This window comes from Amphiura filiformis, chromosome 7, assembly GCF_039555335.1.
Source record: "Amphiura filiformis chromosome 7, Afil_fr2py, whole genome shotgun sequence".
NCBI classification, from domain to species: Eukaryota; Metazoa; Echinodermata; class Ophiuroidea; order Amphilepidida; family Amphiuridae; genus Amphiura; species Amphiura filiformis.
In genome coordinates this window covers 9,916,614-9,988,702 of record NC_092634.1, presented here as the reverse complement: position 1 = coordinate 9,988,702, position 72,089 = coordinate 9,916,614, and the positions used below count along the sequence as shown (strand labels likewise).

The 72,089-nt window shown below is 36.5% G+C and overlaps 3 protein-coding genes and 2 long non-coding RNA genes across 5 annotated transcripts; 1 reads left to right on the top strand and 4 right to left on the bottom strand.

Annotated features, from left to right (window-relative positions):
* Positions 1 to 11,595: 11,595 nt before the first annotated feature.
* Positions 11,596 to 24,721, bottom strand: LOC140156727 (sodium- and chloride-dependent glycine transporter 1-like). Its single transcript, XM_072179665.1, has 12 exons — positions 24,199 to 24,721; positions 23,878 to 24,009; positions 21,325 to 21,559; positions 19,124 to 19,256; positions 18,450 to 18,584; positions 17,973 to 18,076; positions 16,841 to 16,965; positions 15,541 to 15,653; positions 14,401 to 14,541; positions 14,113 to 14,212; positions 12,973 to 13,310; positions 11,596 to 11,887 (listed from the first exon to the last, which is right to left on the bottom strand). The coding sequence occupies exons 1-12, from the start codon at positions 24,530 to 24,532 to the stop codon at positions 11,681 to 11,683; spliced, it is 2,097 nt and encodes a 698-aa protein (XP_072035766.1). The 5' UTR covers positions 24,533 to 24,721; the 3' UTR covers positions 11,596 to 11,680.
* Positions 24,722 to 29,064: 4,343 nt separating this feature from the next.
* On the bottom strand, positions 29,065 to 32,760 carry LOC140157619 (monocarboxylate transporter 2-like). The gene is made up of 4 exons (XM_072180857.1): positions 32,727 to 32,760; positions 32,062 to 32,202; positions 29,753 to 30,574; positions 29,065 to 29,177 (listed from the first exon to the last, which is right to left on the bottom strand). The coding sequence occupies exons 1-4, from the start codon at positions 32,758 to 32,760 to the stop codon at positions 29,065 to 29,067; spliced, it is 1,110 nt and encodes a 369-aa protein (XP_072036958.1).
* Positions 32,761 to 37,168: 4,408 nt separating this feature from the next.
* LOC140156259 (uncharacterized) lies at positions 37,169 to 47,011 on the top strand. The gene is made up of 3 exons (XR_011859502.1): positions 37,169 to 37,279; positions 44,543 to 44,863; positions 46,899 to 47,011. It is a non-coding gene; the product is annotated as an uncharacterized lncRNA (long non-coding RNA).
* A 12,069-nt stretch (positions 47,012 to 59,080) lies between these two features.
* On the bottom strand, positions 59,081 to 63,735 carry LOC140156258 (uncharacterized). Its single transcript, XM_072179249.1, has 3 exons — positions 63,637 to 63,735; positions 62,921 to 63,145; positions 59,081 to 59,339 (listed from the first exon to the last, which is right to left on the bottom strand). The coding sequence occupies exons 1-3, from the start codon at positions 63,719 to 63,721 to the stop codon at positions 59,239 to 59,241; spliced, it is 411 nt and encodes a 136-aa protein (XP_072035350.1). The 5' UTR covers positions 63,722 to 63,735; the 3' UTR covers positions 59,081 to 59,238.
* Positions 63,736 to 64,012: 277 nt separating this feature from the next.
* On the bottom strand, positions 64,013 to 64,912 carry LOC140156257 (uncharacterized). Its single transcript, XR_011859501.1, has 3 exons — positions 64,620 to 64,912; positions 64,311 to 64,403; positions 64,013 to 64,091 (listed from the first exon to the last, which is right to left on the bottom strand). It is a non-coding gene; the product is annotated as an uncharacterized lncRNA (long non-coding RNA).
* Between the last annotated feature and the right edge of the window lie 7,177 nt (positions 64,913 to 72,089).

Genomic DNA, 72,089 nt, shown 5'->3' with positions numbered 1-72,089 from the left:
AAATGATTCTTGTTTTGTTCATTAAAGTTACATGTTTTAATCATGGTATAGGTGCGGCCACACACGCAAGCTATCTCGCGCTCTACATCATATAATATCTAATATACAATACAATACAATTATTATTATAATTAACATTATTCTTATTCTTATTATTAACGTTGACATTATACATTATCATTGACATTGTTGAAATTCTGGCGCATAAACTGTTAAATAATATACTCACTTTAACAAATCCTTTTGCCTGACATAATTGCTGCAAATTCGCATATTAAAAAATTAATAAATGAATTAAACAAATCGTGAATTTTTGATATTCAAAATATTAAATACTTTCCACTTTCCACTTTCCACTGCTGATTCATATTCAAACGAAAACCGTCATGGTTTTTGATCATTTCGTGATCGAATAACTGCGATTCAACGCATATCAACTGACACTGAAGTGGAACTGTCCAAGGATATAAAACACGAAACAGGTTATATTAACCACGAGTTTATCATGAAGATAATGACCTTAATCTACCATTCACTACACAAATAAATAATAACTTTATCACATAAACATTGGAAATTAATAAATGGCTGACTTCGTGATCCAAGAGTGTCCTTTTGACAAATGTATACACTTAGAAGTATAGGAACGAGAAAAATGATTGAAAAGAACAATAACCGAAATTGGTGGAATGAAATATTCAGATTTGCAATCATCAAAAGATGCGAATGATAATGGCATCATAATACATGCAATGAAACCAATGGCAAAACTCAAACGACCTTGGGATAGGCGAAAACAGAGAGAAAACCTGAACAAATCAGGGAAATACTCTGAAATTCCTATCCGGCCCCCGATGGCGACCAAGCGGTAACAGAACGACGAACATTTTTGGAATGCTCCAAGGTCAATCACTAATTTAGACAATTCAATATTTTTGACAATAACGAGCGAACAAGAGCAAAATATATCTCCTAATCTAATTATTACAAATTATGAACTGCGCATGATATACATGTATATATATAGGACCCCGGGAAAAAAATGAATCGTGTGGCGTGGTGACCGCGAATGACTGATACACCCAAATTACTCCAACACAAAACTTCTCGCATCACTACCCCATTTGCATAACACTAACTGATCGATCTCACACTTACGAAGAGATAACAATTCCCTTCTAAACACGTAACGAAGTGAATTTATCAATCTCATCTCAGCCCCGAATGCATACATACCCACCCGAAAACCAATAAAACACACCAGTCTAAATGATTCTTGTTTTGTTCATTAAAGTTACATGTTTTAATCATGGTATAGGTGCGGCCACACACGCAAGCTATCTCGCGAGCAAAAAAGTTCGGAAAGGGGTGTTAAAACGGGATAGATTTACCAAAAATTAGTCGATTTACGCCTCAAATTTAACGATCATGAAATATGACACTTAAAGCTTCATCGCACGTGACACAGATAATTTACTTGACATTGAGTCCTTAATGTACATGTCCTTGGATATCGAAGATTTCCATCCTCCTTGCCTAGTAATACATCTTTCGTTTACCGAACCCGTAGAGGCGGCTTCGGTTGCGCCCCCTGCTCTTAAACTATGAGTACCCAGAGTGGTAGGATCGCTGACGTAAGGAGATAAACCAGATAAGATCAACTCTCTCGCAGTAGTATATGAAATCGCTTTTGTTGTGGGTTTCAAACCTTGACGTTTTGAACGACGAAATCCGCAAACTACCGGATGTGACGACTTATCTGCGATTCCCAACATTTCGATGAAACGCTCCGCCATAACAACTGGGCAAGTAGGATTGCCTGATCTGGCGATATAAACTGAATGCCCTTGCCTTAATTGGTCATTTTTCCTCTTTGGTATAAATATAGACATATGATCGGATAAAATGTAATATCACGTACACGTAAAGATATAATCTCTTCACATCTTAGCATGCCGGCAAAAGACACGAGACATATAAATAGTAAACGAAGATCAAACAATGAGGCATTCGAATCGCCTTTATCGGCTACCAATTTTGCTAGAACCTCAGAAGATATAGGCTCTTTTGGTGATTTACATTTTGCAAGCTGACGCCTACTTCCTTCTACGATCAATTTAACAAAATTATCATCTGTGGAAGATGGTACACCTGCCAAATTGTGTGCCCACCTTATGCTGTAAACAGCCGTATCAATTGGAGCTACAGAAGATGCCGAAGCCTTTAAATGCTCAATATATAGAGCTAACTCGGTAGCTTTGACGGGAAAAACTTGCAGATTAAACTGAAGTGCGAAAGACTTCCACCGCTTCCAGCCTCCGCGATATTTGTCCGTAGTAGACCCGGCTTTTGAAGCCAACGCAGTGTCTTGAAGAGACGAAACTAAACCAGAGAGATATTCGTTGTTGCTAATGTTAGTATCAGATGAAAACTCGCTCCAGACTCCACTGTCCAGTACATCTGAAAAATTAAATGAGGTGGCCGTGAGTAAAAACGAAATATTGCAATAGAAACTGTCATCTTATTGCAAAATACGAAAGAATTGATAAATTCTGATACAAATGTTTTTTGATTCAAAATACATAATCAGGATCATATGCGAAGAATTGACAAAACATCTTAATTAAGTCAAAAAACTCTGAATTTGATATCATTGACATATAAATTACATACTCCTCATGAAATTGGTTTATTTATCTTCTGTCGCTCGTGGACTATAACGCTGACATTAAATTACGATTTACATGCTCTTTCTCTCAATATAAATTGATAATGATGATTATATAATCAAGGACTGGTGAACTGTCAAAAATATTTCGATTACTGCATAGTCTTTCATAGACTGGATCAAAATAATCTCTCATGGACTATGTAAAAATCCATCATGGATTGCAACAGCTCTTTATTACATCGTTTATCAAATTAATTCATGTCATTGATAAGTCTCTCATGGACTGATTCTTAAGTCTCTCAAGGACTGCGAACAATACAAAATCACTCATGGATACGATTTACATGCTCTTTCTCTCAATATAAATTGATAATGATGATTATATCATCAAGGACTGGTGAACTGTCAAAATACTTTGATTACTGCATAGTCTTTCATAGACTGGATCAACTAATCTCTCATGGACTATGTAAAAATCCATCATGGATTGCAACAGCTCTTTATTACATCGTTTATCAAATTAATTCATGTCATTGTTAAGTCTCTCATGGACTCTCAAGGACTGCAAATACAAAATCACTCATGGATTATTCAAGGACTACAAACAATACAAAATCACTCATGGATTACCAACAACTCGGATGCATGTGCGCATTTTCACTTAGATACAATATTATTATTATTTATATGCTTTTCTGAAATCGAACCTCATGGCAATCAAGTTGAACGGCAAAGCGTTTTCAAATAAACGCTTTCCTTTTTTGTAAGCAATGCACTGCCCTCGACCTGGCTTACACAAATCTTGCAAATTTGGCAAAATCACGTGAGTCACCAAATATTTCTTCAAAGAACCCAATTTTGGTGAAAGGACGGGCCAAAATGGTGCAGATGGCCATTCTGGAACTATAACAGTTCCATATGCTTTGCATTTCATCATGTGCTTCACTGCATTCAAAATCATAGAAACGGGAGGGCAGACCCAATTGTTCTCGTGAACCCAATTCTGCGTAAAACAGTCAGCCGCTACACAACCAGGATTCCAATATCTTGAATTGAAACAAGGGATTTGCGCGTTGTAATATGATGCAAATCTATCAATGGTGTGTGGACCAAATTGATTGTCCAAAAATGCGAAAACACTGCGATTCAAAGACCAATCATCCGGATCAATGATCCTACTTAAATCGTCTGCTCGTGTATTGAGATCACGCGGGAGCCATTCAGGCTCAATAATAATGTCAAACTGTAGACAACAATTGAACACATTGATACTTAAATCGTGTAAATTGGGGTTTGTACTACCCACGGAAATAATACGACAAGCGTTCTGGCTATCGGTAAACCACTTCAACTTTTTACCCGATAGTTTTGGTCCTAATGAGCGGAGTACATACAAAATGGCTCTGAGTTCACGACTTGTTGAACTTTCACGACTTTCGGCCTCGGACCATAATCCCGAACACACTGAATCGACCAGCTGAACTGAAAACCCCCCAAAACCCGAATCACTTGCGTCGGAATACATTGCGGCTGTTGCACAAAAAATGGGTTTTATAGGCTGACCATTCACGCGTGCTATATTTTTGCACCAAAATTGTAATTCTCTGATAGCACCTTCAGAAAGAAAAACCTTACTTGACCATGAATTGCGAGTTTCGATCAATCTGTACAAATGTCTAGAAAACAATCTTGTCAAACGACCGATAGCGTCGGATGCAGAGATAATAAAACCTGCGATACGGGCAATGTCTCGAACGGGAATACATTGTGAACGCTTATTCAGACAATCGGCAATGGCATTTTGTGTTTTTGCCAACTTGTTACCGGGCAAACTGAATTGCATAGAGATGGTATCGATCAATAAACCCAACCATACTCCTGATTGTTTAGGTACAAAATCACTTTTTGACACACTTACTTTTAGACCAGATAAAGCTAGGTCTTTTTGCACGATATGGCTTGCCGCAAGAGCTGAAATCTTGTCGGCGTGACCTGAGATGCCGTCGTCAATATATAAAATAGAACAATGCCCCATGGAACGCCATCTTGTAACCAAAGGTCGGAGCGTTTTCGTGAAACAATGACTAGCTGTGTTTAACCCGAACGGGAGAACGGAAAACGTATAATAACGGACACGATTGCCATACATCCAACTAAAACCCAAAAACTTTTGGTGGGGCTCAAAAATATCAATATGATGGTACCCGCTTTCAAGATCAAAGGTGAAAAAATAAAAATCTTTAGAAAACATGTCAGCCAAAGTAGAGATACCTTCATACTTGAATTTGGACACGAATGTATATTGGTTTACGTGTCTCAAGTCCAAAACCAATCTGAGTTTTTTTGCCCTCAGAAACTGTGAGGGGTTTACAACGAAAGGGGGTGAATCGTGCTCTTTAATACTACCTGCCTCTAACAACTTTGAAATGGCCTCGGTGACGAAATCCGGATGATCCAAACTTGATCGATTATTCTTGAGATACGCTGGTGGCGGAAGACTTGTGAATGGAATTACATAACCCTTATTAAGGATATCAATGACAAACAATGGAGGATTACAATTATCGAACCAGTATTGTTTACAGCGGCGCAAACGGCCTGCAACTCCAGAGAATTCGGAATTTAATTTCGCTTCATACTCATAATTCTTTTCGATTTCAAACTCGTCAAAAATACATGTACTTATCTTATCACTATGCTTTATTTCCTCCCTGCCATTGCTGGCCCTTGCTTCCGCCCGCTCTTTGAAGACATTGGTATTGTTTATACCTTCTGCCAAAACTTCTTTAGCCTTTTGAAATTTGCCTGCATCGATGCTTATGGTTGCCTCTTCTAGTTTCTCCTTCACTTGTTCATTGTGCTGATACTGCTGCTGGCACCCCTGTTTCTTAAATTGTACAGGATTCAGTCTAGCTTTTTTCACAACGGAAGTCAATTGGAAAGCCGACTCTTCCGTGATCTCCCTCTTTAATTTGGACAGTTTGGTATCAAGGATAGCCGATATCTGATTAATATCCAAGTTCCCAGTTGGGGGAAGTGGAACACCAGCACTGCTTTGGCCTGAAATAGAGCTATCTTCTTCCATTGAAGAAATATTGAAAGTGTTATATAAAAATTCAAACGGGAAATGTATGGAGAACCGAATGAATGAAATGAATCGTGTGGCGTGGTGACCGCGAATGACTGATACACCCAAATTACTCCAACACAAAAACTTCTCGCATCACTACCCCATTTGCATAACACTAACTGATCGATCTCACACTTACGAAGAGATAACAATTCCCTTCTAAACACGTAACGAAGTGAATTTATCATTCTGCATAGTTTATGAAGAGATTCATTGCAAAGCGCTATATATCCATTCCTACATATTACTTATTTTGCCCTCTTAATTATTAATTATAATTATGAATTTGACTGATAACAACGCATTACATCTTTATTCGGCCCAAAATAACAAAAATGGGTGAACTTCCATGGCAAACGCATTTTTATATCAATAACCAATGATTTACCACCCCGGACCCTCACACGTCCTCTGCCAGGGCAGATGCATATGGGGACCTAGAACTGGGGCCAAACATTATTTATGTAAAACCGGGGTGGAGGCATAAATCTGAATTTGGAGTTAGACTTTTTTTCTGCATCAGTCGATTTAAATAGAGCTACGTTAATATGGATACATTCACTTGTACATTTAGGTTATGTTTGTAAGCCTAAATATCATATTATTTGCATAAAACATTACTAATCATATAAAAATGGGTACTTTTGTACCGCACTAATAAGGGGGCACACCACTAAATCAATGCGCCATTTGTGTAACCCTAATGAGTTCCGGTAAAATACAGAAACTATTTGAGGTATTTTGGGCTGGTCTTTAGACTTATTAATCAGAAAGAGTGGCGAATTATAGCTTAAATAAAAGTGGCAAGCCTATACATAAATTTGAGTCACCAAACAATCCATATCTTCAATATGAAAGGGCAAAATTTTCAATTGATCGCCGGCTTTTCCTCCCAGCTACATACACTTTAAGGAAATATCATTAGATTTATAATATTTACTTCGAGGACTGTTATATATCAATATGTGAAAAATATCACATTCTAATAATTTGTCATAAAATTTGTATTATATCGTGTATTTCAAAAAATGAAAATTATTTGATATCAGAAAGACATTCTTCGTATTCATAATGTAATTCGATATGTCTGATGTGCTCTCATGTCCCACAAAAATACTGTCGAAACGCTCAAAACGCTCATTCCAGATCCTTTAATTTTCATTGGGGATTTTTGAAATCATCGTTCGTCGAACGATATTCAGGTGACCTCGAGCCTTTCATATATATCAATAGTATCTCGCTATCAGTTGCGCGATATTTAATCCGATTCAACTCATATTTTATTCGTTGCCGTATATATTTTGACGTCACAAAAAGTATTCGAAGCCGAATATTCGTCTTCGAATATGCACTATGAACCGACCCTTAGTACCGTTACAGAACACTCAGAACCACTCAGGCCTAATAATATCAATTGCTCTTTTTCGAGCGACCAAATTTCGACAATTATCAAGGTTTTTACTGTACAAATTAAAGAACCAATATACGCCCAAACACTAATCTGTAGTATATGGAGTGACAAACAAAATAGACAATTGGAGCAAAAAGACCAGTTCAACATTTTTGTTGGAAAAATTTGTTTGTTAATATAATTGCAGTGATAGTAATATTTGTACATTATTTTAAAAGGTTAAGAAATATATGACAGTAGTTGGAAAATAAGAGTCCGGTTGGCAGCCTATAAGCTTTTCATAGAATAACTTTTATTATAATAAGCTATCATTCCCAATCTCAAATTCAGTACGGCGAGACCAACCTAGTCACCTCACTAAAATATTCATGGTTTATTCTACAACTGGTATTATGACCCAGCAAACACAAAAACGTTTGTAAATCGTTTTAAATAAGTTATATTTTGGGGTTTGGTTTAGGTAAAAACGTTTTAATAACATTAAAATGTCGGGTTATATTTAGGGATTCAATCATGTTTCACCGTTGTTCATCACCGTTTAACAACGATGCGGCCGCGTCGTCTGCGTGGTTTACTTCGCGAGGGCAGCTTTAGCTGCCCGGGCGAAGTAAACCACGCAGACGCGCTGGACGCGAGTTTCAACAACGAAAAGAAGCTAAAGATCGTATAATTCATAATTATTTTTCGAGGAAATGTCAGTTAATCAGTCACTAAGTCTTACAAAAACTTCGATGATTTCTCTGTTAATATCAGCAATAAAACTACAGAATAAAACGGCAAAGTTTAGCCGCTACCTGAAAAATACAACTTAAAGCTTGCATACGCACAAAGGTTCCAGGCATGACGAATTTTACGCGCTCTCGCGTAACGCGTAGTCTCGCTCGCGTTCGCGTATACGCTACAGTAAAAGTGTGGATTCATCACGGATTAACAACGGTTGGCTCCTGTACAAAGGTATAGGAGGAGTTGTTGAAAAAGGTCATGAAATCGTTTAAAACGTTTTGTAAGAAAACACACTACAACAATATTTTTAAAATGTTTTCGAAATGTCATTGTAAACTATTTTTGCAAACATTTTTGGCCAAATAGTTTGTCAACACTTGAATAACGTTATGTTAATATTTTTGCACCCAGCAAACACAGAAATGTTCTTAAAATGTTTTTTACAAAACGTTTTGATAACATTTAAATGTCGGGTTATATGAAGGTCGTGAAAACATTTTAAAAACGTTATTGTAAATATTTTGGACAAACATTTTTGCAAAATATTTTTCAACCCCAAAATAACATTCTGTTCAGAATGATTTGTACCAAGTTTTCAAAAATGTTTTTGGAATGTTATTAAAACGTTTTTATACCCTTTATATAACCCGACATTTAAATGTTTTCTGTAAAACATTTGTGTTTGCTGTGCAGTAAATTACCAACAAATGTTATTTAATGTTATGAAAACGTTTTATACCATTAATGTACCCTTTATATAACCCGACATTTAAACGTTTTCTGGCAACCTTTTATAACTTTTTGCGAATGATGTCGATAACGTTTTGTGTTTGCTGAGAAGTTTGGGACTTACTGTTTTTGTTGACTACAGCATCACGTCATATCTCTGGCCTAGTGATGTGAATTGGCAAAAACAGTTAAGTCCAGTTGAAAGATTTATAACCTAATCTAACTTTATTCAACTACCTGGATGATTGAGAATAGTCATAGATATACGTTGTTATTAAATTTATAGAAAATAGTGTCGACAACTTAAGGTTACGCAAGGTTTTTTGAAATTATAACCCAATTTTGTACGGTTACGTAAATAAATAAAACAGAAGACATCAGTGATAGTTAAGGGCTCTGGTAACAACGTTTGCACAGCATTTTTTGTGAGACATGAGTGCACATCGGACATATCGAACTGTATTCTGAATACGAGGAATGTTCTTCTGATATCAAATAATATTGATTTTTTTGAAATTGGCGATATAATGCAAATTTTATCGCACATTATTAAAAATTGATATTTTGTTATTTTCATATTTAACAGTCCTCGAAACAAAATTTAAAAATCTAACGATATTTACTTAAAGTGTATGCAGCTTTTGACATTTCGTATTGAAGATACACATTTTTTTCCGAAAAAGACCTTAAGGTTTAGGTGTTTGGGGGAAAAAAAATCTAGATCTTCAATACGAAAGTTTTCAAATGATCGTCGGCTTTTTCTTCTAGCTACATACACTATCATTGATTTATAAATTTTACTTCGAGGACTGTTAAACATGTAATAGGAAGGAAACAATACTTGCTATACATTTTAAATATTTTTGTCATACATGGTCAAAGATGTCTCAAGTTTGACTTTATATTGGACTGAATAAGCATTTAATATTCGAGAATTTTTAGTCATTTTAGTATTGGTGCCAATTTCAGCGGCCATTTTGTGCCATCACAGAAGTACACGGATGGCTGGGATGTTGTTCTTTACCGTTACTTTATCCTAGAAGTATATTAGGCCCAAAATTAAGCCAAAAAGTCATAGATTGGTTCAGAAAAGTCCCGATATATGACAACTCTCAATATTTGCCGGCCATTTTGAAAATATGCTGATTCTTGGAAGTTTTTTTCTTTAATAAATCAACTTGAGTTTATGCTGGGCTCTTTACAATTCAGATAAAAAAAAAAGTTCAAATATAGTATTCATTATGGTCATTTTTACTGATTACCTGCATTTGGCGGCCATTTTGGACGCCATCTTGAAACCCCCCTGGGGTACAGTTTATATTTTGGGAACATCCTGATTATGTTTTGTGGTCATCTCAGGAACCTAAAAAAGTTGCGTTTGGTTCGGTTCTGGGGATGTAAAGGTGCTTCTATAGAGCTCCCCTGGTAATAAGAACGCGTACGTTTTGAAGATTTTGCACTCATTGCATTGAAGGGTACGGACAGTACGTGGACGCGTATTAAAATATGCGTGATTTGTGTATACAAGTAAACTTTGACAGACAGCACACTGGAAAGTTACCAATGTTTTGATAGCAAGTACTTCTAAATCTCAGTGAAAGGTTGTTAATTTAATTCAAGGTTTATTAAAAAATACATATTGTAGCCAAATGGCTGAATTTACATACATTGCACAGATACAAAACAATTTAATGATACATATGCACAACTTGACAAGAAAAATACTATAGCCCATATCATATGAAAATTGTTTGATCTACTCACTCTCACCCCTCACATACTCCATAATTGCACACTCAATGACCACCAACCAACCACCGGCTTCCTCCACACCCCCCCTACACATACACACCCCTCCAATTTCTGACTCACTCACTTATACTCACACTCACAAATTACATAATGGAAATTACCAAATATCAAAATTCACGCACTACTAAGCAAGAAAATAATACAGAACACATGTAGAACACGTGTAAATGTGAGGTTATAGGGTATAACATTCAAAAACATCTAAGAAAATTGCTGTTACGCATTCTAACATGTTATTTTTAAGGGTTGACAAAATATTTTGTAAAAATGTTTGCAATAACGTATTTTACAACATTTTGACATTTTAAAAATGTTAAATTAGTGTTTTTCTTACACAATAATCTTAATATAACCCAACATTTAATGTTTTTAAACTGTTTTGACCGAAACTAAACCTTTTTAAAAACGTGACAGCAAAGTGATAGGAAGAATGTGTCTAAATTGTTAAACGCAGTTTTTGGAGTGTAGTACATTTACTCGGAAGAAACTGCGTTCTGGGCATTTTATAAACGTTTTTGTTTTTGCTGGGAGAGTTGTAAAACGATTGATTGGCTTGATTTGCTACGAGGAAAAGTCACTTGCCCTACATATACAACGCACATTGACTAATTGCGTCGCCCAGAACGTATTTCCCCAACAAATTCCACACGCTGTAGTTTCTTCAGAATAAATGCACTACACTCCAAAAACTCATACTTAATCATTGGATGATTTGAAAATCATTAATCAATTAACCGAAAAGCACCTGCATGAACATAATTACCACTTTTAATGATTTAAAAATTGCTATTGACCATAACCACCCTGCATACTTCAAAATACTACAGTGCCAAGTTCGTTGGCCGAGCCAGCAAAACATCCGTGGCTACCGGTCGGAAACCTAGTCATTGGCCCCCGAGTAGTCTCGGGTTAGCGAATCCCGCGGGAAACAAAACAACTTGTTTGGTTATCTTCTCTCGTTATTCCTTTCTTCATTCCCTTCCATTTGGCATAAATATCTCACTGGCCCTGCAGGGATAAACTATTGCCTCGCTCCTCAACATTAGAAAAGTACTAGTGCAAGTGCTAGTAATAATTGCATTGTCAGTTGTAGCCAATATAATAAGCCAAAATAATTTACCAAAAAAGCTTTAATTAGCTGCAATAAAAATCAAGGTGTTTACATTTTACCAAAAATCAGTTCTTGTAAAACACAGTTCTTGTTTTACGTAGACGTTTCAAATACCACAGCACCGTTTCCATCTTTGCTGATGATATCACTATAATCTGGTGGATTACTAAGACTGACATTCTGCAGGGGTGACCAAGTACCAGATTCGATATCGGGAAGAAATGGGTAGCCCGCTTCAAGACGATGCTTGTTTAGGGCAGGGCCCCAATCTTCACCAGGAGTAACGGAAAAGGCAAGACGCTGTTGAAGAGAGAGAGAGAGAGAGAGAGAGAGAAAGAAATTTGTATACATTTCAATTTTGACTAACAGTATAAACAAAATAACGAACACAATACTGTGATAATACGCTTACTTCGGTTTAAGTTAGTCCCAAGTCCCGGTCCCAAGTCTGTCATAGGTCCTGATTAAAGCGATAAAGGGCGCGTATATAATCAATTAATTTCAACTATAACAATGTTGGCTGCATAGGTGAATAGTTTGGAACAAGTCCCAATTACGAATTTCCGTCCTTTTCCGTCGTATCTTGAAATCCTGTCCATCAAAATTAACCAAAATTACACACAGGATTTAATTGCCTCAATACTCTACTCTAAACACATGTCAGTATGAATCAGTCGTCCAACTGACACAACAGTTTCCTGGACCAAATTCACAGCCAATAATTAGCACCCAGCAAAAGAAATCTGTGAGAATTTACAAAACGGTGCTGCTTTCTCTTTTCCATGCACTTTCTTTAAGAAACAGGTCTTGTTATCATCTGTTCAACGATTCTAACATTTCTTTTTGCTGGGTGCCAATTATTGGGCGGTGAATGTGGTCCAGGAAGCTGTTCCATATCAGTGCATTTTGTTGTTGTGTCAGTTGGGCAATTGCTTAGTTACTGACATGTGTTTAGAGTAGAGTATTGGGCAATCCTATGTGCAATTTTGGTTAATTTAGATGGACAGGATTTTAAAATATGACCTTGTGAAAAATTATATTATAAGTTTCTTTTTTGGCTTAGTGTATGATTCAGCGAATCCCATCAATCTTTCAAAAATAGTGCAAGGTAATAATAACTTGATAATTGTTCTGTCCAAATTTTGGATAAAATATCCCCCAACTGTCGAATTAAATTAGTCATGCATAATATATATCACTAGTATACTGCTGATGCTTACAAGCTAAGAGCTTCGAAAACTACATAGGTTACAACTGCCTATCAAGGGTTAGTTATAGGGGGAGTATACAAATTGCCCGTATCATGTAGTCTTCCCGCTGATCTGCTCAAAAAGTACCCGGGAAAATTCCTTTGTACGTAATAATTATATTAAATATTAAATTACCTCAACAATTCCATTTCCTTTGGCTTTGACTAATAAGAAGTACACCATATAGCCAGGTATCACGAGTACAGCAGAAAGCACCATACACCATCCAAGGAATTCCATAGCAGGTGGATAAGTATACTCTTGGTATGTAAGAGGACCGTATGTGACACAGAAGAAGATAAAGATGAAAAGCAAGATGGCAGGACTGATGAACATCCAGCAGGCACGCCAGTACCAATTCATATCAAATTTCAAGATGACTTTCATGTCTTGTACAAACTGACTGGCACCTGTGAACATGAAGAATGTTCCACTTCGAGAGCCGCACCAGAACCACCATCGTTCTTGGTCACCTGCATCATAAGACAAACACGATTACACATCATGTACAGAGCAATTATGAAACTGATGGAATTGAAAAAGGCAGGTGAATGTAATAATGAAATTTCTTTCCTGGTTTTAAGGTGGTACCACACCCACTGATAAATTTGGCATTTTTCTCAAAAAATAACTACACACTGGTAACAAAAGATATGTATATTATAGGGGCAAGTGGCTCATTATGTTAAGAATGAGGTGCATTCTAGCGGTACCTCTTTTCTTGTCATAAATAACGTACCGCCTGTCTTGAGTCACTGAAATTCCAGTGTTATAACTGGATTCTTTGCCCTATAATATTATACATAACTTTTGTTATCAGGGTGTTATTATTTTTTTGAGAAAAATGCAAAAATAGTCACAAATTTATCAAGGGGTGTAGTACCACGTTTCTTCCATATTTACACGTGGAATGTGAATGTATGTAATTTTTTGGTTACTTTTCGTATTAATAAACCTGGAAGATTTTTGTATTATTTTGTTACTTATTTAAATTTTAAAGGGATCCCTTAAAATATGCTATCCTTCAATGCCTTAAGAGGAGGTATCCTTCCTTACAAACATGACAAACGCGTTCTTTTGCTCCTTATTTTATTTTAATTAACGTTTATGTTCACTCAAATTTACTTAAGAAAGCTATAGTTGAAGAGGTGATTTACCATCTGAAGTACAGTGCCGAGCTGGTCAGTAGACCAATGGCTACCATTTCTGGGGTCATATACATTTTGTAATAAATTATTTTATATTGATAACTGATGGTGAATATAATATACTTACAATAGACCCAGGATACTACAATGCATTCCAATATCGCAATCACTAAGAGAGAGAAGCCGGCAGAATAGTTGTCCATCAAAGTCAAAAGATAAATCCCACCCTGCAGAAAATAATAGCATAAAAAGCATAATCAAATACTGACAAAAAAATTAAGGGTTGGTGTTTTAATGTAAATGGGCAACCCGTCACACAAATCACAAATGCCTATGCTATAATTCTGTTCTAAATATTTTCATAAAGTTAAATATTCACGACATTAAATATTGATAAGAAAGCAATATTACTCACGTTTGTAGTCATGGGCAATCCGAGCAGAAATCCAAGAATGCATGCTCCAATGGTGATCCTAGTCTTGTAAGCGTAGACATTCGGTATGTACTCCTTAAGCTCATCTACTACGGCAGTGATAAGGGTTTCCAACATCACAAACTATAAGGTGGAGGAGAGAAAAAAGTTCCAATTCAAATGATCAAATATGTTCATAAATCATATGAACTGAACATATTGTCTTGTAAAGGGTCAACTTCTGATCCAAAACGTCATTAGTGCTGCAGAATGGTGAATCATAGCAAACATATTGTTAAATTTTGGTGAAAAACCCCAAAATTGGTACAGATGTAGCTCTTGATATGCTTAACAAACTTGGATGCAGGGCCAATTTAAATTCATTCCAAGATGGCGGGTAGGTCATCGAACTTTATACAGGGAAAAAATTCAAAGTTAACAACAGGGAAAAAATTCAAAGTTGACAACTTTGAATTTTGTCCCTGTATAAAGTTCGATGACCTCTACCCGCCATCTTGGAATGAATTTAAATTGGCCCTCTATCCCAATTTGTTAAGCATATTAAAAGCTACATCTTGGGGCTTTTCGCCAAAATTTAACAATACTTTCACCATTCTGCAGTGCTACATCCCCTCACCTTTTAAATACCTGCTTGCCTCCGGAAAAGTTTATGCCATCAAAAACCTTGGACTAAATTGAACTAAATAAAAGAATAAGGCTCTCCTTCCGGATGAAGATAATATGCACTGCGAAAGCGATGCGTGGAACAAATTGTGACGCAACCTCTTATGTGCTTCATTTAATTTGCCCTTGAGTATCATAAAACGCCAGAAACTTGATTGTTCAAAAAGAATAGATGAGGTGACTTCTGACGTCAATTCCTGGCAGTATGCGCACGCATCATCACAATCTCCATTGTTGTCTTGCCTGGCACTATGCGCGCGCATCACATTTAGTTCATGGCTCGTGTTTTTAAAAGTCCCGCCCGTTCAAGACTAGTATTGAACAGTATAGTGGTTGCATGGGTTCACTCAAGCATAAAGATATACCAGTCCCTTGTCTTTGTTGATAAACATTGAGGTCACCTCATTATACATTATTAATTTTAGCATGAGTGTCTTTTTGTGTGTGTTCTCATCTTACCTGACTATCGAGACCCAATGTAAACAACATAAAAAAGAAGAGAAGAGACCATAATGCTGAGACGGGCATACGTGCTAATGCTTCTGGATAGGCTACAAATGCAAGACCAGGACCTGCAATTCAAAATCATTGTGCAAGTCTTTTTAGGTAAACTTAAAATGGGAGTGTTTTTTTCCCTTAACGTCATGGTTTGCTTGTTTTGAAATGACTTCAAGAATTTATGCGTTGCATTTACAGCCTGTCTCAAAAAAAAAATTGTGCAAGTAAAAAGCGCCCTCTCTGGCAGTTAGTACATACCGTTGTGACATAATGTTTACATTAACGTCAACTTCGTAGTCTCAGCTCTCAAATGCCGTTTGTTCTGTTCAATTTGCTTGTTTTAATCTCGAGATATGTTTAGTTAAAGACGAAAGGGTAAAATCACAATTGTGTCACTTTTACTAGGAAAGAGGGCTTTAAATGTAACAGGGATAGCATCAAGTTTATCAAGAGTTCCTTCGTGAAATCAAAAGAATGCATCAATTATACAATACAACATTTTTTTACTGTTTTTACTGTTTTATCATGATGCAGGAATGATGATTCTCTTTTTCCACTGAAAAGAGATTAAAAGATAAATAAATATTTCACATTCTGCTGTAAAATTAAATACATGGGGATGTCAATGATTTTATGGTAAATGCTGTTCTCTAAGTCTAAGACATGTTAAAAGACAAACAAATATTGCGGACTTAAACATGTTATAGGTTAATGAACGCGTATTACTTTTTGGGAGAGATATTAGACAAAAATAATCCACGCGTGCTGATGTTGATGCGTCTAAATGCATGCGCCCCGAAAGGAGGAGTGCATTAGACGCATCAACATCAGCTATCATTGATTTACATGTACAGCTCTCTTACCTAGTAAAAGTGGCACAATTGTGATTTTACCCTTTCGTTGTTAAATAAACATATCTCGAAATTGGAACAAGCAAATTGAACAGAACAAACGGCATTTGAGAGCTAAGACTGCGCCCGTGACGTTGATGTAAGAATTATGTCACAACGGTATTCTCTAATTACCATAGAGGGCGCTATTCACTTGCACAATTTTTTTTCAGACAGGCTGTATATAACGCAACTGATTGTAAACAATAATGTAACATTAATTATCAATATTAAACTTGGAATATTCAGCAGAGTTTCCCAAATAGTCTTCCCATTGTATTTAACACTTGGATAAAAACAATCATCTTAAATTGGGTGTCTAAACAGGGTTTTATTATCTCGATACTTTACCTTAGGCAATGGTTCCTTACCAGAATCAGCAACTTCACTGATCGGGAGACCAGAGTCATGTGCCATGAAGCCGATTACAGAGAAGATGACGAACCCAGCAAACACACTGGTACCACAGTTGATCAGTGCTATAATGATAGCATCTCTGAAAGGAAACAATGCACAAGAGCTGGTAAGATTATGCTTATTAATATTATGGGATTTTCTTTTTACAAAAAAACCCCAACAACAAACAAACAAAAAAAAGAAAAAAGAAGGTATGAAGTGAATCATTAAATATACTTTTCTGTATAATATGGACAGTGGATTATTGAACCTTGATCATTTTCTTTATGACGATGAAACATGTGGAGTGTGATCCTATTAATTATTCGTAGAGATTAAAAGAATTTACTCCACATTAAAAACATTGCAGTTTGGGAGCTCGACCAGACACTCCCAGATCAACAGCCTTGGCCTTATGCTACTCTAGTATACTCTGACTATGCCTGCCCAGTGTGGGTAAATCACCTCATGCCAAGAAGGTGGACCCAGCACTCAACTCATGCTGTCGACTTAACACTGGATGCCTCCGATCAACACCAACGTAGAGTCTCTACACCATATCTGCTATAGCCCGTCCAGATGTACGCCGACAAGTGACCAGCATGCAAGAGCGTGAGCGTCAGACCACTGATATGAAGCACCCCATGTTCAACCAGACTGTTGCACCTGACGCCTTAGATCCAGAGTAAGCTTCCTAAGCAAAGTTCATCCTCTTGGGACAATCTTGGAAAGATACACTAAGACTCACCCTATGGAAAGAGAGATCTCCCAATTCACCAGCTATGGGACTGCAATCCAGTGAGCAGCTACCACCTGGAGCTGATTCCACGTGGCCTGAGTGGCGGTGTCTCAACAGACTAAGATCAGGGGTCGGAAGGGGCAAGGTCGCTTTGCAGAAATAGGGCTACCTACCAGAAGGACAGAACACTACCTGTGAGTGTGGAACTGTTCCACAGACTATGGAACACCTGCTGGTCTGTCCACAGTTGGGGTAACACTGCACACATGAGGATCTAGCTGAATTCAACGATTCTGTTCGTCACTGCGCTTGAACATGATAAGAATAAGTTTGTGTGTGTTCTAGCAATGGTTGACCGTTTCGCTTACCTTTGGAAGTTGTTATGAAACTTGTTGTAACTAGCCAAGGTATGAAGTCCTCCATAGGCTGCACCTAGCGAATAGAAAATTTGTACAGCAGCGTCCTTCCATACCTGCATGAAATTATTTGAAGAGGAAAGGTATTAAAATTACAAATACTTCCAATCAAAGTAGCTGATATAATTGATTCCAGAATATTGTGACTTTTTTCAATTTAGATAAGTAGTACTATCGCATTAAAAACATTGCTTTTGACCATAGCCTATATCTTCTCATTTTGGGCCTACATACATGACACATAATTTAACATAACAGTATTTTAGGATATTCTATATAAAAGGAATTCCTTAAATGGGCAGCGTGCGATTTCACGCAAATTGCGCCGTTAATTGTGGTCAAAATCTAGTTTTTAACATGTACGCAATGTTTGATCATAATCTGCATCTGAAATTTGTCCTTTAATCTAAGAAAGTACAATTTACTTACAGTAGCATCAGACAACTTAGAGAAATCAGGTTTAATATAGAAGAGAACACCGTCAGATGCTCCTGGGAGTGTAACCCCCCGGATGAATAGGATGAAGAGTACGACGTACGGGAAAGTTGCAGTGAAGTATACAACCTATAATGAGAAAGTAGGGGTATGTGAATGTGAGTATAGAATTAGAATATGAAAAGTATTCAGAATTGCGATCATTAGATAAATCTATGCTTATTTTAATTATAAAGAATATAATATTCATTGTGATTTTTAAATAACTCATCAGGCCCACAACTGAGACAAACATCAGCGTATTGAACTTCTTACTGTGAAAAAGATAAATTATTACGATTTGGACAAGTTCAGAAGAAAAGAATAGTGTACTAAATAAATCTATGTGAATAGCAGAAGTGTGAATGAAATAGTCTCAAAGAGTCGAGATATGAATACTTCTTTACAGTATCAGCATGACCAGGGGCGTAGCAAAGATGTCCAGGTACCTCGATGGTTCAGGGGCTTCGAGCAAAAGCGAAAATGAAATAAGGGCTGATAAAATAGAAGGCCCGCACTGCTCCTCTACCATCACACCGAGGCTCATGATACGCCATGTATTTCAAGATTTCGTTGCAAACTATTGTTTTAAAAATAAATAAAGCATGGTTCCATACTGGCCAACATACCTTTCCTGATGATTTGACTCCTTTGATTATACAAAGAAACACGACGATCCAGGCTAACAGGAGGCAGAGGCAAAGTTGCCATCTAATAGGGCCCATATGATGCATATCTTCACTTCGACCAAGAACATAGTTACTGCGAAGAAAAAAAGGTACCGAGAAAATGAAGTACCGATGTGAATGTTGAATAAAGTTTGACAGTGTTACACTGATTCACTCATTTGTATGCATCTCCTCAAATTCGCGAAAGTGATATGATTAGGGATGACCAATGAACCATCAACTTGATTAGAACACTCCCATAGACATGCAGGGAGCTCAACTGTGCACTGCTTGCACAGACATTTCTAAATTGAGCTCATTCTTGTATTTTTCATAATTTTTCTGTAAAAATTGGAGATGTTAATGCCAATTATGTTTTGTAACTATCCTGCAAATTACAGCATCATAACTTATTTGGTTTTTCTGTAAGTGTGAGTCAAAATTGGTCCATCGCCACAGTGCGCTTAATTGCCAGTGGTGCAGTGCAGCACTGCTCATAATGGCACAAAATATTCAGATGAATAAGATCAGGTGAACACCTTGACCTACTGAGCTGTAATTTGGCAGAGTTGTTGTTATTACCTCTATCATACCCTCTGTAAAAAGGGAAAAAAAACGGACAAGTAGATCTCGAGTCAAAAATTAAATCACCAGCTTCCCTTTCGAATCATGTTAAATAGACACCTTTCTGAACATAAATGTGAAGTTTCATGCTCATTTGTTGTATTATTCACCTGATCTCAACCCTAAACATTTTCTTATATTGATACCATCTGCACTGACTTGCTGCTATACACGCACAGGAGCTGTACTTTTAAAATACGCGCCTAATCAATAATGAGTCTTTCACTCCATTGTTAAAGTACTGTGCTCGATATAGCATATGGAGTGACCAGGCCCTGGAGTGTGATGGTTTTGTAGCACATGACAGTATTCATTCAAGCCTATCAAGGTCAGTTATTAGCCACTTGCTGAATGGCTGGGCATTATCAGCTATCAAAGAGATACCTTATGCTGCTGCCAATCACAATAGAGGTTATAAACATTTTGTTAAAACCCCAGAAGTGATATCAGGACAAAGCTGTGCATGTTGGTACTTGATTGTTTGGATTCCTATGTTGAAAATCCCTTGTAGTACATTAGTATTTTTCTTATGTGTAGTGTATATTGTTGTGGAAAAAAGTTCACCTGGACTTTTGATTTTGTGCCACTTTGGCCATTATGGATGATTTTTGGCAAATGTTTTCTAAAAGCATGATTTCAGTGCCTCGGTTTGAAGAAATACTTCATGCTATTGACTAGTAAAGTGCCATTTCATAAGAAACCCTTTGATACTTTCACAATATGCTTGTTTCATGTTTGCATATATATTAAAATAAAGAAATATAAAAGGTAAATATATGCTTATACCAATTTTGCTCACATTGCTATATTTAGACTTTGTCAATTTATTTCGTTCCAATGACCGGTCAGAATGGGAAACTTTGAAAATTCATAATTCGAAAATTTTTTGACCGATTTTGACCATTTAACCACCAAAATACTTCTGTTGATGAGTTCTTTCCAGAAAACAATCTTTTGTAGCAAAAGGGGCAACATGAAATTATGATGGTCATCCCTAATATGATTATGTAGCTCTTGCTTTAACACAGTATGCCGCTTTAGGTCAATAAAATGCAGTCAAAGTTACGTTGGCAGTCAACTGATATGCTACATGTAATTAGCCTTTTTGACGTATGGCGGGCACAAAAGGAGAGGGCGTACTTTGGTTTGGGTAATCTTTTGTATGCTTCTCAGCTAACAAAAGATTACCCAATTCAAAGTACGCGCTCTCCTTTTTGTGCTCGCCATACTAGTATTTCAAAAAGGCTTATTGGTCAAAGCTTCTACAATTCTTGTAGTTGAAGTTGAAAACGGTTTCAAAATGTTCCATATCAATGTCATATGACGATAAGGAACGCACACTCAAACCGTAAAAAGTATATGGAAATAAACATACCAGAGGTTAGTACAACAGTCGAGTGCGTAATGTAAAAACTAACTTTGCAGGGTACTGAAAATGTGTCTATACCTTGCAAGTAGTAGGGTGTGCGGTGTAAAAACTAACTTTTCTGAGCATTAACAATGTGACTATACATTCGATTTCGAAAAGAATTACTCACTTCCAGAATTCCTGAGATGGTCTTGTTGTTTCATTAAATCCAATGGTGTCATTTTCACTTGTAGAATTGTTGGCGGTATTGATAGTACAATTTTTTGTGTTCCAGTAATTGTCACAACCACTCCATGGCATCACTTTGTTAAAAGATGCAAAGAAGTAGAACAATGTGTAGGCAATAACCATGTTGTAATACACACATACAATCGCGGTGATGATACACATAGCGATGCCAATACCTAAATTGAAATACAAATTTGAAAAACTATTTTTCACTCAAATCTTACAAATAAGTTTAGCATTTGGTGTTATAAGAAAATAACTTCGTCATTGCACAAAATCTTTTACTTGATTACTTCCAAGTTAAGAACTGTCAAACTTTCGTCATAGCTCTTGACTTCTGCAGGACAATGTACGTAAGTATGAGACATGTAGGCACCCCTTGCCTACCCACCTGGGAACCAAGGGAGAACAGTGCCAGTGCATTGATTGGTCACCCCAGGTTAAATAAGAAATAAATAAATAAATAAATAAATGATGGCTCTGAAAAGAGCCGTTCACTAAAGACTGCCCTTTGTGGACAATGAAAAGCAGACCTCGCCTAAACTTAAGCATGAGACATGTAGGCCGCCCCTTGCCTACTGATGGCTCTGAAAAGAGCCGTTCACTGAAGAGTGCCCTTTGTGAACAGTGAACTAGCAGGCATCACCTATCTGTTAATGTAAATGTTTATGGGGGCTCTGAAAAGAGCCGTTCACTAAAGACCGTCCGCTCTGAAAAGAGCCGTCCGCTGAAGATTGCCCGTGTCAAAAGAGAACTAGCAGACATGGCCTATCTGGTAATGTACAATGGTTTTGTGGCTCTGAAAAGAGCCGTTCACTGAAGACTATCCCTTGTCAGCGATTCATAAAATAAATAAAAAACTAACAAATAAACAAACAAGTTCGTTTTCTGTAGGCCGCGCTCATTTCTTTTTCGAGAGCAAATTTACCGCATTGCGTTTTTATATTTGCGAAATCCAGAAAAAAAAATACATAAGCCCAAAATAAGCCAAAAATAAGCCCGACAATTTTTGTCGGTAAAGATTGTTCCTCCTACATTTTTTGAAGTAATATGAAAACAACAACATATGCTAAAAAAATCAATATATAATTTTCCTAAACCTGTCATTTTGTTATCTATAAACTACGTGCACTGACTTGAAAAGTAAGACATTTGAGGCATTATGTTATCATACATAAAAAATAAATGAATAACACATTTGCATTTAGATTGTAGCTGGTTTTCGCGATAGCTGCCAACTGTTCAGCCTAACGGATAGTCTAAAGAAAGGCTTTAGTAATATGAGGTGACCATTTATGTTGAGCTTTCTCTGTATGGTTCACCCAATTTTCAGATCAAATACTTATTTTAATTCTATTATTGCCCACCACGTATACACTAAGCCAAAAAAGAAACTCATAATTTTTCACAAGGTCATATCTTAAAATCCTGTCTATCAAAATGAACCAAAATTACACACATGTCAGTAACCAAGCAGGTGTCCATCTGACACACAGCAAAATGCACTGACATGGAAGAGCTTCCTGGCTACATGGATCGAATCCATGGGTTCCTACAGTCACCCATGGAAAACAGTGTACTGAATAGCTGTACACCATGTCCATATTGGCCAAGGGATGGTTTGTTTACATGGCAATAATTCCTTCAGAATAGGCAATACAGATTCCAAACATATAAAACTTACCTTATATCAGTTTTAGTTGCCCCTAATAACTCCAAATTGACATGACAATTAATTCTGTTTGCTCAATTTCATACCAAAATCAAGGAAAACATGGTTTTGTTATTGCAAAATAACATGAAAATGAGAAAGGTTATATCTGGTCATTTGCAGTAGGCCACTTCAGGTAATCAATATTGGTCCTTGAATTGCATACCTGAGTGACTTTTTGCTCATTGTAAGAGTGATAGTGTTGTAAACTTGATTGCATAACATTAAGATTGCCAACTGACATCCTTTGTATTTGAGTTGTCTGATGATGGTATTAGAACTGTTATGGATGTAAACATTACACAAAATGTCAACAAAACATGCTACTGCAGAACTCTATGCCTGTATGTGTGTGTCTGAGGGCCGATCTGAGGGCTGATGACACACATTCGATGGGTGTACTTCCTGGCCCACATTCACAGGCGAATAATTGGCAACCAGCAAAGAAATGCGTACAAGATCATTACACAGGTGATCATTTCAAAAGAGTAAGTGGAATAGTGTGGAACGGGGCTGCTTCTGATTTTCATACACTTTCTCCCAGAAACAGGTCTTGTTTCACACTCACTACTCCACTTACTCACAGATTTCTTGTGTTGGGTGCCAATTATTGGGCTGTGAATGTGGTCCAGGAAGCTATGTCATGTCATTGCATTTTGCTGTTGTACTGCTTGTACTTTTTGCTTGAAAACAACTATTTGTTCGAAAACTTGAACGACTTCTTTTCCTCTTTTACGTTTTATCAGTCAATACTAAACAAGGAATGACAAATAAAGTGTTTACCTTTAAATAATGGGGCCATTGTCCAAATACCAATACAACCTTTGCTGGTGAATTGTCCAAAACCGAGCTCCATGGCAAACATAGGAAGACCAGCAGCTGCCAACATGATAATGTAGGGGATAAGGAAAGCACCTGCAAAAAAAAAGAGGGAACATTAAAAAAAATTTAAATTGCATACCTTATTGTTGTTGTTTCTTGTATGAATAAAGATCTTGTTGTGGATTACAAAGAACTGCACATAAAAATTTGGAAAAAAAAGGAACAGAAAGAAAGAACTTCTTATAAGTATAGGCCTGGACTTTCACAAAGTTTAGAGCTTACCTCCTCCATTCTTATAGCATAAGTATGGAAATCTCCAGACATTTCCCAAACCTACAGCAAAACCAACGGAGGACAAGATGAAGTCAAATTTGCTTCCCCAATTTCCTCTCTCCTTGTTCTCGTCTTCATTGTTCTCTTGGCTATCAAAGTGGCCTTTGAGTGATTTTGGTGAGCATGACGACTGTGGTGGTAGTGGCGAGGGTACTTTGCCATAAGCTTCAGAAATTGGAATACATTGCTGATCACAACAACCCTGAATGTTATGTATATTGCACGAAATTGTATTAAGATCTAATGGTGTTGGTAGTGGTGCGTACTTCTCGGAAGAAGTCATCTTAAAGGGTGTTTGTTTAAACGATCGTTCAAGTTAAAGATGATTCAGGTATAAAATGACAATTGACGTCGTCGTAAAACCAGGCCCTGAGTGTAGAATACTATAGTCGCTGAGAGGAAATACTGTTGGTGATGCTGATCAGTACTGATCACGCTAACTTGATGCAATGATGGTGACTTTCGAATAATCGATTGATTCGTTGATGAAACTCTCCTTTAATTATATAATAATGCTCACACTTATTGTGTTTTTAATATCGATTTCTTCGTTGTCTGTGCAGTCCTGCACGCTCAACTATGACGAAGAGGTAAATACACCCAAAACAAGATTTAAATAGGATTTATTATAGGACTTTCTAATTAATTAATTCAAGGACTCATCGCGAAGCTAAAAAAGTGAAAAGCAGTATGAACCGTTTTTGGTTCTACCAAACCATTTTCTTGGCCAAAGAATCTTTCTGTTTGTCGCGCTTCGCCTGCTTATGAATTACATGAGTTCATAGGTCAAAAACCACAGGTCACAGAAAAAAGTTGTCATTGACTTTTTTTGATCCAACATCCATCTTAGTAAATTGATACACTTTGCAAGATGCATATGTCATTTTTCAAAACAATAAGCCCAATCGCCATTCTAACTTCCGGTTTTTAAGAGCAGTTTTGGGACACTTTGACTTCTGACATATCGGGAAAATTGACGTAATTATTATTATTTTTCTTATTATTGTCATAATTTTGATCATTAAAAATACCAAATAATTAATTTATAAAATACTAATATTTTTCATATTTGTTTTAATATTGTAAAACATTTTAGATTATATTTTGTACGTACAAAAACCCAATATTTCTGAATTTTCTGAAAGGTCAAAGGACAAAGTGTCCCAAAACTGCAAAAACTGTCCTACAATGCTTGCAAACTTCCAATGCCGATTGGGCTTATTCCCATGTGAAAATAACTTTTTTTGGTCAATACTGAACAAAATTCACCAAAAATGTCATTTTAACCCATCAATTTTAATGTATTGAATTACGCACAGATTTAAAAAAATCTAAATTAAATTATACCTGTTACATAGTTGACAATATGGCAGAAAAGATTCTCCAGACTCTGAACATTTTGATTTTTGATAAATGATTTGTCCATTTGAAACATTTGTCCTACATAACCGTTAAATCGAGCACTTTTGGCTGTATGGCCCCTATACTGTTACAGATATGCCACAATTTTTCTCATTACATTTGTCACATTACATTTTGCAGAAATGTTTTGTTTTACTTTGGTTTTGCATTCAGGCATTCAGACACGAATTTGTGATCTAGGCTAGATCTTTGAGACGCAGGTGCAGACTTATGCAAGCATGATATGGTGATGTGCTCGTATATGTCCTTTTCATTTTCATCGTTATTGTTGCTTGTTGTTGTTAAACAGTGTGTTTTTTCAATATTCATATTTATATTTATTAAAAGTTAAGAAAGAAAAGGTAAACAATGCTCGCATAACTGACAATGGACAATCAGCAAAATGTATTGGAAGTTGTTGTTCCACAGCACATTGGTGTAAGAATTCTGATGCTCATTGTATCAATTACCTTTACAAGGATTACAGATGTTGCACTGGACGTTGTAAGTTGCTGAATTGATACCATTGACAGTGCACGACAAGTGGAAGGCTGCGAATTCAACGATGCGTCGCGACGTTTTACTAAATCTGGAGGGGCATGTGGAGGAATTTGTTTGTTGACAGGAGAGGCCAAATCTGGACCTTTGGATTTTATTTTACAGAAACTACCAGCTCATTTGTGATCATTTCATGATTTGACTGGACTACTATCTAAGTATCAATAATGCCAGTTCGACCTTAGAGAGGGGGATGATGAGATATCAATCTAGCTACATAGGCGAATGTCCATCCCAGAAAAAAACTACTGTATTTTCCTACCAAAACCATACTTGGCATTTATGTTACTTTGGATAAAAGAGGTAAAATAAGCCCAGGGGCCACCTCAAATGTGTCAAAAAACGTACTTTATATTCCCTCATCAAAATTTGTTATAGTTTGACTTCAAATTGCATTAGAAATATGGAACAAATTTATACTTTAACGTATTGTACAAGTTAGTGACACACAGAGTACCCTTTTCAAATGCCAATATCTCAGCAACTAAATCAGCCATCGCCTTTTTATTGCTTATGGCTATAAAATTGGATATTTGCTTTTCGTTTTGACTTCGGGGGTCAAGACGAAAAGCAAATATCAAATTTTTTGCTACTCATCATTGAATACTGGTTAGTGGCTCTATGCAATAAACAAGCCATAGCTTATGTATTCGTTGAGATATTGCCCTTTAAAAAGGGTACTTTGTATAATACACCTAACCCTTTAACGTTAAAATTAGATTTTGTAACATATGAATTTGTAAGCGCTCTTTAAGGGCTGGGGTATGAACGTTTGGACAGTATTTATTGTGGGACATTATAGCACATCAGACATATCGAATTGCATTCTGAATACGAAGAATGTCATTCTGATATCAAATAATTTTGATTTTTGAAATTCGCAATTTAATACACATTTTATGGCAAATCATTAAAATTGATATTTTTGATATTTAACAGTACTTGAACTAAACTTTATAAATCTGATGATTTATACTTAAAGTGTATGTAGGTGGGATGAAAAGCCGACGATCAATTGAAAATTTTGACCTTTCTTTTTGACCCTTCTTCAATAAGATATGGATTTTTTTTTTTTTCTCACAAAAAAATTAGGTCTTCTTGGGAAAAAAATCCATATCTTCAATATGAAAGGTCAGAATTTTCAATTGACCGTCGGCTTTTCCTCCTGCTACATACACTTTAAGAATATGTCATTAGATTTATATAATTTACTTCGAGGACTGTTATATATCAAAAATTTGAAAAATATCAAATTTTTATAATTTGTCATAAAATTTGTATTATATTGTGATTTTCAAAAAATGAAAATTATTTGATATCAGAAAGACATGCTTCGTATTCAGAATGCAATTCGATAGGTCTGAAGTGCTCTCATGTCCCACAAAAAATACTGTCGAAACGCAATAAACGCTCATTTTAGATCCCTTAAGCAAAGTCATTGTTCATTGAATTTACAATATATGATAAAACAGGCGAAACTACAGTAGTAACCTTTCGCAGAAGATTTGCAATTTAATGAGAATCTGTGGAATTGATCATTGCTTATTGAAATGAAGCTAGTATATGGACCAATATAACACGGTTGTTTGATGGCATTTGAAACTGAGTCATTTTAAAGAAAACTTGAACAATGATGGTGCTATTTATCTAAAATCTTGTGATATTGTTTGCATCTTTACAAGGGGTAGACTCTTGTAAATTGTATTAGCACATAGGCAAACAGACTAACAAATGACAAGTGAATTTTTATCGTGAAATGTAAGGTATAACTTAGAGTGTTGTAAAATTAATAAAGCCATGTTTTATGAATAAAGCTTAAAATGTATAAACAATGATTATGAATGATATTAATGTCACAATAAAGTGTTCAATATCGCGATCAATATGCTCTGATTGGAATATTCTCACGAGAATAGGCCGACTGTTACGATGTTTGGATGGATATGGGTTCATGCATTTGTAATGTACCTTTATTTCGGTATTATTAAACAGTATTTTGTATCATAAATATTGACACACACAAGATTGTTTTTAACATTTATTTCCCTTATCAATTTTTGATTCCGTGATTTTTTTTCCGTTTTCCGCAAAACGGAAAACTTGGGACTCTAGTATAACTCATATTATTTGGCTAATTTAAATTTGAAATCTTTAAATAGCGCCCTCAAATTTCACACAAATGTTCAGTTTACAGAATTAAAATTGAAAAGGCATAAAAAGATGAATAATTTGATGTAGAAACAAAAAACGAAAATCCATGCTAAAAATTGCTACAAAATATACAGTTTGTTAGAGTGATAGCTGTTGGTATTATTATTCAGATCTAGAATTGAATATTATAATGATAAGTGTGCTCATTTATTTAATGACATAAAATCTGAAAAATATTTTAAGGAACTTTTAAAACCTACATTTTGGTCAAAAATTGTGCTTGGATAGGTTGTTTTCAACAGATTTACCACATTCGCCTCGCTTGAATTGCGTTATCTGTTGACATAATGAAAAAAAAAGTAATTTTAGGGGGAATTGTTAGCTTTCGTTCGATATAAAAAAAATTCTGATTGGATGAAGGGAACACTAAAAATTAAGGTGGCCCCTGGGCTTATTTTACCTCTTTCATCTAAAGTAACATACATGCAAAGTATGGTTTTCCTGGGATGGATCTCCCTATTATCTGTAGTATAGGATGTGACACTTTTGGAGCCAAAAGACCAGTAAACAAAAGGTCTCCTTTGAAAGAATTTGTTTGTTAATATAATTGTAGTAAAAGTAATGTTTGCACATTATTTTAAAAGGTTAAGAAATATATCACTTCAGTTGGAAAATAATAGTCTGATTACCACCTATCAGGCCACCCTATAATCTTTTCATTGGAACCAATAATGCAACAGCATTGACGATAACAATTAATGCAGAAACACCGCCGAGCAATAGGAAGCTTGTACTAGATTCCATGCCAACAAAATAACCTGTTGAAAAAGAAGAAAAATGTAATTAAGTAAAAACAAGTCCTATCTGACCAATTGTCAATACTGATTTTTCTTCATAATTAATCTACATTATGTAAACATCTAATTTTGCTGAACACAGCAAACTACACACAGTAGTTCTAACGTATTTACGTAGTTATTTAATATTCTTTTGGTCATTAATATTCTTTTGGTCATTAATTTTACTGAACTCAAAAACTACGCACAGTAGTTCTGATGTATACGTAGTTATTTAATATTCATTTGGTCATTATGTTAAAATCGATGGTTTACGGCAAACCACCATTTTGCTGTTTCGCACCTTTTGAAAAATAATTTTTGAATTAAGAATGTAAGTCTGCATTAAGAATTACGACAACAGGTTTCTTAGCGAAATGTTATTATGGTCTACGGAATAAGGTTTGAGAGTGTATTTTTAACGTTGTGGCTGAATGTTAAAATATATTGAATGACAATTTATTATACATAAATCATAAGTGCGTTAGTCGTTACATACCAAAGGGAATCGTTAATTTTAAATCATCACATGTATTTCAATTATATTCTACACTTACCTAAAAGTATACCGCCAATTTGATCTCCAATGGGGAAAAACATAGTTATTACACTGTATCCCTCCACTGCACTGTCGTCCCCTAGAATCTCTGCCGCGGCACAAAAGCTAAGTATACTTAATATTCCACTAGCGAGCCCATTAATAAATGCAAATATGGCTAACACCGCAAAACTTTCACTAATTAAATCCAAACAAAACACACCAGTGTTGAGTAAACCCAAGATGATGTAAAATTGAATTGTAGTTACATGACCACCTTGGATGACATATCCCATTAATATCCTACCTATTATTGTACCCAGAGCACCACTTGATGAAAGAAAAGATGCCATCTGATGGGGAATTCCTTTGTTTATTGCATGTGGTACAAGGAATATCACCCAACCTGCCCATATTACGCCAGATAATATTTCTGATATTACAATAAATGTAAATCTAGGATGGTCTATAAATAGAAATGTTAGGTACTTCATTAACTTGTTCATGTGAACACTTAGTCGTGAATGTTCGTTTGGAGCCGCGTCAACGTTCCTCTCGGACATGTTGTCACCTTCCACTTGCGTATAGTTCTCTTCATGTGGTGATTTTAGAGGACGTACCAATGCACCACAAACAACAATGTTAGCGTTTATAGCACCAAATATTAACAATGCCCCTCTCCAGCCGTAAAGGAATATAAAATGCTGATTAACAGGAGGGAAAACCATAATTCCTATTGCCCCAACAGCACAAATTAATCCGAAAACGTTCTTGATATTATCGGGGAAATATTTAGGAATCGCACTTGTCAGAGACATAACTGCCATACTTGAACCAATCCCTGAAATAAAAGGAACGCAACGTATGTATGAATGTCATATAGACATTAAAACATCTTCTTACAGTACGATCGGCACTTGCGAGGTTGCGATTTGATACGTCAATTGAGAGTTTGCGAAATACCGAAATGCCATTCCAAATTTACTCCGACTTCTACAGGGTGTCCCAGAATGATTTATACCGGGAAAGGTGGAATTTTTTAAGTCTGAACGGCATTTCTATTGGTCATATTGTTTTACATTTTAAGTTTTATATATATTTAGCTTTCTCAGATTTTTTAGATTTTTAAAATTGGACGTTTCTAGTAGAAGTAGAGAGGATTGCGTAAAAATGGTGAATTCCGAGTTTTGACAAAGCAAACTATTTTGAAAATCTGTAAAATTACTAACCGTTCAGCACAAACTTATTTGGAAAATGTTATGCAGTATATTTGTTGTGTCCTGATCTTACTTCTACTAAATAGTCGATATCTATCGTTTATTTTTGATGTTGCTAAGTAATCCTTGTATGGAATAAAGGATTTGCTACGCTTTCTTTGGCGGCAGGTTTGAAGCCAATTATTGCGGTGTGTGAGTTTCATCAATTGAATTGTCGCCAGAGATGGATTTTTCATAAAAGTATTATAGAACGTTCGCCCTTAGTGTCACAGCATGCATTTATATCCCCAGTATATTGGCAAACCCAGAGCTATGTGACGAAGAAGATTAAAATTTACTGCGGAGAATCCTTGAGGAAGTTATATCCGCTGACATTTTTGGGTAAAAATCACATAAAAAGTATGTTTTTCAACCTATATATCTGATGTCATATTGAAATGTTTCACTTAATCCCATATCAAGAATTATTAAGCATTGTAAGCTCTACATCTGTGCCAAATGTGGTGTATTTGAATGTAGGATTTCTCCAATATATTGTACAGTGCGACTGGACGATGGTGATAAAGGATCCATGTATTATGATGCTTTTGCACTGTAAATTACACACACGCAGTTTTCGTCCATTTTCAGTAATAATGTCACGCCAAAACGAATCAAGCAATTTCCCGGGAGCAATTTCCATGAAAGTCACAGAATAAGTAGGAGACATGTGTGGCATTGTATTGCACTATACACTGTTGACTATATATTTTTGATATTTTGTTCAAACACGGTATAAATCATTCTGGGACACCTTGTACATCAAATTCATTCATCGTTCATTCAATGCAGGGGTTTCATAGTAGAACTATTTTGAATAATCTTCTTGCACTTCCACCCGAATGTCCGAGTCTGCGACAAACGTACTTTATATTCCCTCATTTCAAAAGATTTTAATGTTGTCGCATTCATCACTGGTATATTTAACATCGGCCGGTTTTACCCACTTTAATAAGTATTTTATTCTTTCTTTTTGTAATTCACATAGGCACATACCCAATCTTATCATTTTGGTTGGCCATGAAAAGGCTTTATGTAGCGAATAAAAATACTTGCAAGATGTTTTATTTACCAGATAGAAACAACAGTATACCAAACGACGTGAGTGATCCAACTTGAGAAGCCAAACAGAGAGCAAGACTGGAAATAATACCTCCTGATATTGCCAATGGACGTTCTCCGTATGTCTGCGCTGCCCATGTTATAATTGGTGCTATGTGAAAAACAGTACATTCAAAACGGAGAATCATTAAACAGGCTGAAGTTAATTGTGAAGTTAATTGTTTTTTCCAATTGTCGTCTATGGATCGGAGGGGGCTGTTGGAAATTTCTTGAAATATCAGCAATTAAACCTTTCGAAATGTGGTGTTGGCGGGAAATGTTGAGAAAATCTCGGAAGGAGCATACTGAATTTGTCCGAGACCTGATTGGTGATGATAGAAGATTAGCAATAACAAACTCCACAATTTCGGCCATATTTCAAGGAGAAAAGGAGACAATCTTGAAATAATAATTGTTCAGGGACGTAGGAGTAGACGTGGAAGAAAAGCTTCGATAGACATGGATATAATTAAAGATCTCACAAATTACAGCTGCCTACAGTTCAGCATTGGATAGGCAAAGGTTCTGATCGCTTATTATTTAAGCGTATAATAAATGTGAAGTTATCAGTAACATAGCATTCCCTAGTTAGTTCATTCTTTGCAACAAATTTATTTGAAGTACGAGGTAACTTACCAAATATTTCCGAAGCCACTGGAAATGCAGCCATCCAGGCTCCTAAGGCAACATTCGATGGCGTTAGACTCTTTTGTATAGGTACGAAAAACACTCCCAGGCTCTTGAAAATGCCCAATTTTAGGGACATTATTATACATCCAGCTGTAAGAACAGCATACCGTGTACCTTTTTGTGTGTCATGATATACAATCTGAACTAATTCAAGAATATGTAATGATGATATCAGATTACATCTGGATCCGGATGACCACAGCTTAATAGCTTACATAACATGTAGAAGTCAAACCATTTATTTTCAATCTAGTTGTTAATTATATTGTGCCCTTAAGGGGGTACTACACCCATTGCATTTTTTTGCATTTTGTGAAGAAATGAGAAAAAGAAATTGGACAAAGTGGTATGCAAAATGAAGGGGCAAATCTTCTCGTTCAATTGGTGGCATCAGTATCAATGACGCGTACATGCTTCTAATGGTATAAGCCAAAAAGTGGTACATCACTGATGTTTTAAATTCACTTCATTTTGGAAAGCTTACTATCAACGGATTTTGTTGATTTTGGATATGTGTTGCTAACACATTAGGGAAATAATGTTGATATGTAAAATGGGAATAAGTGGTCCCTGATTTCTTTTATGACTTCATGAACTTGGTGCTCCACAACTATCAAAAAACGAACCGGTTAAAATGCTTCTATTTTCAATGTTGAGCTATATTTTGTATTTTGAACTTGCGACACTATGTCACTGAAACTTAATTAAGCCATAGGTAACAGGTTACCAAAACCACACTACAGCAATGTTGAAAAAGGTTGTATTTTTGTCACCTATACCACCATATTAGGTAGTTTTCCGTAAGCTTCATTTTTGTGATTTTGGTAACTATTTTATATTGATTTGCCCAATCCATCTCAACTAGGCAATCTAAATTCGTCGGGCGCAACACATAGTGGCGTACGTGAAGGACAAAATACGTTTCCAAGCAAAACGTTTTTGAAGGATATGCCTCTAGTAAGGGAGTCGATACTCCTCCACTGTTATCTCTCTCTGGCCCTATTTCATTTGAAATTGAAGTTCAAGGTTCAAACTATTAAACTGTATCTTTAATATTTAACCAGGAATAAATATTATGGGATAATAGCTAGCTCTAAACCTATACGCCACTATGTGAAACGGAAAATTTGGAAAATCACTCTACGCCACTATGTGTTGCGACCGACGAATTGTACTCACCATTTACCTCACACATTTCCATTATATATCCAGTAACAGACAAAATATCAAAATTGATGCCTCATTATGACATGTATGATATCACAGACTATCACATGTATTCAAAATTGATGCCTGAATTTGACCTGAACCAATTGACCTATAACCTGACCTTTGATGACCTTATAGCCTTTTTTAATCTCTTTTCCTAACAACACATTATAGAAGATACATACATGGTGTAGTATTAAATGTCTATGTGGATGAGATTAGGCCTATTTAATTTATTCAGTGTTATAATCAGTGAGTACATTTCTATAGATAGTATAACAAAGGATTTAACTTGGACATGTTCAATAGAATAAATTATGGTTTGTTATGAAACACACATCTCAGTTACCAGGATACAGTAAACAAAAAAAAATATATAGGGCTAAAATGATTTTCTAAAATGGTTTAAAACCACTTTGTATGTAGAGATATTTTATAAGTTCAGGACATGAGACGATGAACATATTTATATACTTTATAAATCTGCAACAAAAAAAAGAAGATCGGTACTGATGAAAATCAGGGTATTATATCGCCTTAAACCTCCTATTTGCCGACGTGGGGCCTCAATTCTGGAAGAAGAAAGGTCATGTAATACTATTAATAGTATTATATTATAATTTGATTTATTATCTCTACAAAATAGCACTCGGTACCCTGAGGTCGATCTCGATGAATAGGACAATAGGACATTATAATTAATATCAAGTAAAGCTGATTAATATTTATTGCAACTTGACGCTTTCCGATGCACGTGTGACTTTATGGTTGCACATAACATTAAATGGGTGATTGTTTATTATGTAGGCCTACACACAATATATTATAATGTACCGTATTGGCCGAGTTTTGAAACTGAAATCTCGTTCCCAGCCGGCTTTTTGCTCCTTGGTCATTAAACATAATAATGACGAAGTAACACAAGCCGGCTGGGACCGAGACTACACAGTACATCCCGACATAAATAACAATTGGTGTTCATAAAAGCTCATATGCTGACAAAAACTAGCAAGACCATTAGTGTAATGTGTTTACTTTAGTGATAACTTTTCAACAAAATAATTTGAGATGTATACCAATCATGCAGCGTTCCTGAAACACATTAGGCGATTTCCTTCCAAATAAAATTTCCTAAAAAAGGAATGGGGTGTCGAATGGGAATAGCATCTGATGGGCTGATACAGTGGACATTTTGATGTAAGTTTGTTTCCTGTAGGTGGCTTAAAACCCTAATTTATGCAAAGTCAAGATGCAAGTATCATTTATGCCTCAAATCACTTATTTATTGTTAAATCAGTGCAGAGTAGGTTAGTATCTGTGGGTTAGTACATGGTTAGTATAATAATATTGAAAGTTAGACCAAAGTAGAGTACTATACACCTGATCCGTGAACTTTGTCTTTTTAAAGACAAATTCTTGTATAATTATGTTTATTTGTGAACGCACAGAATCTATACCCTTAAGTACCGTACATCCATGACATATGATTCCACTGTAAACACGCTTAATAGGTCCTAAGTCACAGGGGAAATTGACCAAAGTTGTCAAAAATTGTCAAAATAGTATAAAATTATTCAAAGTTTCACAAAGTTGCTTAACATTTTCTTAAAATTTCATAATAAAGTTACTCAAAGTTTCGCAAAGTTGCTAACATTTTTTCAAAATTGCCAGAAAGTGCTGAAACCACGCTCAACAGTTTTCAAAATTACTCAACATTACTCAACTGCCAAATATTGCTCAATGTGGTCAGGCAATTTGAGGCACCTTTATGCAATTTTACTAAACATTATAAAATGTTGTGAAATGTCAAACGTTTTTGGACAATTTGGTCAACTTTGGGCAATTTCCCCTGTGATACGTGGCCTCTTAATGTATGCGATCATCATGTACTTTTCAATAACGATTTCATTTCAGTTGACTAAATACATGTATTATACACACTGTGTATTTGTGTTGTGTATCCCTTAAGGGATCGGTTATCCACCTTTTCACAGTATTTTTGTGGGACCTGAGAGCACATCGGAAACACCAAATTGCATTCTAAATACGAGGAATGTCCTGATGATATCAAGAATTTTCGAAGTAAACTTAAATCTAATGATATGTACTTAAAGTGTATGTAGCTGGGTGGAAAAGCCGATCATCATTTGAAAATGTTGACGTTTCGTATTGAAGATACACATTTTCCCCAACAGATCTAAATCAGGAGGATGTTCCTCGTATTCAAAATGCAATTTGGTGTGATTCTGATGTACTCTCAGATTCCACAAAAATATTGTGCAAACGTCTCTATCTAAGAACTTAAAATTGGGTAAAGATGCGTTTTTGGTCTTGTTTTTTCTAGTTCGTAAGAGTGTGAATCCTTATAAATACTGAGGCAAGTTAAAAATTCAAATGTTTTTTGCAATAAAACAGAATAAATCATATGAACCGCGTAAATCACTCTGAAATCATTACTACTTGTTCAATTATTAAGGTTATTAACCATTTTTAACTGTTGTGATTAGGTAGTTCACAGCATCTTACGAATGGTAGTGAGCTTTGGCAAAAACTGCATTGCTCAATTCACAGCGAGCGTGTAGAAGAATTAAAATATCACAGATATACTTTTATAGGTGACGCGGTTCTTGAGTTACGTTGTAAAGAGGGCTGAAACAACAACACTTTTGTAAAACGTACATAACTCATTAACAACAATAAATTAAGCAAGTTTGCAAAGTATACGATTTGTAGAATGAACTTTTGCAAAACATCAAGGTGTTATTTTTCAATAATATATTGATCTAGATAATGAAAATCGATTTTTAGGTTGCTTCGACCAACAATACCTCGTCTACCCTTAATAGTATCAGATATTGCGCGCTTCCCTACTGCATATCAATATTTCGGTTCAAGGTAAATACAATAGAATGTTAATAGTATCAGATATTGCGCGCTTCCCTACTGCATATCAATATTTCGGTTCAAGGTAAATACAATAGAATGATTTAAACTTTTGCGTCATAATTATGTAGTTTTTACTCGTTGCAGTAGGTTTAGTGTCTATTTAGGAAATGGTACAGATCACCAGCTTCACTTTGACCTTGGACCTGAACTTGTAACATAACAAAATCGTTTGTACTGTTTTCATGTGTGTATGTGGTACATTCTTTGGAGCGGAAAATCCAATCAATGACATTTTGCTATATATTCCGTACGGTATGCCTATATATTATATAGTATGACATTGGCAGCCATGCGATCAAAAAAGAAACATTAGTTGCGACAAGTTATTGTGTGTCGTAAAGCAGGTGAGATTTTCATTAATTTATCTTTGATCTCCAAAAATGAGTGATGTTTTAGCCATTATATGAGGCCAATATGAATTATTGAATTGTTTATTAAATAGTGATTCATTACACTGCACCTATATACACCATGACAGTCAGATGTATCGGTAGCGATACACATTTGCATGATTTAATATTTTCTGATGCGCGAGAGGCACGTTAAAATAGCACCTGTTTCAAGATATGCAACAACTTGAAACAAATGTTTCAACTGTGAGAAATCAGCCTTTGAAATTGGGTAAAGTTGTTTTTTGACCACACTGTATGTATTTAGTTATGTATTTATGTACTCACCTACTCACTTCACTCGCTCATTCAAAATTAATCTACTTCTGATGACCAAAATCCGGATTAATTACATTATGAGCAATATTATTTTCAAAATGCCCAGTGCTCGCATTTATTCAGAAAAGTTATTTTATCCACCAACGCCCAGAAATCCACCACTGCTCTATTCTACCATAATGACAGATAAATTCCGTAATCATCCATCTTATGTTATCAGTAAATTAATCAACCAATCAACTCCCACCTCTGAATCAATCTGAATCACTCTTGCATTCACCTGTTATAACTTCAAACTTTATTAGATCCACTGATCGCCAGAATGGAGTCAAGTGACTCTATAAGTGGAGTTAACTAGCACTGACTCTCCAAAGGAGTCACCTGATAGAGGAGAGTCAGTTGACTCTACCTGTGGGGTCAATTGACTTTACATTCAGAGTCGTCGACGGAGTCAAGACATTTATGACTTTTCAATGGAGTCAGACTTTGTAATTGCTTGGCTGTTGACACCATGGAATGTATATTCTCCCATTCCAACGGGATGGTGGTCAAGCCAAACTTTCTCCATCGTGTTTTCTGACGATCGCCTATGGCGTCAAACTCAGAGTAAAGTCTCCTATTCCTGTAGGTCTATACTTTGAATTTTTATCATGATGTGTCGGAGTGACCCTGTAATGGAGTCAAGGTGACTCTATTAATGGAGACTGGGTTACTCTAAGATCAGAGTCCAGCCACTATGCGACGCTATGTCTAAAATGACTCTATACTGGGATTCAAATGACTCCTGTGTAGAGTCATCAACAGTGACTCTTCTGTGGAGTTAGACTATGCCATAGTCGAATTTTATTAAAAATATGTTATTATTAGTCATGATGAACCCATTTCGTTGAACTCAAAATTATACTGATGTTTATTAAAATTAAAGTATTCAATAGTAAAATGGTCATAAAGAGTTAAAAATATCAGACGATTAGTGACAATAAAAGTAATTGAATGCAACATTATCTTGCATAATTATAACGGCTCACTTTAATACTGAACAATTCTGATTTTGGAATCTACCAGTTTATTGATAGCGAACCCCGAAATTTCGACTATGAACTTTGAATTGTAAGCAGAACTTTACCCCCTGGACTTTGCTCTCTAAAAACACACTGTCAAGCATACTTGTTTATCAGTCCATTAACCACAATGATGAGAGATTAACTTTCGCGTCAACACAAAAGCGCCGCAAATACCACAGACAGTTGTTTACGGTGTAGTTAATGGTAATGGCGCGGGCCCAGACGATTTAAACCATAGCGAGGTATGGGCGACCAATCACAAGGCAGATCCATTTAAAGATGCATTACATCATGGACAATTTTAGTTAGGCCAGAAATTGGCCTAACTCTTCATAGAGTCCCGTGTTAAAAATGTTAACCGCAAGGCAATGTCAGTAGTCCACTTGGGAAGCTAACAGAGGGAGTAGGGTGACTGATCAGATGTGAAAATCTATCAATTGTGCACACATTAATTAAATCAGAGTTTTAAGCTTAAATACAATATCCAGAGTATGCACAATGGGCAAGTGGACTACAGGGTAGTCTACTGTGGAGTCAAGAAATTTATGACTCTTCAAGGGAGTCAGATGACTCCCAATATGGAGTCATTTTAGACATAGAGTCACAGAGTGGCTGGACTATGCTTTTAGAGTCACCCTGACTCCAGTTTGGCTTTCAGTGTCGATCAATCAATCAAACGATCAATCAATCAATCAAGCAATCAAGCAATCAAGCAAGCAAGCAAGCAAGCAATCAAGCAAGCAATCAGTCAATCTGTCAGTAATTTCTCTCACACTCACAAGTCATAAAATTAAAATTGATCGACAACTTCATAAGTAAATAAATAAATACAAGAAAATTATTTGGATTCCGATTTGCAAACCTTAAGGGATGAGTCTATAGGAATAACGACCAAACAAAGAAATTCTTGTTTAAGCCGTAATATTGTAGTCTTTCAACAACTTCAGCTGTGTAACTTACAAAAATTCCCGCTAAAAAGTGGTTCTTTTAATTTTAGAAAATACATTAATAATCGCATTGGACTTTTCGTACTGATCGTACTATAAGTGACCACCAGCCTATAATGTTCTAATCACACTATAAACTGGGATTACATGTGACGTCATTGCCAGGCAATTGGTCTCTATTGTTCCTTGTCCGGAAATATGCCCACGCAGTCAGGGATCGTGCTTTTAAAACTCCCGCCAGATCACAATAAGGCCATTGAACTGCGTAGTAGCCATACGTACTCATTGAAGTATAACGGTAGCACGTTCCCTTACCGACTCATTATTAATGTGTGGAAAGGGGTCAGGGACGGCATTCTGATCATTCTAATCCTTTCTTTTGAGGTCAATAGATAAAAGAAAGGCCTTGAACACAGGTGCCGAGTTGTAGATAATATTTAATCATCAAAGCTGATGGCATAAGAAATTTCGAGGAGGCAGCGCTTATTATTTCTTGTAAACACAATCTAATGTGGTACTCACTACATGTAGAAGGCCGGGCGGGTCTGCAAATTAGTGCATGAAGCTAGTAAAGATATAGCTTTATGTTCAGTTTCATCAATTAAAATACTATGGCTGGATATCAAAAAAATCGCGAGGCATTAAGTATTAATTTTTATATTATTATGACAAAATCCAGTCCCTTCTCAATTGAATAGGCTCCGAGATTAGACTTTCCTTTCCAAAAATAAATTATATGGCCTAGAGGACATGATATAGGCCTAATCTAAACCCATATTCGGTATCCAGAAACCTTCACAGTCTGAGCGGCGCTTGCACTCGCATCGCATTAAACTAGACAAAGTTCGCTAAACTGAGGCCTGTTTCAATTGCCAACCTTTATCGAGGGGCGAGTTTGAGGTTTCATAGTTATCTATTACCTATACCATTTTTCACCCCGATGTGGCAGTGATGTCAACGCGTTGTGAACAGCTGTTTCGCTCGCGCATCTATGCGGTGTCTTTAAGCGCGTACGTATGTGCACCAGCGCCATCGAACTCCAGCGAGTGATGCTGCGCCTAATAAAATTCGTTTCATATCTCTTTCCCGCCATGAGTGTCGCAAAATACATCATCTCCCCGGGGGAGTACAGAGTCATGTTCATTGCATTCTGGAAAACGGACATTTCGGCTGGTGCCTTCATCACAAAGAAGGAATCCCCGATCATCACGATAATGGCGCGCGATCACGAACACCCGGCAAGCGGCAGAGCGTTTCAACCAATGACAAGTCTTGATTGTGTCCGTTTGTCTGCAATGCGCGTGCGCCACGCCGCTCATTGCAACCTAGTCTCCACAGCAGCCAGTTTGGTCAAGTTCCGCTCCCTCCACACAAACAGTCTGCCAATGGTCACGAACTGGTCCTTTTTGATTCGCTAACGGTTTACTGCCGACGTCATCCAGCTTGACGTCAAACAAAGCTTTCAATTGGTCGATCGGCTAGACGGCTACTTTATTATTCATGAGCAAGTTTGACCCGCCATCTCGCCAGCTAGACTGAGGTCAATCAAGTTCCCGTATGTACAGCTCTACGGCTACTTACGTGTAGCCAATCAGAAACGGCGTTATAAGTGGCCATTGGCAGACTGTTTGTGTGGAGGGAGCGTAACCAAACTGGCTGCGGAGGAGACTAATTGCAACCGGCATGGTAGTATGAAACCAGCACAGAGGAGTAAGATATCTTACTCCTCTGTGGAAACCAGCTTTATACTGACGTGACCCCGGATGTGACGTCACTGTCACATCAGGGTGAAATGTAGTCTTGGTACCAGCCGGTTTGTGCTCCTCCGTCACCGTTAGTGACGGAGGAGAACAAACCGGCTGGTACCAAGACTAGGTGAAATGGTATTGAACAACGCAAACCAGCCAAATTTGTCATAAGTTTGAATAGCCATTAGAACAACCGTGAATATAGATAGTGTCAGAAAGTCTTACACATCTTAGTATAACCTTGTCGTTAGCGTGATACTGAATGCAGCGCCATATTTGGAATATATTCGTACACGGTGTGGGCAAATAGTTGCTCAAATGTAGGCTAAGTAGGCCTAAATCATGAAAATCGCTTAATCGGAATAATACTAACCAGTAACGGACACTGAGACAGCACTGCGTTTGAAGTTTGAGGTAGTAAAGCTTTTCCTTGTTATAAAAAACAAGGAAAAGGCAGTCATTTTTATCACAACGCGATATTTAAAAAAAGTACATTTTGAGAGGGCCTACGCTGGTTCTTTTGATTCTAGTGTAAAATCTGTTCATCACATGTAGTCCGATTTGGTATCTATGGTCTCATCAAAGTCTTGAGAACTCTTTTTATGTTATGTTGGTTAACAAAAAACGATACTGTTAAAAATAGCGGTATTTATGCAAGCGACGTATCTATTGTGTAAAATGCATTGAAAATTGTCGGCTAAAGAGGGCATAAATTAAAATCGCGAAGAGTAATAGCAACAATAACTATCTACATTCCAAGCGGAAACGCTTTTCAAAAACATACCACCTTTTTCGGGCAATCGCTGAAACCGAAATATGAAATTCCAGGCCATCTGTAAAAAAGTGCGTGAGCAGAAATGACCATGAACTTGGGTCACCGAAACAAGTGTTTATATTGGTGTCAGGCCTATCATAGTGATACAACAATTAGCCCCTAATAATGGCTTTCATTTGAACCGTTATTTGTTAAACTGCGATTTTTACTTTTTGAGAAATCAATGAATGTATCAAAAAACTTTTCGAAAGTCGATTTTAAATGGCATAACCCGTTAAATGACTAAATAGATTCATCAGGTTTGTTGATATAGGCCTACAGTAAGAAAAATGTCTTTTGAACAAAACCAATAGTGAGTAAAGATTGGTTTTGTTCAAAAGAGAATGTTCATATTCAAGCGTTTCCGCAGGGGGATGACACTCTATTCACGTGGTTTCTTTTCCAACGCTAAAAGATTACGAATTTTGGTGGTTTGTAAATGAAAAGTGTCCGCACTATCGATTGATTACGTAACTGTTATGAATAATTTATTAGTTTTTCAATGCAATCGCCTCGACCCATTAATACATATTATCTGTATTTATCAAAGTACTTGGAATAGCAATCTGGTGAGTTCACTGAACTACGCCCAAATACTGATGGAGTTTTAATGGCGCTAATCCTCTCCATACACAGATGAACAAATACAATAGGAGAAGGTCAACACATATGACCTCCTAACAGACATGTTATATGAGATGTACAACAACCTGAATATCATAAAGATCAGTGTTCGTTTGTGCATATGAACTGCATATTTACAATACTAAATATTACTCGTTATATATTATGTCAAATATTGGTATTATGACAACACGGTATATACATTGTATATAAAACGACTAATAGATCCTACTATCATGGCGTCAGGTCATTGGTTCATCATATCCCGTATGTTTCTTAAAATTCATTCATATTTGAGACAAATTTCTGTGCCCATTTTATAGGCGTACATGTGGATCCGGTTTTTTTTGTCATTTTCATTTCTTTTTGATGAAAGAATTAAGGTTTTCCACTGCACGGAGGCCACTATGTGATACTAATTTAATGCTATTTGTAAATGAATGCGGATTCCCGGTTGTTGTTTTTCCACAGTGTGACAACTGTCCACCCATCCAGACAACATCATCACATAATAAAACGTCTGTATTTTTACGATGAGTAAATATTAAACTGAACTTTGCCTTGGAACATTGTGTTAGACGGTGTAAGATTTTGTGGGCGCCCTCAACATTATTATCCTCTTTGTATCCGTAAATGACATGGCATAGACTGTGTGAATTCTAGGGGCCTACTTATACATGGGGTCATATCCATGGACACAAGTAACGATAATTGACAACACGATACGCGACTGTATTTAGGGAGGCTAACCACTAATAATTAATAATGCCGGGTAGGGCCTACTCCTGGGCGACTCGTGTGGGCAAGGACGCTTAGGACGGTGACCAAATGAGTCTCAAATTTCACCGGGAGGGGCACTCAAGTATGATAATGTAGGCCTATACGCATGTGTGGCCAACTTTTTAAACACCCCCTAAAACGAGTTTTACCCTACCAGCAAATTTAGGATCAATAGGCCTAAGCTAACTTAATACACTAAAGGAAGTTTTGGATGAGAAAACGGACATTTTGATGAGAAACGGCCAAAATGGTGAGAATTTAAATTTTCTCATTCTTTTGGATGAGAAACTTCCTGGTGTGTGTGTCAATCATTATTGTCTTATTAAAATCCGGGACTTTGGTTGACCTGTGCTAGACTCCAGCACATGTTAATGACGCAAAGACAGTTGTGGTAACACCATGGTCGCAGACCTGCAAAAAAGCTCAAAAACAGATAGTAATGAAACCAGTTTTTATTTTCCTTGCTCTAGCGAGTTCACAGAGAAGGTGTTTCTAGTACAATGCAGCGTCGGACTCTAGCTGAGAGCGTAGCCTGAGTCCAAACGGACTCCAAGAAGGGCTCTCCATACACAAATGAACAAACACAAAGGAAAGTAGTCTCCTCCGTGACCAGCTTGATTTCGATGGAGCGAAACCAAATTGGCTGCAGAGGAGACGGGTAATTTTGCCATGCAAATGAGGTGAGTGCCCTCTCAAGAATAACTACTCTCTGGTTTCCGGATGATACGGCATCCAAGCAGATCAACTCACATAAGCCCGTCCTTAGCCCTTGCATTTTCGTATCTGAACAATAGACTAGCAGGAACTGGAAAGATAAAAAGACCATATGGAGCAAGGCAGGTGGTTATTTGCATAATTAGTACACTATTAATCCTTTTCTATAGCGCATTTGAGTATAGCCTACGTAATGATATGTCATGTCCCATTCTATTGTTATTATTTTTTATTCTTTTCATTTTCAGCGAATCAAACCATAGCCATGTATACAAAATTTCATCTTTGCTGCTGTGCTGTATGTTTTTATCGTTGCTGAATATCCCATACGGCTTGCTAGATATCATCACACTGTCACATATTCTTGAATTAGTTAAGATCATAAATCATGACCCACAAGGGTAGACGATATGCTGTTGTTACAGCTGGATGTATAATAATGTCCCTAAAATTGGGCATTTTCAAGAGCTTGGGAGTGTTTTTCGTACCTATACAAAGGAGTCTAAACTCATCGTATGTTGCCATGGGAGCCTGCATGGCGGCATATGCAGTGGCTGTGGATATATTCTGTAAGTAAACAAATTTGATATAAACATCATGCAGTTATTGTTAACTACATGTATGCATACAACACAGGGGCACTCACAATAGGCAATTGAATGTACTGGTAGCGCTGTGTTGTAGCTATAGAGGATGAACTAAACTAGTTAGCACCATATATCAAAAAGTATAAAAGCTATGATTTTAGTACTTGCTTTATGTTTCAATTACTTCCAAATATCTAAATCTTCAACCCGGTCCAAGCTTTAATAAAGGGGGAACATACATTTTTATTAAAAAGAAATCCTACCATCTATCCAAACTCGCCGTGTTATTCCAATGCACATTTTGCTTCACCGGGCAGCCATGGCTTGGTCGTATTTTGAAGATTGGTGTCATAAAAAGGTACAAATTTAGTACTTTCTGTCAATCAAGTATGGCTTATTCTCTACATGTCAATCTTTAAATAATTGACAAAGTCCTTATAATAACGGTGGTCCGCCTTGATGAGTAAATGACAGCAAACAGCTGCAGACCAGTAAAAAATACCCCAAAACTCGGTCAGTGGAGCTCCGCTCGTACATATCAATAGCGTCATTATCGATTGGATTAGTCGTCCGTAGCGGACAATTCGGTCGCTCATTGGATTAATATTTTCAGGTGGTAATAAATTTGCATTGGACAATAGATTACTATATAATGGTTTAGTACTGAATATATCGGTTTAATCTTCAATAAGCGGGTTTATAGCTGGAAAGGTCACGGTGAATTTGCCGTGGACGTAACTGCACTATGAGAAGAAACTGGGTAGGGGATGTTTTGTCACTGATAATTTCTAAGTCAAGAAAGCGATCAGAAGATCCACCTCTGCCTATCCAGAGCTGATCTACAGTCATTGGCGGGGGGGATATGAGAAGGGCATGTTAGTGGCCCCCACTTTTTCAAATCCATAATGTGCTGTGTGTCACATGTCGGGTTGAACATAAATAATCACTTCTCTATTCTAGACTCTAAAAGAAAGTGTCAAAATTATGCACCAAATGACTTACTTTTGCACCCCCCCCCCTATATAAACATAACCCCCCTTTTCGCTTCTGGTTTGGACACCCAACACTAACGCAATAATTTATGTAATAACCCATTTTCGGATTTTCAAGCTAAATTTGATTTCTACAATTATAGTGCCACGCCTTGCTCGAGAACTCGAGCCAAGAATTTGCTCACCGATAGCTTCGAATGCGTAACTATCGTGTGCAAATTCGAAGCTAGAGTTCTAAGATGAGCTAAAATTGTCAACCAGCTTGCTTCAGTGGGGGCTTCATGTCAGTTTGTAAATTTTTAGGGGAACATCCTTACTCAGGCACCCCAACGTATGCATAAACATGATAAACAAGTCGTCCTTTTCGTTTCTGCTTTGGACACCGACATTTAATGTTTAAAGCAATAACTTATACAATTGATACTAGTGAGATCTTGTCTACGAATTCTTCCTCTGCCTATGATTGTAATGCAACATGATTTAGTTGTATATATTTAGTGATAATAAATTTATAACCTGTACATTATTGTAATTATTGTAAAATTGCCAACACAAAAAAAAGAACAAAGATATTGCAGCTTTTTAGTGATTTAAAGAGCAGACCAGAAGGAACTGACACAAACCTCAAAATTAAGTTATAGACAAATTTTAACATTTCATACTATCTTTGACTATTGAATAAATGACTTGTCAAAATACATCAAGAACCTGATCAAATACCCTTATCTGGAATGAACTTTTGTTCTGGTTATACTGGAACATTTGCTATTTTATTTTTTTTTGCTTCAGGACTAATGTTGCTAAAGTTTTACCCCCCTCTACGTGCCCAAAAACCTTTTAAGCCCCCCTGTTCATACACCCAAAACTTTTTAAACCCCCTATTCAGAACTCCTAAAATTTTATGACCCCCCTACATATTTTCCAGTCCCCCTACCAAAGTATTTATGAACACTCCCTTAGCTTATGAGTATTCAAGATTAACATCTTAATCATTCTCCGTTTTGAATGTACTGTTTTTCACATAGCACCAATCATAACATGGGCAGCGCAGACATACGGAGAACGTCCATTGGTAATATCAGGAGGTATTATTTCCAGTCTTGCTCTCTGTTTGGCTTCTCAAGTTGGATCACTCACGTCGTTTGGTATACTTTTGTTTCTATCAGGTAAATTTACATTTTCACTGCATAAAATAATATTTTTTCATGACATAAGGTACTAAATATAGGGGCAACCAAAATGGTAAGGTTGGGCATGTGCCTCTTTGTACAAAAAGAAAGAATAAAAGCATAAAATATTTTATTGAAGTGGATAAAGCCGAAGTCGCATATTTAGCAAGTTTGGGATATTCTGGACGAACCAAATGAACGCGCGAACAACATAGAAAAGGTACAAAATTTGTACAAAATTTGTTCGTTTTACAACATATTAAAGACAGTCAACATACGAAGGAAAGTATTAATATGCTGGGGTATGGGCAAACTTCAAGTACAGGGAACTGAGAGAGGGAAAACGACGAATTACTCCAAATCACAGCGGCAGGTAGTGACTGGGCCGCCGAGTGCGAATATGTATTTATTTTGGAAGGTTCATGTTTTGTTTTTTTTCAATTTTGGGACGTTTTTCCAAAATATGATATTTTTGCTGATATTTCCAAAAAGTGACACGCCTAAGACAAATCTTTGGGCACATATGTGATGCGATCAAGCAAAATCAGTTGGAACTCTGAAATATTGAATTTGAGATATATAACAAAGGATATATTTCCTTTTGTTTTGGAAACTCTGTAATTGCTCACATCTATGGAACTGGTTGTTCAATTTCAATGGTTGTTTTTGCAACATGTAGCTTTGTAAATGCTTTTTACTATACTATAAGAAACTGAAAATTTAATATTTCCGAGTTCCGACTGATTTTGCTTGATCGCTTCACATATTTTGTTATTGTCAATACAGTTCTTTCCCACGTACCTACGCTATCATTCGCTTTGGTGATTTACTAATATTATATTTTATGACTGAAATTTGACGGCTTTTGAAGAACATTAAAACCAAGCCAGTAAAAGAAGACAAAGAAGCAAAAAATGGACAATGAAGCTGATCCTAACAAAATATGTCCTGATTGTGGACTGGAGGACATTGGTCATGTTGGTTGTGGTTGATACCAGTGCATGTTTTGTAAAATTTACCGGCATTTTGCATATGGGGAGGTTGTGGGCTTTACATGACGAGCAATTTGAGACCATTTTCGTTGAAATCAGAGCATTTTTAATTTTTGGCCCCTTGGCCAAAAAAACTGACCACCCCCCAAATTTCGACCTTTTTGCTTATAACTCAAAACTGTATGTCGCAGGTATGTCAAACTATACTTTTTCTGAATCCTTCCAATGAGAGGAATAATTTGGTGTTTGTTAACCAGATAAAAGGACCATAAAATGAAGCTAAAAAAGTTGGTTTGGTAGAGTCCTGTGGGTGTCATCATTAAATTCCGTATATACCGGACTAATATGACTGAGTGGCCCTTTAACAGATGTGTTGAATTGTTCTTTTGAGGAGGGAATTGTGCCACACCAGTGGAAATCTGCCATTGTTGTCCCCATTCCAAAGCAACACCCGCCCAGCATTGATAAAATGAGGCCTATATCACTGATATTTTTGCCAAGGTTGCCGAAGGGTTTGTGGCAAAATGGATTGTGTATGATATTGAACCATACATAGATATTAATCAATTTGGGAATGTCAGTGGTATATCAACATCCCATTACCTGATCAATCTTGTGCACACACTTTTCCAAGGTTCAGACAAACGCAACAATGTAGGAACGGTAGTCCTCACGGACTTCTCCAAGGCATTTGACCTGGTAAACCACAATATAGCTGTTGAAAAGTTGATTGCTTTGGGGGTCCGGGGGGCTATCGTTCCTTGGGTTTGCAGTTTCCTCAATAATCGCACTCAGTGTGTGAGATATAACCAAACCTTATCTGAGTATGCCCCTTGTGTGCTGGTGTCCGCAAGGTACCAAACTTGGTCCCATCATTTTCCAGGCTGTCATCAACGACGCTGCTGAAGGTTGCAGTTCTCACTACTGGAAATATGTCGACGATCTCACATTCGTTGAGAACCGTGCGTGTAGTGAGAAAGGCAACCTTCAGTCTGATCTTGATGACTTCCTGGACTGGTCTGTAAGTAACCACCTGAAACTCAACCCTGACAAATGTCAAGCCATTCAAATCTGTTTCATGAGAAACCCAACTTCTCATCCCATTCTGAAGATAGGCCATTCATTGCTTTCTTTTGTTTCATCTGCCAAAGTCCTGGGCATCTTCATACAGCAAGATCTTAAATGGGATGTCCAGGTGGATCACATGTGCAAGTGTGCTAACAAACGCCTCTTCATGCTCCGTTCTCTGAAACGTTTTGGTTTCAACGTTCCGGAGCTGACCACAGTTTACGTTGGTTACATACGTCCCCTGTTGGAATACTCTGATGCCATTTGGCATTCATCGCTCACTGTGAAACAATCAAATACACTTGAGCGAGTAAAAAAAAGGGCATGTAGAATCATTTTGGGGGCTAATTATATTTCGTATGATAATGCAGTTAGTGTTTGTAAGCTAGACTCTCTCTCTGCCAGGAGGAACAACACTCGCTTAAGTTCGCGCAATCGCTTGCTAAATCAGAGCGTACCAAGATGTTGCTCCCTCCTAGTAGAAGTGAAGTCCATGGAAGACAGCTGAGAAATGCAGCCCATATCTCCAAATTGCGTGCACGCACAAGCAGATTTGCTGAAAGCCCCATTCCCTACTACATTAATCTGTTGAATAAGCAGTAGTAGCTTGTGTGCTGGTGGCTTCCCATTGTGCCCTTTTGCATCTCTCTGCTGTTTTTCCATGCCAAGTTGCTTGCTTTTTTACTTTATAATTATGTGTATTTGATTTCTTTCATAATATTTGTTTATTGTCTCTTGTATAATGCAATTCGGCCGTTTGGCCGCGATGTTGTGCAGGTTAATAAAATCATATCAAATCATATCATATCACATTCATAAATACCTTGCGTTCTTTTTATTTCAGGAATTGGTTCGAGTATGGCAGTTATGTCTCTGACAAGTGCGATTCCTAAATATTTCCCCGATAATATCCAGAACGTTTTCGGATTCATTTGTGCTGTTGGGGCAATCGGAATTATGGTGTTCCTCCTGTTAATCAACTTCTTATATTCATTTACGGCTGGAGAGGGGCATTGTTAATATTTGGTGCTATAAACGCTCACAGTGTTGTTTGTGGTGCGTTAGTACGTCCTCTAAAATCCCCACATGAAGAGAACTATACGCAATTGGAAGGTGACAGCATTATGTCCGAGAGGAACGTTGAAGCGGCTCCAAACGAACATTCGCGGATACGTTTTCACATGAACAAGTTAATGACGTACCTAACATTTCTATTTATAGACCATCCTAGATTTACATTTATTGTAATATCAGAAATATTGTCCGGCGTAATATGGGCAGGTTGGGTGATATTCCTTGTACCACATGCACTAAACAAAGGAATTCCCGATCAGATGGCATCTTTTCTTTCATCAAGTGGTGCTCTGGGTACAATTATAGGTAGGCTAATAATGGGACCTGTCATCCAAGGTGGTCATGTAACTTCATTTCAATTTTACATCATCTTGGGTTTACTCAACACCGGGGCTTTTTGCTTGGATTTAAAATTAGTGAAAGTTTTGCGGTGTTAGCTATCCTTGCTTTTATTAATGGTCTCGCGAGTGGAACATTTATTGTACTTAGCTTTTGTGCTGCAGCAGAGATTCTAGGGGATGACAATGCAGAGGGAGGATACAGTGTAATAAGTGTGTTTTTCCCCATTGGAGATCAAATTGGCGGTATACTTTTGGGTAAGTGTAGAATATATTAAAATACATGTGACGATTTAACATGATTAACGATTCCCTTTGGTATGTAACGACTAACGCACCTATGCCTTATGTATATGTTACCCTCCTTCACCCTGAATTGCCATTCAACATACTTTAACATTCAGCCACAACGTTGAAAAAATACACTCACAAACGTTTGTTATTCCTTATACCAGTGGACTTCGGGTATATGGTCGAATCCAACGAAAAGTGTACACGGCATGTTCAGGGCCATAACTTAAAAGTATTAATCAATTGGCATACGTTTTTGTATTGTGTTTATTCGCCTTGATCATACGCTTCGCGCCATATATAATAAGACCCCTTCTGTGAAAAACTTAGACACAGAGAGACCCCAAAACATGCTATTTTTACCCATTTTTTTAAATATTTCTTAAAGTATTTTTAAAAACGTCTAAATCAGTTATGAAAAGAAGTCATTGGATTGAATCTAAATTGATTTCCTGAAAGGCGTGTATTCAAAGATTGCCTGTTCAATTTTTCACATATTTGTACATAATTATGAATTTTTGTGATCATTTTTGAGTGGTATTTTTTACATTACCTACGAATACAGTTTTTCATAGCACTAGATATATCTTTAAAAAATGGAAATCACTAATAAATGCGCAATTGATACAAGCTTTGATATGTCCAATACTGAAATGCATTGCATTCAGGCATCTTTATTATTGTGTTTAGCTGCCAGAAATTCTAAATGGCACAAAGGTAGGTTTGGTAAAAAATATGCATTACCTCCGAATACATGTTAAAAGCTGTGTCATTTCCACAAAGTGAGAGAATAGTAAACAATAGTTAAGCAATAGGTGCAGGGTAATACACTCTTTATTTCTACCAAGTTTCAATAGCCTGCGTTTAAATATTTCTGAGATGTCAACAATAAAAGCAAGTATTCGTAGGTAAATTTCGGTAACCGAATGTTACCTACGAATACAATTTGACATCATGACAGTATTGTGAAACACCGCCATTCATGCCAATGCCCATATTGGTACATAACGAAGGCCTGTATGTTTGCTATCAAATCATATGTCAATGAAAGTTGCGAATTCACATACATGCCCACCATGCAAAACTGAATACGGCTTAATTGTTGAAAAATATGTACTGAAATAGACGACGGTCTGCTCATTTGAAAGAAAAATCAGATTCAAAGAAGATTAGAAGGGATAAATACTTGGATTTGTCAACTGTCATGTGTGCTTCATTTTAAATGTTTACCGACCTTCTGGTGTCTGAGTAATTTGTGTCCAAATTGATTTATTCGAAGGTAACTTATGACGTTTTCGCTAAGGTTACCTACGAATACCATGGAAAAAACGACTGTTCTCATTGTCTCATGATCTAGATAACATAATGATGGACCCTGGTATAAAGCTAATTGTAGTTGCCCTCAAACGAAAGGCCACAAGACGTAACTGACTCCAACATGGACTTCACAAGTCTACAATAACGGTTTTAAGCGAGTTGTGTGCAATTAAGCAAATTAAAGTCACTTTAGTGCCTTTGTTTCTTACTTCAATACTCTTTCAACCGCTGTGAACCGACATTATTAATACATGATAGGGTCTAAAGTATCAATAAACGCACATAAAGAAAATGATACATTCAAAGTGCTTTATAAAATGAAGTTTTGATTGGGATATCCACCAATAGTCTAATTCTTACCTACAAATACTGAAATGTTACTTACGAATACAGCATAATACATGACATGTGTAATGAAGTGTCGCTACCAATGGAAATTAATTGTCAAAACTTTAAGCGGTACCCCAGGACACTATTATTACCCATATACGGATTCATTCAACAATTATTTATTATGTAAAATTGCTGATTAACTACTTGTATATCAAAATGAAGTGGTCAAAATCTTGCTAAAAGCATCACAAAATTTTTGATCTAAGGTAATAGCATTTATTCATTTGGACGTACCATCTGAAAGAGATCTAAAACTACCATTTTATTAATTCATTACCATAATAGCAAACTGTAAACCTCTAAACTCAATATAGATATTGTTAAATCGCTCATGTTACCTACGAATACCCGGGTTTCTTCACCTTTTCATTGTATAAAGCGTTAGGTGTATGCTTATAATTCCTAATATTCTTGAAAACATATATCCTACTCGTTCTTATACAATGTGTAAATTGATTCATACTCATTTGATAAATAAAATACAGAAACTGACCTAAACTTCATTTTCAAAAATAAACTAGCATAAATTGACTAAGATCATATTGATCGCGTTATAAAAATAAAAACAAATATTTTCTGGTTGAGCTAGCATTTTCCTGACACCCTGTGGTCTACATTACACGAAAAAAGCGTTAATGGGAATATTCCATTTGTTTTAGGTTGATTAGTATTGCGATAGTGAAAGCATCCTAGTGGTATTCGTGGGTAACATTGGGTTTTGATATCACATTTACTATCACACGTCCTGGATTTATTTTTCAAGATTAGTAATGGCACTTTTGGTTCCTATAAGGCCAATATGTCATCAATCAATGGGCAAAAGGAAAAAAATGTGGAGACATTTTTATTTCGGACTTTTATTTTTGGCCCGTGGACACTTTTGGTTGGATTCGACCATATATATATATGAAGAGCTTTGTTGCAAAACCCCTTACATCCACTTTTGACTTTTTGAGAAAAACAGCTTTTTTTAATTGTGCAAGTATTACTTGTTCGATTTGATTCAATTTGGGATTGGATAAAGTGTTGATGAATAGAAACTAAAAGAATAGGTTTGGGACAATTTTCAAGGCTTCCTATTTATTTTATTATTTCTTTTATATCGCACCTTTTGTGGATGTAAGGGGTTTTGCAACAAAATAAATTTACCCCATTTCTAGAAACCACCTTTGCAATCAAATTTGAGCCCATTTGTTTGCACTACATTATGTAACTTGACTAATGCTTTGAAAATCAAAAAGAAAAATTGAAATATCTCATTTACTTTTTTAATTATGAATTTTTAATTAAATTCGGGAAAATGGCATTTTGGGGGTATTTCCGAAGCTACACCTTTTGTTAATTAAAATGATTTTTTCAAACGTAGTGACCCAAAAACAGTTCCTTTTGGTTTTAATAGGTGAAGAACATTCCAGGCTACCATTATACATCAAAAAATTTAAAACAAAACAATTCTATATTCATTTTAAGTTCAGATTTCCGGAAATTCCCTAAGATTTCCCAATCGGGAAATATGCGATAACTCCGGAAGGGAAGGTAGTATGAAGGTCAAACAACCACCAAAATGTGTATTTTTACCCACACTATAATATTATGCCAATAACTCAATTTGGCCAAAAGTGGATGTAAGGGGTTTTGAAACAAAGCTCTTCATATATAAATACGCAATACCGTGTTCAACGATGTAAGGTACCCAGATGTACACAAATTCCACACGCAAATGTATAGGCGAAAATGACAGGTTACAAGGAAAATTGCTTTTGCAAAATAGTGGCATTGATTGCAGAGGGCAAACTAATTTGACCCGAAACATGAACTCTTTATTTGGATTTTCCATTACGGAAAAAAAATTAATGACGGAAAAGCTAGATATAGCTGATTTAAAAACTTATATTTCATTATTTCCGTGCTAAATGGGCGTGGCAATCAAACCTCTAGCGTTCCTTGCCAGTGCTAGCCACGAAACAAGGTCACAACGGTAGCCACTCCCTCAATGGTCGACATTTCAGTGATTTACATGTACAGTGATGTAATGCAAATATGGCGCTGGCCATCTGGTCACGTGCGCATTTATAAAAGCGCATTTATATAACCGAAGTCTACTGTATACCATAATAACATTTCGCTAAGAAACGTGTTGTCCTAATTCTTCATGCAGACTTACATTTTCAATTTACAAATCATTTTTCAAAATGTGCAAAGTATCAAAATGGTGGTTTGCCGTAAACCATCGATTTTAATATTAAAATGACCAAAAGAATATTGAATTACTGCGTAATTATTTCATAACTATGTGTGCAGTTTGTTGTGTTCAACAAAGTAAAAATCAATATTTACAATTAGTTAGATAGGACTTAGAATACTTGATTGCATCGCAGCTCTTTTCTTCTTTTTCAACAGGTTATTATCTTGGCATGGGATCGAGTAAAAGCTTCATATTCCTTGGTGGTGTTTCTGCATTAATTGTTATCGTCAATGCTTTTGCATTATTGGTTCCAATTAGTACAAGCGAAAGAGTGTACTGAAGAGCTCTGAGGGGTCTGCACGAATTTGTCACAGGAGTTTATCTTTCAAATTTCAAAAACGTTTATCGCCTGCACAGTGCCGACACCCTGTATTATAAAGAGTTTTTCCCTGCAACTTAATACTCCGTTGGTGAGCGACGGCGATTGGTATTTCACCGAACGCAAGAAAAGGAGCCCAATCTGATTGGCTAGGAATCGATCGCTAGATCGCTCAGTGCTGAAGTACGAACTCAAAATGTAGAGATGTATTCAATTCGATACAAATCAATATTCTATTATTGACGCAGATAAAGAAAGTTGCATAGTGTCTCGATAGCTCTCGATATAGTGCATTGTATTATATACTTGTGATTTAATATTCTATAGAGCACGTTGATCTGAGTTTTATATGATTTTAATTCTCAAACAGTTAAATACAGGGTGTCCCAGAAAAAAATTACCGGGCGAATAAATTAGGACTTAAGTCGAGAAATAGACATCAGAATCAAAAATCTAAAAATTAGCGTGTAGCCCATCTTATTCTGCATCTTATACGCTAATTTTACTGAAATCGGTTGACTGATTACGAAGAAATGAGCGATTACATAACGCATGCGTCAATTCGCTTCATTCAAGTTTGAAAGAAAGATCATTCAACACAATGAGCACTAGTGATTAATTGTCAATGGGCTTCATATTTTGTTCGATGAAATCCTTTTCGCTCTTTTTAAACAATCTGTTTCTTGCAAAACAGTTAATTAGGTTGTGTTCAAATTTGAAAATTTGCGCGATATTCAAAATGAAAGCATGTAAGATGATGCCCGGTACTTGTAAATATCTTTTTTCGTTAATGTTGATATAAATGTTGCATAAAGAACTATTGCATAAAGAATTTCTCACACACATTAAGAAATTGTAATGCAAAGTTTAAATCTTTTAAAACTTCAACATTAATGTTGCATGGTATCAAAAGGAAGAATGGGCACGCTTAAACAAAGAGGTCTCCAAAAGTGTTAAGGAGGACAAAAGAAACTACATCGAAAGGAAATGTGTGGAAATGGAAAGATGTAAGGGTGACTCAAAAATAGCTTTTGGTATTGCCAAAGAACTTACCAAGAAGTGGACCCCCAGGATGGATGTTATAAATGATGAGAAAGGTAACACTCTTACCGAAAGTGTAGACATCAAAAGGCGATGGGTTCAGTATAGTTCCCAGCTGTTTGAGGCACAAGATGACAAGGTGTATGTACAGTGTGAAACGAGTGAGGAAGAACCTCCACCATTGAGATCTGAAGTTGAGCTTGCCATGGAACAAATGAAAATTCTAAGTCACCTGGCATTGATAATGTAGCTTCTGAGTTGTGGAAGGCAACTGGGAAAGAAAGGATAGACCTAATGTGGCGTCTATGTGGTATCATCTGGAAAAAGAAGAAATGGCCGAGAGACTGGTGCAGGGCAGTATTTATTCCATTGCCAAAGAAGGGAAATTTGAAAGAGTGTGCCAATCACCGGACCATCAGCCTGATTTGTCATGCAAGTAAAGTGCTTCTGAAGATCATCATCAAGAGAATGAAGAACAAAATGGAGCAAGAAATATCTGATGAGCAGGCAGGATTTCGTGAAGGAAGGGGTACTAGGGACCAAATTGTCAATATCAGGAATGTGATTGAGAAATGCAGAGAGCATAGACTTCCTCTTTACATGTGCTTCATAGATTACAGTAAAGCTTTTGACTGTGTTAGCCACCCTCAGATGTGGGAAACTATGAAAAAGATGGGTTTCCCAAGTCATCTTGTGGATCTGATCAGCTGCTTATATGAAGACCAAGAATCGGCAGTCAGAACAAGTAGTGGAGACACAGATTGGTTCAAGATTGGAAGAGGCTTACGACAGGGCTGTGTGCTATCACCAAACCTATTTAACATCTACTCTGAAGACATAATGAGAACAGCTTTGGAGGGGTTTGAAGGTGGAGTGAAGTTTGGCGGTACAAGAATTACTAACCTGAGGTACGCCGATGATACCACTCTTATTTGTAGCAGCAGAGTAGAGCTGATTGATCTTTTGAAGCGCATCAAAGAGGCCAGCGAAGAAAAACACCTTCTCCTGAACACAAAGAAGACAAAAATAATGGTTGTAGACAGAGAGCGGAAAAGTGATGAGTTTGTGATCGATGGACAGCAGATTGAGGAGGTGAAGCAATTTGAATATCTGGGTTCAATGATTAACAACAGTGGTGACAGCACAACTGAAATTAAGAGAAGACTGGCTATTGCAAGGACAACTCGTCGCCCGTATTCCATAGTGGCGTATGGTGATACGAAAGAGAAAGAGACGTTTTTGAGAAAAACAGCTTTGAGTGATACACCGACTTTGAATGGACAGTACCGAAAAAACTTAAGATTCTTTTTTATAATTAATTGAAGGAAAATCATTACAACACATTAAAATTATCTCCCAATAATATTTTACTTCAAAATTTGAGCCACATGATGTGTAAAAATGACTCTAAAGTTATACGTCACTATGGAAAACGTGAAATTCCTGTTATGAGACATTTATAACCATACGCCACCCGATACGCCACTATGACATACGAGTACTTGCACATCAGCGTGTACTGGCTGACCGTACGCCACCCTATACGCCACTATGACATACGAATACTTGCACATCAGCGTGTGTTGACTGACCTTACGCCACCCGATACGTCACTATGACATGCACATGGGCGTGTGCTTTGAGTATTTCATTAACGTGCTGATAAGTATGCGCTATGAAAAACAATAATATTTATTGCATTTTATTATCAGTGTATGTTTAATATTTTGATATATTGGAAAGAGAGCAAACATTATATTTCCGGGGGGGGGGGGGCGGCTTGGGATTCCCGGGAGATCTAATATAATTAGAGGTTAATAACTGCCCCGGGATAACTGCGCATCGGTTATTTTGAGAGCATTGCAGAAAAACATTCATTAATTTGCCCCCATTAATTTGCCCTCATTAATTTAACCTCATTTATTTAACCTCATTTATTTAACCTCATTCATAACTGCTACCAGTTTAATCTTTGGCTATTTTGGTCATGTAACAATCCGTATAAACACACATACAATGCACTTTAAATAAATTCAGTCTCAACTTGTGTTTTATTTTAAAATCCAATACTCATATAATTATTATAAGCTAGTCTACAGATAAAAGTGTCATTATATAAATCTTATATTAACAATTTAAAATATTATCATAAATAATTATAAATATACCAATCTGCTAAATCATACAAATTAAGCCTAATTTCAGGTAAAATCAGGCACTTCAAGTTAATTTTTGATCTCCTGTGTATTGCACTTTAATGTTTATTTTTTCTTTCTGTTTTTGATTAAGGAACATGCAGAAACTCCTGTTTACACCCCTATCAGATATTCTGCATTCTTATTAAATTTGATTGGTAGTCATCTATCAGGCTATTTCGTTTTAGTGAACACCGGCTACACCGGAATACATAATCTCAAAATAATAGAACTGTCTGCCCATCTTCTATCACGCCATAGATGACCACCAAAATTCCTACGTTTTATTTCATTAATATTTAGCAGATATTGATGAAAGCATCATATTTTAATGGATCTTTAAATGATCAAAAAGTTAACACTATTATAATAATACCAACAAAAGAGTATAAAGTGGTCACTGATTAATCTTAATTTAACAACATCAAGGAATCGCCATATCATTCAAACGATTGTGTTTGTCTCTTAATATTTTTCTTTAAATTATCAATCTAACATTTCAGCTAACTTTAAGTAAGAAAAAGCAGCATCAATACATTCATCCATATTTTAGAACACATTAATCAAAACACAGTGGCTGACTTTTTACTGAGTTTATAGAATAATGGGGCCTGCATATATGTCTGTGTCACAAAATTATACTCTAGAATTTGCTTACAGTATAGAAAGATTTAATTCAGTTTCCCACCTACTGCAAATTTGCAATCACTACAGGGATTTTGTAGTAAGAGGTATACCCACTTACACCAGTTTTTAATTGCTGGGTCGAAAGTAAGTACTTTCAAAAGTAGACTACCGTCCGTCTAAACACACCTACTATAACACCTTTGTAAATATATTGTATCATATTTTTTGGTAAGACATGTTAGATGTGGCAGACTGGTCGCCTGTGATCTGTGCACATGAGTCATGTTGAAAACAGGTTAATCCTGTGTAATCTGATCTGACAGGATACAGACTTGCCATGTTGATTTCATCAGTAGAATTTTATTTATGAAGGCGGCGCCCATTATGATCCAACCGACTGTGCGTTCACAAAATAACAACAGAAAATACATAAACAAGTTAAAATGAACATATTTACAAGAAATAACAAAACATTATCTTTTAGATACATGCACGAGTTATATACAATTTACAATGATATAAGCAAGTGAAAATAAGAATAACAAAACCATCTTTTACGTATACATGGTATACATGCATGCATGAGTTATAACTATATTACATCTGATATTACAATATCAATATAAATGATTATGCAAGTGCCACTAGTAGGCCTATACTATAGGCCTACCGTATTCGCATTTTATTGAACTTAATAGTAACTGTCCAAGGTTTTGGCAAATATTTGCCGTGCACAAACTGGAAGCATATTCGTGATCCACGTTGTGCCAGGAAGCCCAGGCCTGTAAGCTAACTGTCTTCAGTTAAGCTTATATAGCCCTCACAAGACTTGTACATATACAAGTAAAACGTTCAATAAAACGTTAACAACCGCCACTGAATAAAAACATATTTTAAACAACAGTCCATATTGGTTGCTATTATACGGCTATCTATCTGTATCCGAATATAAAATGCAATATTTAATACTTCTTTCTTTTAATTTGCATATCAAATACATTTTTACATAGCACGGAAGTGCAATTTCACCACACATAGCGTACGCTTTCCAGTGCCTGCACTACCAATCTCTTTACTTTACTCAGTAAGTTAATTTATGATTTCTACAACACTTTTCAGGATAAAACGAATCGCCACCACATTTATCAAATTATCTACCGTATATACTCAAAATCTGGATATTTCTCACTTTTGTCATCAGCTAGCTCTGTCTTTTCGACAATACTTCTTTTGACAAAATGACTTCTTTTAATATACTACTCTGCACTGTATCTCAACTTGGAACCAACTCAATACATCTTTTAATCATTTGCAATTCATCCTACTCAATATATGGATCAATTCTCCATTTGTAATTTTTTTACTGTCACTTTTATATTGGAATGTTTCTACATTCATGTTTCTAGGTAACCATTTTAACTTTGTAAGCAACATTGGCCAACTACTGAATAGACACGTGACTTGTGACTTAACTTGTGACTTAACCTATGATTTTAAAGATTGGAAGGATCTCTCGTCCAACTTATGATTTCATGACTAAAATGTCTTGTGTGTGACTTGATTAGACTTGACTTGCAACTTTTTCAAAATGACCTGACTTACTTGTGACTTGGACAAAAGGGACTTTTGACTGGGACTTGACTTGACTTGATGACTTGCACAAAATGACTTGGTTACCATCTCTATTAATTATGTGCTAACAGTGTAGTTGTTTATTCATGTGGTAAATTCATGTAGTACGCAATGTGCTCATCACGCCCGATGACAGGGTGATCGCCCTGGGTGAGCCCGACAATGTCATCCCATTTTCCTTTGGATAGCTTCGGCTTGACTCTCGATGGTCCATAAGCAGGCTTTGGTAGTTCATGACCTCCCTTGTCATTGGTACGTCGACCAGCTCCCACAGTAATAGGGGCGAAACGCTCTTGCAAGTGAGACATCTTAATGTACACTTTACTAGGCTCTTCCTTCCTTAGTTGCACCGCCATATACTCCTTCAATTTACTTTCATCCCGTCGTCCGTTTCCCTAACTCTGTACACCCCAGCTCCGAATATCTTTGACGATAGGTCCTTCCAATCTTTGATATCGTGTTGTTGCACTTCGTTGACGACATACGGGAAGGGGTTGCGACGCGCTAAAGTAATGGTTGTTGCCAGCTGTGCAGGCAAGAAAATTTCTTCCTGACAGTTAAGACTTCTTTGGATAGTGCTGTGCATGCTGTCGCCCTCTGACTGCCCATGTGCCGTTACAAAGAAGTACAGTGTGATTCTTTTTATTTTCTTGGAGTTTTGTAGAAAATACTTCAACATTGCTGGTACAATGGTGTTCTTGTTTTGCCAGTGCATCCATCTGCAAACATTACCACTTCCACCGCTCCTTCTGACTCTTTTTCTTGTAGGAATGTGTATAGGTAACTGGCTATCTCGTTAGCCCCTCTTCCCACTATTCCCTCATGTGACAAGAAGCAAACCCCTTTCCTGGATGATAATTCGTATATGGTGAAGTTGTAGTTTGATAACCTCCGTTTGTAAAATATCTCAGATCTGTTCGATGTAGGCAAAAAAATAACTTGCTGGAGGTCAAAGACAGCGGCCACTACCTTCTTTGTTACGTCGGCACGTGCCTTTTCCTCATCTTTTATTTCGCGAACTCTCTCCTTTTCTTCAATATGTCTCTTATAAGAATGCTCCAACCTTCTCTTCTGTTCTTCCGATGATTTGAGATATGCGTCGCATAGCCCGCACTTGTCTTTTTTTTTTTTATGGAATTTCAGCCTTTTAGTTTTGAAGATTTTCATGTACAAACTTTCAGATGCTCTCATGTCAGGATTTTCCTCCTTGAAGAGGCGATGCATCTTAGCCACATTCAGCTCTGGGGCTAGATACATATAAGTGGAACTTGCTCGGCAGTAATGAGATTCAACTCGCGGAAACCGGTCGATGTGGTCAAGAATAGCTTGCCTTACAGGTTTCCTTTCATCTTCCATCTTGTCATTCCTTCCCCCGCGTCCTTCATTCTGTAGTATACCAGTTTTGGGGTTGGTTTTTTAAGCGTAGTTCTAACCTGTCTCCGAGATACCGACGGTTGTCAGGAACATCTTTTTGCATACAAGAATGACCTCCTTGTCTTTACCATCACTAGTTGGATTTGGTAAGTAATAATTCATCATCCGACCTTTTGGTTTACGTTTTCCTGTTTTCTTACTTGGAGAAGTGACCTGCACGTGTCTCTTTATCCATGCTCTCTGAAGATGAAGATCAGCAAGTCCAAAATATGAATCTTGGATATTCTTTCTTTGTACTTGTGTGTAGTTGGTACACTCAAAAGCCTTTGTATTAGAAGCGTCGTGACCCTTACATCCCACTTTAAGGTCCCTTCTGGCTGGCAAAGACTTACCGTTGTAGTTACTCACATATGGCATGCCGCTATTCCTTCGTTTTTTTGTTATCAAGGCGTCTGTTGACCCTTATTTTTTTTTGAACATAGGGGCTAACCCGCTCTTCACTTTGACCATCTACTTTGAAATCTTCTGGTTTGTGGTGTGCAGATTGGGAACTAACTGGTGTTTCCTGATGATTCTCTTCCAGTTCACCGACCTCTGCATTTTCCGAGATAGTTGATAAGGTTTCTTGTTGTCTGTTGACCCTTATTTTTTTTAACATAGGGCTAACCCGCATTTCACTTTGACCATCTATTTTGAAATCTTCTGGTTTGTGGTTTGCAGATTGGGAACTATCTGGTGTTTCCTGATGATTCTCTTCCAGTTCACCGACCTCTGCATTTTCCGAGATAGTTGTTAAGGTTTCTTGTTTTATGCCCGAGTGGAGTTGAATACTTTTATTCTGAATGGGTATGTTTTGCACGTTATTCATGATATCACTTGTTGCATCATTACCACTAGTATAGACAGTAAACTGAATAATTTGTGTACCACTATCATTACTACTACTAGTACTACAGTCATTAAAAGTTATACCTTGTATATTACTTCCAGTAGTAACTTCATCCGGCAATATCAACTTGGAAAAAAAGTTGTGCTCAGAGCAATCACCTTTCTCACAATGTTGGCTGCAAACCAGCGACAAACACCTGTTACATGCTGTCGTTGCTTCGTCTCTGCACTCTATGTTTGTACATATTATCGGTGTATCGTCCTGACTGTCTGTGTTGTCCTGGCTGTCTGTTTCTTTGCTTTCCTCTTCTGTAAAATTAGAAAGATAATACCTTCATTTTGTATAGGCATATTCTTAGTTATTCTGTCGTTTTAGCAATACTATGATATATGAAAAAAAATGTTTGCGTGCACTCCAGTGCCGGGATTTTTTAGGGGTGGGTGGGTCGGTCAGAAAAATATAGGTAACTATATAGTCTTGTCCCCTCGGTTGACACACTATTTTGATAGTGGTGGCGGTGCTTATCCGTGTATACGTCTAGCTATTTTGAAGAAAAAAATATCTTGGCATACTCAGAGATAACAAAACAAACTACAAATGTAGATAGGATTTAACAGCACCACAACCAAGTAAACATTTACTATTTTAATACAGAGCAATATTGTACTGAGTGACTGAAGAAAAATGTAAACATTTACCCGCTTGCGTGGCATCGAGTGGCAAAGTATTATGTAGGACAACCCCCATCTATATACCAAAATAGTGATACGACTTAACTTTGCTACAAAGTAAATCTTACCAGTAGACAAACTCATGTTCCATAAGTCTTCATCTGTGTCCATATCCGTCACCTCATCGCCATCCTTGCTATCAGTATTGTCCATGTGACCTTAAATTTAAAATCAAAAGTACAGCATTGACCTTTATTGAGTGGCAAGCAAAGACAAAAAGAAAAAAACTGTATGGAGCGGCTCTGTCATAAACATATCTTGACTCACCTATTGTTCCTTCCTGTCTTTCTTCCTTTATTATTATTTAAAGCATTGGTTCCTTCATTCTTTTACGCAAAATTATGTTTTCATAATACATCTCCCACTTCTTCATCATAAACATCTCCACGTAGCATATTCTTTTCCAATATATTACATCGTAAGTAGCTTACCTTCATTTTCTTGCCCTTTTGGTTTTGGTTTGAGGATGTCGCTGAATCTGTAGTCTCCTCATAGTGTGGACGACCTGCAGCTGCTTCAAAGTCTAAAACAAAGAATCATGTACAAACTTTAAAACAAAAACAAAAATATGTCAATAAATAATTAGTTGCAAATTTGATATACATAAATTGTATCGACCATGCTGTTCTAAAATAAGTATTATTGTGCTAGTTTTCAGCATTAACTTCTTTCTCTTGCCCTTCATTTTTCATCATTATTATTTTGTTTTTGAATATAGGCCTATCAAATTTTAGTAGCTTACCTTCATTTTCTTGCCGCTTTTGGTTTTGGTTTGAGGATGTCGCTGAATCTGTAGTCTCCTCATAGTGTGGACGACCTGCAGCTGCTTCAAAGTCTAAAACAAAGAACCATGTAGACAATAAATTTTTTTTTTAAACTCCATTTCAACAAATCTAGTTGCACATTTAGTATGCTGTTATAATATTATTATACATGGTGCTACTTTTCAGCATTAACTTCTTCCTCTTGCGCTTCGGTATTCGTCATTTTACTCTGCTTCTCTGCTTATTATATTTTGTTTTTGAATATATTAATTTTTTAAATAGCTTACCTTCATTTTCCTGTGACTCTTGAGCTTGGGTACATTCTCCTAATTAAAGATAGAATCATATATTACTTTTAGTCTCTGTAATCATGGTAGTTGCTGTCATTATAATTGTACTAATTTTCAGACTTAATCTTCTGATTTGATTACGTATTAGTATATAGTAGATGTAACTGTTGAGTCATTTTTAAAATCTTCTTTTCATGGTTTTACTGTTATCAAAAAAGAAAGTTAACTGTTATTATTTCTTGTTTGTTTTGTTTTGCTTTGTTTATACAATCACCGACTCACAAGCTTCATAAGCGACACTTGCTTATTTTATCTTATCTAAGTGATCTTCAGCAACAGCAATCTCAGTCTGCTTCACAACTCATCACTGTAAATCCCTAGCTGTAACACTTTTTAAACACTTTAGGCGTTTAGACAAATTGTTATTATACATGTACCTTTTTCAGAAAAAGGTTTCATATTTTGAAAATTATTCTCTTATACGTACATCACAAATCCAAAATAAAATCAACACCGTCCCTTAGATCAAGAGTATCATCTTTGGATCGAAGGCAATAATGCATACCTTTATTGTCTGTAGAGGGATTTCGTCTTCATCACTCCACTCTAGGCCTGCTATCTGTTTAAGTGGCACGTTATCTTCCTCACTCCACTCAAGGCTTGCCACCTGTTTAAGCGGCTTGGTATCGTCCTCACTCCACTCCTCCTCATCACTGTCACGCTGTATTTCCATGTCAGTGGTCTAGGTAAAGCGTAAATCTACATGAAGCCCTGAAATCAAATAAATCCACACATTGTACTAATGGGAAACTTTATAACAGTAGCTACTTGTAAATTGAAGTAGTGTTATGTAACATGTGCAATGCTTTTAACGTAAAGTCTGCAATCCATTAAACGTTTACAAACAAACACATTGCAACATTCACCTAGCTTTCAGTATTCTTCAAACGGAAAAGGCATACGTACATGACATTTTGAGCATAGTATTTCTTGTACCATATAGGCCTATGTCACTGAAACCAACATGCTTATTTTAAGTTTTTACACAAATGTACCGCATAATTCTGATTAAAATTACATACATTTCTGGTGTAGAAAAACGTAAATATTCATGTATTTCGTCTCAGTTCTGTAGGCCTACTCACTTTATACTGCGTTACAAACCTAATGCAGCAGTACACACATATTAAACTAGTAGGTATTATGTGTTTACAGGGTCAGTGGTAGGCCTACACATAGTATTTGCGTCAATATAATTTTACTTCATAAAAGTATGATAATAACCCAGCAAACACAAAACGTTTTCGACATCATTCGCAAAAGGTTATAAAAGGTTGTCAAAAAATGTTTAAATGTCGGGTTGTATAAAGGGTATATTAAGAGTATAAAACGTTTTCATAACCTTAAAAACATTTTTGATAATCTACTGCTCAGCAAACAAAAATGTTTTACAGAAAACGTTTAAATGTCGGGTTATATAAAGGGTATAAAAACGTTTTAATAACATTCCAAAAACATTCTTGAAAACTTGGTACAAAACATTCTAAACAGACTGTTATTTTGGGGTTAAAAAATATTTTGCGAAAAATGTTTGCCCAAAATATTTTCAATAACGTTTTAAAAACGTTTTCATGACCTTTTATAACCCGACATTTAAATGTTATTAAAGGTTTTGAAAAAATATTTTAAGAACATTTCTGTGTTTGCTGGGTTAAAACATTTTTTACATAATGTTATTTAAGTATTGACACAATATTTGGCAAAAATGTTTGTAAAAATAGTTTACAATAACATTTTTTGAAAACATTTAAAAATATTGTTGTAGTGTGTTTTCATACAAAACGTTTTAAAATGTTATCATGACCTTTATATAACCCGACATTTTAATGTTATAAAACGTTTTTAACTAAACCAAAAGCCAAAATATAACTTATTTAAATCGTTTTTAAAACGTTTTTGTGTTGCTGGGAACATAGACCATCAGACTACATGCTTTTTATTGAAGCTTAACAACTGTAAGAACATGTCTAGCTATCAGTAACATTTATAGTGGCGTAAATTAACTCAGATACATACATGTACCAAATCTATAACTAATCATGTATTTCGCCGTCTATAGGGGCATACTGTAGGCCTACTCGCTTTATACTAAATTGCACACCTAATGCAGCGAGTGCACACGTATTAAGCTAGTAGGCCTATATGTTTTAGAGGGTTGGTGGTAGGCCTACACTTAATTTTATCCGTCAATATTGCCTAAGAATAATAATAAGTTTGCGTCAATATCACTTAGGCCCTAATATAAGGGACCGTTCACAAACACTTGTAAGGGGGCCTGATGCAAAAAGGGGCCCTGAAATTTTTCACCCTCCTAAGGGGGGTCCCTGAAAAAAATGACCACAATTTTTCCTGGGAAAATGGGAGTTTATATGCTTTTCTATGGGGTTGACCGATAATTTTTATGTCGAAAAAGGGGGGCCCTGAAATTTTCATGGTCTGTAAAGGGGGGCCCCGAAAAATTTTCGCGATAATTTTTTTTGCATCAGCCCCCCCCCCCCCTTACAAGTGTTTATGAACGGTCCCTTAGTATAATAATAACATAGACCATCAGACTAATTGCTTTTCATTAAAGCTTTACAACTGTAATAACATGTCTATAGCTATCAGTAACATTTGAGTGAGAACAGGTTATTGGCGAGTTAAAAAATAGGCGGGTTAGAAAAAGGCGAGTTAAAATGGCGAGTTACCCCCTGCAGTGTTTTCCGGAAAGTCCATGTGGCGAGTTAAAATGGCGAGTTACCCCCTGCAGTGTTTTCCGGAAAGTCCACGCGGCGAGTTGTGAATTTCCGGAAAGTCCACAAGGCGAGTTGTGAATTTCCGGAAAGTCCACGAGGCGAGTTGTGAATTTCCGGAAAGTCCACATGGCGAGTTGTGAATTTCCGGAAAGTCCATGTGGCGAGTTGCGAATTTCCGGAAAGTCCATGTGGCGAGTTGCGAATTTCCGGAAAGTCCATGTGGCGAGTTGTGAAAAATGCAGTTTTGGTCAAAATTCAAAAAATGATTATTTAAAAAAATTGATACCATTAATGTATTCTTTGACTCATGTCCGTTCCATATTATACTTTATCATATAAATAGATATCAGCCTTGATTTTAAATGTACTGCAATCAATAGTTATTACAAATACCATTAATACTGTACAAATTTGCCCAGGCCTTATGTGTTTTGACTTTGGCACATACAATTTGATTTTTTTTTCTGTGTGTGCAGTATGTCCTAACTAGTTTTTGATGGTAAAAACAAAAGGATTTCAGTATCAGTAGAATGCACAGTGACCGCCACTGATGTTGATGAAAATTTATTTGTATGATTTTTAAAAATTTTTATTTCAAGAGTAGTGAGATATGATTAGGTTTCTTTTATATTAGTGGTTGCTTGTATATCCGATTATTCATGGTACATAAAATAGTTGAGTAATCAATCAATTGACTGATTATGTGTTGTGCCCTTGTGTTGTGTTTTTTTAAAAAGTGTTAAAAAGTTTTATGACTTTTATTTGTATAACTTTTTCGGATTTTATTTATACTAGAAGAAGAGGGCAGCTTATGCACAGGTGAGAGTAGCACTGCCTCTAATATTAATTCCCAAGATCATTGCAAGCCCAAGAGAAATATATGATAAATGGAAACTGATTTTGCTGATTTTGGACTAGCAGCTTTAAAAATAACAGTACTTAATACACTGTGACATTTTTAATTCACTGTTGGAACTTCATCATAGTGTTACTGTAACTCGCCACTTGGACTTCATAGTCTTGCTGTAACTCGCCACCGGGACTTCATAGTGTTACTGTAACTCGCCACTGGGACTTCATAGTGTTGCTGTAACTCGCCACTGGGACTTCATAGTGTTACTGTAACTCGCCACTGGGACTTCATAGTGTTGCTGTAACTCGCCACTGGGACTTCATAGTGTTACTGTAACTCGCCACTGGGACTTCATAGTGTTGCTGTAACTCGCCACCGGGACTTCATAGTGTTACTGTAACTCGCCACTGGGACTTCATAGTGTTACCCATGGGAATATCTAAAAATAGCCCGACTCTGTGGGGGGTAACTCGCCTTTTTAACTCGCCTTTACCTAACTCGCCCATATTGTAACTCGCCTAAAACATGCTCTCCATTTGAGTGCATGACATACATGAACCAAGTCTTAAAATAATCATGTATTTCGCCTAGGGGCATACTGTAAGCCAACTGGCTTTATACTAAATTGTACGCCTATTATGCAGCGAGTACACGCGAATTAAACTAGTACTTATTATGTCTTTACAGGGTCAGTGGTACACATATTGTTTGCGTCAATATAATTAAGTATGATAATAACATAGACCATCAGACTACATGCTTTTCATTTAAAGCTTAACAACTGTAAGAACATATCTAGCTATCAGTAACATTTAGTGGCGTAAATTAACTGAGTGACATAAATGTACCAAGTCTTTAAATAATCATGTATTTCGCCCGATAGGGGCATACTGTAAGCCAACTGGCTTTATACTAAATTGCACACCTAATGCAGCAAGTATACACGCGTATTAAACTAGTAGGTATTATGTGTTTACAGGGTCAGTGGTACACATAGTGTTTGCGTCAATATTTCTTAATAAGTATATAGTAATCACGTAGACCATCAGATTACATGCCTTTCATTAACTATTAGTCTATATCATATCAGTAACATCAGTGACGTTACGATGTTATTATCATACTTATATTAGGGCCTAGGTGATATTGACTAACGGTATGATGTAAGTAAGCTTAAGATTAAAATACAAACATGTCAGTCTGGAGAACGACCATAATGTAAAAATAATGCTACACTACGGCTCCTGCTTCATGATTGTGCTTTAATATTATTATTATTATTATTATTATTTTCTAAATTCATGAAAATGCTATTTATTTAACTTTACTTACCATCAGAATAGGGGTTGTACAGCTTCGTAGCGTCTAGTTACTATGCAATCTGCTATGCATAGCTTGTAGGCCCAGTATCAAAATCAAAATAATTATTATTGATGTATCTGTACGAGAATATTGTTGATAAAGGCGTTTCTACTTATTTCTGACGTTTCTATTGAATAATTCTTTTTGATTTAAAAACACATCTTTGACCTGACATCACAATAAAATTAAAATCATGATATAGATAACCTGTATGCCAGTTGCTTTTATCTCATTGTTGGCGTACGGTATTGAAATAATCATGAAAGATGAAAAAATACGTTTTCCATACTGACGTACAGTGCGTACGCCACATGAAAATAACAGAAGGTGAAAAAAGACGTTTTCCATACTGTCGTACGGTTGCTTTTACCTCATTGTTGGCGTACGGTCGGCGTACGGTGTTGAAATAATCATGAAAAATGAAAAAATATGTTTTCCATACTGACGTACAGTGCGTACGCCACTTGAACATAACGAAATGTGAAAAAAAATGTTTTCCATACTGTCGTACGGTCCATACGTCACTATGACATACACGAAATACCATTTTCCTTACTATACGCCAAATTAATTAATTAATTATTAATTAATTAGCTAATTTTGACTGCTGAGATTTAGCAGAATTAAAGAGAACGTCATTAAAAACATATGTGCCAATTTTCGCAAAAATGACCAAAAATCACCATACGCCACTATGGAATACGGGCGACGAACTGTGCAGGGCATGTCAAGCATATGGAAAAGCAGAGGCCTATCCATTGACCTCAAGGTACGCCTACTTCGTGCAACTGTGTTTTCCATTGCCACTTATGGATGCGAGTCTTGGGCTATGACCAAGAATGATAGGAAAAGAGTAGATGCTTTTGAGATGTGGTGTTACAGGAGGCTTCTACGAGTGACATGGAAAGACAGGAGAACAAATTCCTGGATCCTCGACAAGATTGGTACAAGTCTAACCATCAGAAGCGGCATAATGGAGAGAAAGCTGAAGTACTTTGGCCATATTGTCAGGAAACATGGAGGTGTAGAAAAACAGATTTTGCAAGGGGCTATGGAAGGCAAACGAGGAAGAGGACGTCCACCAACATCTTGGACTAATGACGTGAAGCTGGTTTCTAACCAGGGAATGCAAGGTGCAACGCACTTGGCATCAGATCGAGTGAGATGGCGTACTCTTGTGAAGACCACAGCAGCGCTACACAGCGCCACCTGACACAGAGAGAGAGAGAGGTATCAAAAAAAGGGTATTGTGTAAGATGAAGAGTAGGATTATTCCCTAATAAGAATAAATCAATTAACTTGTGAAATAGCGACTCTTTTTTCTTTACGGCTGGAATTGTTGGGTGGTGAAAATTTTCCCAATGAGTTGGGGCGGTTGGGGGCTGATTTCATATACGTCGTCCCTGGGCCAGGGGTCAATTTGGCGATTTCTAAGCCGAACGAAGGGCGAGGAACGAGCCCGAGTGAAGGATTTACGAAATCCCAAATTGACCCCTGGCCCTAAGACGACTGACCATAATATACAAGATGACACCATTACAAAATATTCAGCATTTTACAAATGAAATATATGTAGGCCTATGTCTAAAATAACATAAACACCCTCGGGAAACACACACTAGCGCATAATATCATGATCATGCTTTATAATACTGAACAAATTGTAAAATTCCACTGTCGTGTGTTTTAATATAAGTAGATTTTAAAGTTCAAATTATAGAACTATACAGTCCAATTGATAGTGATATATAAGTTTATTCTCTCATCTCCATTCACTGTAGTACTAGTAGTAGGACGTCGTTTCCAGGTCAACTGATTCGGTGCTCTCTGTGTTCGGAACCACGATATTAAATGATCACAACATAAAGTCAATTGGTTACAAACAATGCTTGAATAAGTATGACGTATGGCGCAATCGATATCATTGATAACTAACTTATACAGTGATTGATTTTCTTGACCAGTTAAATGCTACCTGGTCAATGACCTGACAGTATTTTTAAAATTTAAGACATTTTCCTAATATTCAAACTAATATAATGAATGCAGCAATTAATATTGTCTATTGTTTTAATTTACTCAAAGTATATGACGGATAATGTACTCGTGCAAATGCATTCGTCATGATAATCGCACTTGCCATGGAGTTATTGCATTTAGCTCTCGAGCCTATCGGCTCTCGAGCTAAATGTAATAACTCCACGGCGCGTGCGATTATCTTGACTAATGCATTGCACTCAGATCATTATCCTTATCATAATGACAGATAAATATCGTAATCATCCATCTTATGTGATCAATAAATTAATCAACCAATCAACTCCCACCTCTGAATCAATCTGAATCACTCTTGCATTCACCTGTTATAACTTCAAAACTTTATTAGATCGACCAATGAATCGAACGATCAATCAATCAATCAATCAATCAAGTCAAGTAAGTAAGTAAGTAAGTACA

What these genes read in the sequence shown, in the direction of transcription:
- LOC140156727 (XM_072179665.1), bottom strand. Translation starts at nt 24,532, where the DNA reads ATGACTTCTTCCGAGAAGTACGCACCACTACCAACACCATTAGATCTT. An exon ending in CCATCTCAGGAATTCTGGAA is followed by an intron (nt 19,257 to 21,324) that starts GTGAGTAATTCT and finishes TTTTCTTCGCAG; the next exon opens with TAACTATGTTCTTGGTCGAA. An exon ending in GATTGCCCATGACTACAAAC is followed by an intron (nt 14,213 to 14,400) that starts GTGAGTAATATT and finishes TATTTTCTGCAG; the next exon opens with GGTGGGATTTATCTTTTGAC.
- LOC140157619 (XM_072180857.1), bottom strand. Translation starts at nt 32,760, where the DNA reads ATGGCTGCATTTCCAGTGGCTTCGGAAATATTTG. An exon ending in AGTGGCTTCGGAAATATTTG is followed by an intron (nt 32,203 to 32,726) that starts GTAAGTTACCTC and finishes TTTTTCACATAG; the next exon opens with CACCAATTATAACATGGGCA. An exon ending in TATACTGTTGTTTCTATCTG is followed by an intron (nt 30,575 to 32,061) that starts GTAAATAAAACA and finishes CTTTTATTTCAG; the next exon opens with GGATTGGTTCAAGTATGGCA.
- LOC140156258 (XM_072179249.1), bottom strand. Translation starts at nt 63,721, where the DNA reads ATGGACAATACTGATAGCAAGGATGGCGATGAGGTGACGGATATGGAC. An exon ending in GAACATGAGTTTGTCTACTG is followed by an intron (nt 63,146 to 63,636) that starts GTAAGATTTACT and finishes CTAATTTTACAG; the next exon opens with AAGAGGAAAGCAAAGAAACA. An exon ending in TACTGGAAGTAATATACAAG is followed by an intron (nt 59,340 to 62,920) that starts GTATAACTTTTA and finishes GTGAACGCACAG; the next exon opens with TCGGTTGGATCATAATGGGC.